Source organism: Saccostrea cucullata, unplaced genomic scaffold, assembly GCF_032062105.1.
Source record: "Saccostrea cucullata isolate Sc308-1 unplaced genomic scaffold, CSIRO_AGI_Scuc_v1 ctg175, whole genome shotgun sequence".
In the NCBI taxonomy this organism is placed as follows: domain Eukaryota; kingdom Metazoa; phylum Mollusca; class Bivalvia; order Ostreida; family Ostreidae; genus Saccostrea; species Saccostrea cuccullata.
Window position 1 is genome coordinate 374,261 of NW_026934326.1, and position 64,758 is coordinate 439,018.

The following is a 64,758-nucleotide window of genomic DNA, read 5'->3' on the forward strand; positions in this document are numbered from 1 at the left end:
ATTTACGGGATGGAATTATTAGTTATGATTGGTTATGAATTATTGCGGGTTTTGTTAATTCTATAAATACCCAGATGCTGAATATCGTTTGCTCTCTCGTTTTCTTTGTGACCTAGAGAAAGGTTGCCAGTTTTATCCAGAGTAATTTAAGGTGTGTACTATTTCAGTATCTGTGTGACTGAAGTACATAATGTGTAATGTTAGGTTAGGCTAAATTCATATTACTAGTAATTGTACTAGTTTTATTTATAAATAATTACTAGTTGTGAACTAGTTATTTTTATCTTCTTTAGCCCAGTTTAGGAGTTAGGAAATATTTCTGCTGCGTGCTAGTAGTTGAACTAGTAGCGGGAATATTTATTTGTAAATTAATTATAAGTCATTTATAGAGAGCCTTTTCGTTTTATTTTGGTCGGGGGAATTTATACTTAAATTATAAATTACTGGAAATAGTGCCAGTTGCCCAGTTATATCAGTAGTTGTACTGATTTTGTCTTTTGTCCCGAGGGTTGAGACTTGTGAATTTCAAACTGTTATTTATTTTCGCTGTTTATGAATTATTGAATAAAATTATAAAACTTTACATCGGAGTTTTTGTTCTCAACACAAGGCAGGCGTTCCGAAGCGTTACAAATGCAACAAGATTTGTTGACAAACTCGTCGTTATCAAATTGCACGTGTTTTGGGATTTTTAGCATTTTCCCTACGTGACGTCATATATTTCAATGTTGAGTAATTATGAATACTGATTTTGGTGCACTTTAACTAAATTTATCTTCTGGCCAATTTTCGTAATTTTCGGTCATGTTGTCAAAATTTTTTTCGAACATTATGCTACCCTGCGTTTCTTTTTCCTTTCAGTATATATATACAATGCGGTCTTTTTGACAGTGCCTAACACTCGTGCTAATTTTCTCCGCACTTCGTTTGTCGCTTAGGATTGGATGAAACATTTACCCTTTAATTATTTATAAAATTTGAATTTTATGAGTACTGTGTTTTTTTTTTTGTTTTTTGTTTTGGTTAAACATTTAGACAATCTTTGTTTTATATTCTATAATATGAATGTTAAACATTTTTATTTAAATTGTTTGAACTCCACAGAAACGCAAGACGACTTCAAACTAACCGACCGCCTCCTGGCGGCCGGTAAAAACCCTTTGTAAACATTTAACTGTACGATACACATATTTTATTTTTTCATCAAATTCAGATTGTTATAAATACAAATCAATATTTGCATACATTTATCTTCGGGTAGAAAGAGTATATTAAAATAATTGAATATAGCTTGATTTTCTCTTGAGATTGAAACTAACATTAACATAAAAACAATTTCATTTTTGAAGAATATAATCTTTGAATTTATAGAAAGTTCGTAGTCAATATAAAGTCATTAGTTTTGATTTATAGTCAGAAAGCAATAAGAAAAATTGAGGAAACTTCATTGCGGAGCATCCCTTCACAAAAATAGTATAAATCAAGGCAGCATTCGACATCTAGGGCACGCCAAATTCACAAAAATGGGCTATAACCTAGTTTCACAATTGATAAACTAGGTTTATCGTCTGTAAACTATAGTTTACAAACTTTGGACTATTGTTAACAATTCGTTAAGTATAGTTTTCATCTGTAAAACTATATTTAACGGTTAACTAATGCTAATCTAAGTTTATCTGTCTGTAATAAAACGTTGTTCAATAGATTTTGTTGATAAATATAGATTCACGTCTGTAAACTATATTTTACGATCGTTAACTATAGTTAAGAGTTGTAAACCATAGTTTACAATCTTGAAACTGTATTTATCAGATAATCTATGTTTTGCAATCGCAAAATTAATGATTATTTTTGGTGTTTAGTACAGTTTACGGTTGTGAAACATAGATTAACGCGTAAAGTATAGTTTACAGATGTAAAATATAGATTAACGTTGTTAACTATAGTTTACAGTCCGTAAACTATAGTAACTTACAACCGATAAACCTAGTTTATCGACTGTGAATCTATGTTTTGCTCATTTTTGTGAATTTGGCGTGCCATATAATCAGTTTTTTTGCCCATTACATGTATCGCATGCACATACAAAACACTGAAATATAGTGTCTGATCTATGTAAAATTAGGGGGTTTTTGTTGGTGGTGGATACTTTTTTTCGAAGTCAGAAAATGCATTTATTGTTTACTGAGATATTTATCAAAAATTTGAAATTTATCTTCATTTAAAACAAATAATAATTTCCCTCCCTCCCTTCTGTGTCTGAAATCCTTCAGACGGCATTTTTTTTAAGGATGGCTAATTTAGTATTTCACATCCAACTCTGTTGCGAAGGGATAACAAGTGGAAGTTGACAGAAACTTCAGAATCTCGATCTCCAGATTTATTTTTCTTTCACTTTGAAGTTTATTACATCTTACTCGTATACGCGTGAATTTTTCGTACAATGTATCAGCAATATCTTCAATAATTAATTAATTTTAAGGCAAACATTTATAATTATAAAGTTCACAGATACTAGTAATGTTTTCAAGGTTTGTATTTTCTCTAGCTGATTAATGCTTTTGAAATTGTCATATTTAGCTCTCTAAACATATTTTCCATGTATACAATTATATATTTTGCCTTTGTATGAATTGCATATTTTACGTGTATTTATTTTGCATAAGTGCATTTTTATTTTAATAAATTCACTTTAATTATGGGTCCGTGTAACACTTAACAATTCAAATTTCTAAAATGACTAGAATGTTAATATATGAGATCAAATTTCTAAATTTCAAAAACTCAAACTGATTTAGTATATTGAACTTTAATATTTTATTTCAAAAATCTAAATTTATAAATTTTCAAACAGGTTTTAGAATTTTAATATTTTACATTTTTACCTTAAATGTTAAAAATTCAAATTTCCAAAAAGAAATGTTGTAATTCAAATGTTTGAGTTTTTAGTCTACCGTTTGTTCAGAAAGTTTACACTTAACAATCTAAAGTTCGGAAATATTTTTTGTCTTTTGGTTATTTAAAATTAGCTTCAAACTTCTAAAATCCGACTTTGAAACGCTTTAGATTTTTAGAAATTTAGAATTTTGAAAGTTTAGATTTTTGAACTAAATTATTAAATTCTAATATACGAAATCAGTTTGAATTTTTGAAATTTAGATTTGAACTATTATACTAACATTCTAAAACTCTAAATATTTTTGGAAATTTGAATTTCATAAGTGTTACACGGACCATTATGATTGACCGGTGGTAGGGGATGCTTAATTGTCAAATGAATCTGAGTCCGTCTATCTTTTCAGAGGTCTTTCTTGCCTGTGTTGCATTGTTTAAATGAATTTGGGAACTAGCTTGATAACTATTTTTCAGCTTTAATTTTTATATGAGAATCTGTAAACTCAAGTCCAATATGACAAAGGGTATCTTACTGCTCAATAAGTGCAAAGTATAGTCTAAATTTACAGCCTGGCATCGGCTTTGGGTGACGTCGATATAATCAAAATAATATTAAGAAATATGAAATACAAACTAAGAAACAAAATATTTTTCAATGAATCATTTAATTTCTAGGAGTATAATTATATTTAAAATATAGCATTGTACACATCAAGGAATGCATCTTAAGATCAAAGCATTTTAAAAAATTTAGTTAATTCTCACAAACATGTTGACTAAACTTATAGTATACTATAGAGAAGTGAGTAATTTTAATATTTAGCATCTTACGTCTTAATTAAATTACACACAGAAAACAAAATAACATTCAAGTTAAAATTCTCTGAAATTTGACAGAACATGCTTACCTGCAATTTCTGGATGTGAATGTGCGAATATTGGAGCAATAAAATCGTGGATTTCCATCATCGACAATAAAACCAAAGTGTGGTATAAAATGTCACATATCTTATCCAACAAAGAACGCGGCATTCTCGTAGAGTTTCGATTACAGTCCCAGGAAAAATGACATTATGATATAGCCTACTTTCTCAGTCTGGAAAAGAAGGCCATAATGTTCATTTACTTCAAAGATCATAGATAAAATTCAGAAAACTATTAAAATTATTACTAAAAATTAAAATGACAAACATCAGTCACGCAACCAACTTCAAGAGACAAAGAGAATGTGATATAATTGATTGTCCTCTATAAAATAAATATTGATGACAGAGTTAGATAATTTCAAATGATATTGATGTTTTAAATTTCTAAAGGAATAAATAAATAAACGCAAAACTATTTCCGTATGCATATTCGTGATAAATATTTTTTCACTTTAATCATGTTAACTATGCTAGAAACGAGGGTCCATGCCTTTGCATATTATCTGCATAAACAATTTGGCCACAATGTAACAATACTGAATTTTACATTCTACTCAAAAAAAATAGAGAAATGATAACCATAAGAAATAAGCTATGTGTGGTTTGGGTTGATTAGCTTTAATTAACTTTTTTTTACATTCAAGTGATTTTTTACTGGTACTAACTAAACGGGCTTTTCCAAGTTCAATCAACTTTGGGTTTTGATTGCATGTGAAAGCTGAAGCAACCTTGAAACCTTAACGTCAATTTAAAGGCAATTATCAACGTAGAATAAACGTTGAAAATGTATTGAACTCAGCTTGCTTTATGGTTTAATGTTTAGTTGCAAATGAAAATTGAAGCAATATTGAAACTTCAAAGTCAACATTATATTTTGATAAAAGTTGAACATTGGTTGAAGAGTGCCTGATTTGTAGTTGTAAAAAACGTTGATATTTTGTCGAAATCAAATAAGGAATTTGTTTATAAATCTTTTTATAAACAAATTAAGTTTTGATCACACATTCAAGTACACTTTCACATTTATCATGACTGTAGATAACTTATTATAAAAAAAAATCAGAATTCTTTTACAGCATTTTTATTAAATGTCTCTTCACCGAATTTTTTAAAAATAAAGAATGTTTTTAAGAAGCAAGGAATTGTTATTTTGTACATATTTTTTTTTCAATATCTTTAAAACTAATATCAAACGTTTTTAAACCAAACATTATAATATTTCTTGGAATGTTAAAATTTCTATAATGACATGTTATTTGCATCATATTGTATGGTTTTTTAACGTAAAAGATTTGGGACACATATTTAATCATTTTAAGTGCAGTCATAATTAAATCTACTTTATTTTCACATTTATATAATTTAATTTTGTTTGTAATCTCGCCTCTCATTGGTTGATTTCCAAAAAGGAACGCAAAACATTTTGTATAATCTGGTTTGGTATGGGGACACACCCCCTTGACGACCAGCTTAATCATTATATCCATGCAATCCCCTCATTTTCAGTCCTCGAAATCCATGGAAAATTTCAGATTTAATAAATGTACCTTCAACTTTAAACAATTACTCGTTCTTACCTCATGTAAACAAACATCATGGCTGCTAGATCTATGTATCAGTTATTACCTCCCCTCGCTTCAAATCACTTCCGTTACTACGGTTGTATTATTGCGCGGTAAATTTGAACTGATAAAAAGCGACACAATTTTACATCAAAAGTTGTTTAATTATTTTAAAATTAAATTATAAGGAATGACTTTAATTCTTGGCCATATTATCGAGTATAATCTGGTTTGGGTCAGTTTACACTTTTTTATAATCCGCTTCGCGGATTATAAAGCGTAAACTGACCCAAACCAGATTATACTCGATAATATGGCCAAGAATTAGAGTCATTCCTTAAATAAAAACTTTAACTCGGTTCTCAAATGATGAGAAGTATAGTTCTTAGTAAAGTATATTAAGTTTCTGATTGACTTTTTTCAAAAATTCAGATTGAAAGAAAAACACGGATCCAATCATGGAATCTAATTACAATCTTATCATGGAATTTCTTGGGTTTTTTTTAAATGTAACAAGATGCCCATGGGCCACAACGCTCACCTGAGCAATGCAGCTAGAAAAAAAGCAGAAATCAGTTTATTATTGAAAAGTTAAAACCCAATAGTGGTCCCAATCAATCCTTAAAGGGGAGAGGGTATGATCTGAACAAACTTGTTTCTACACTAACTAAGGATGCTTGCATATTTCTTTGATTACGTGTGGGTTTATTGCCCTTTACATTTGAACTTATATTGTGCATGTTGTGGCCCCGCCCTACCCCAAGGGTCGTGACTTAAACAAACTTGAATCTGCACTTCCTGAGAATGCTTCCATATGAATATGACTAATCATGGCTTTCCAATTCTTGAAAAGAAGATTTTAAAGATTTTTTCTACACTGAAAAAAAATAACTGGTGGAAGTCACTGGGAAGAATAGTAAATTTACTGTCCATACAATCACTACCTCAAAAGTAGTTTTACTAGGTATTGGGTAGATTTACTAGATAACGTTAGTAAATCTAAGAATTCATAAGTAACTTTCACTAGGTATTTAAGTAACTTTACGATTACTACTCCACTTTTCACTATCTTAGCTAGTAAACAGAGTGATTACTATAAAATCACGAAGAACGCTTTACTAGGCACACTAGTTAAATCAACTAGGTAATTCTCTCAGTGTACATGTTTCTATGTAAACTTGGATCCCATGTTGTGGCCCCGCCCTACCCCCATAGGTCATGATTTGAACAATTTTGAATCTACACTATGTGAGGATGCTTCCATATCAATATGACCAATCATGGCTTTGCTATTCTTGAGAAGAAATTAAAAAAAAATCTATATATTTCTATTTAAAGAAGATGGGTGAACAAGGCGGGCAGAATGCCTATAGCGTCAGATACTTTAACTAATAATTGCAAAAAAAAGTGTAAAAGTTGTCCATTTTAAGATGTAAGAGAAAAATAAAACAAAAGGGCCTATGGGCCACATCGCCCACCTGAGCACTGTGGCTGGGGAAAAAAATCAGAAATCAGTATATTATGTCACAAGAAAGGAGTACTGTAAAAGTTGTTATTTACACTGGTTGTTGAGTACGCGTTTGTGACCATCAAACATTACGCGTGTGTGTTATATACGCGGTCGCACTAGTTACCGAAAAAAAATTACGCGGCCTCGTTACTAATATAACATCCGAGTTTTTCCTCATTGAAAATGATAATAAAAAATTTAAAATAATTGCAAACAAACTAAACATATTAATAAGAATTTATATACTGTTTGGTAAATATAACGTCGATGTGCACAGTCAAATGCAGTGAAGTGCGAACAACTGGTAATTATAAATTAACACAAGCTCAAACTTCAAAGTAGGATCTACTTACCTGTATCTGCATGTCGAGTGTTGACAAATAGGTATGTTTGTAGTGACTGTCAGTTTACGAAACATTTTGAACTAATTATTTGAAATTAAGAGAAACAAACACGAATATACAAAGGAAATGAAAATGAGTATCGATGTTTTGAAGCTTTCAATTGCGTGACGTTGGTTTGAAATATTTAAAATGAAGATGCATTTTTCATCGCACAATTAAAAAATTGAAAAGTTAGTTTTCATCATTGTTTTAACTGTATTAAATTAAAACCCCATGATTAAATTCTGTACCGAATATAGCTGCAGATCTGTAGCGTTATGGTTTATGGTCTTTGACCATAACGCTATGGATCACGTAATGCAAACAAGAGGCTCAGGGGCCACATCGCTCACCTGAGCAATTGGCTAGAAAAAAGCACATATCAGATCAGAACTGAAATTTAACTGAGGGCAGGGAGGGGGAGGGGGGTTGTATTTTAACCCCCTCAGGAGGTCATGATTTAAACAAACTAGAATCTACAATACCTGAGGTTGATTCCCTACAAATACCACTAAGCATGGCTTTGAAGTACTTGAAAAGAAAATTTTAAAAGGTTTCCCTATATATTCCTTTTTAAAACTTTTATCGGACACTTGGCCCAACCTACCCCCGGGGGTCAAGATTTGAAGAAACTTGAATCTACACTACCTGAAGATGATTCCACATGAGTTTCATCTTTCCTGTCTCAATGGTTCTTGAGAAGAAGATTTTTCCTATGTAAAACTTTGATTGGCCATTTTGGCCCCACCCTACCCCCGGGGTCATGATTTGAACAAACTTGAATCTACACTACCTGAGGATGGTTCCTCATGAGTTTCATCTTCCCTGGCCCAGTGGTTCTTGAGAAGAAATTTTTAAAGATTTTTCCTATATATTCCTATGTAAAATAAAAATCGGCCATTTTGGCCCCACCCTACCCCCGGGGATCATGATTTGAACAAACTTGAATCTACACTACCTGAGGATGATTCCACTTGAGTTTCATCTTTCCTGACCCAGTGGTTCTTGAGAAGATTTTTAAAAAATGCCATTAATTTTTCTCTAATTCATAATTATCTCCCCTTGGAAAAGGGCAAGGCCCTTCATTTGAACAATCTTGAATCTCCTTTACCCAAGGATACTTTGTAGCAAGTTTGGTTGAAATTGGCCCAGTGGTTCTTGAGAAGAAGATGAAAATGTAAAAAGTTTACAACAACGACGACGACTACAACGACGACAACGACAGACAACGGACAAATTTTGATCAGAAAAGCTCACTTGAGACTTTGACTCAATGAGCTCCTTGTTTGCCAATATTTTTGCGCAATTTTCGTACGTAGAGAACTTCTCCACTTCCATTATGGAATACATACCTTTCACTACACAATTCCAAGCACACTATTTAACGAATCTGTATATTTTATCCATCTCCCAAACCTTCATAGTCTTTACAAGTGATAAATTCCTTGATTGAAATTATTTGTTAGATTGCTGGAAATTCACTTCAAGCGAGTAAATTGCCTGTAGAGACAACTATAAATGGTTGGGAGGTGGATAAAATATAAATTTTGGCTCAAAATATGTCTAGAATTGGGGAGTGAAAGGTAGTTGATTGACTAATACTAGTAAGTGGAGAAATTCTCACCAAAAGTGCGCAAAAATATTGCGCCGTAAATTGCACCTTTTTTGCAATGCTGCTTAACTCTTGTTACCTGACAATAAATCGACAATCTAGTAATATATAAATGTCAAGTTGAAGGTCACAGCATATTGTTTGCTTTTTCTCTATGTGTTTGAATAAATAAAACAACTTTTAAATATCAAACTTTAGATTACATGCACATCAGAGACATTAAATCCATATATCTCTGATGTGCACAAGTAGATAATACTTTCCTCTACTTTTTTTAATAGCATCCAATTTGTATTCCTTTTTGAGCAGTTTTATAGAATGGCCCTATTCTCTGTTTCTTTAAAACACTATTTCCACCTTTTTGGTAAATATATGACATGTACGGAGGGAAAGGACTTAAAATACTACCAGATAGCCATTTTTGCCTAGATGCTGTTCAATTCCTTAATTTGTGTGAAATCCTTTTGGAAATAAGGTCCATGGGCCAAGGTCTATAAGGTCACTTGAGTATCATGAAACAAGTAACTTTCCAACAACTGACGATTTTAACCCCACTCTAAAGTCTAGAGAGTGTGTGTGTGTGTGGGGGGGGGGGCTTAATTTCACAACTTTTACTCCCCTGCACTCAAAAATGCTACATGCCAAATTTGGTTGATATTGGCTTACTGGTTTCAGAGAAGAAGTTGAAATTATAAATGTTTAAATGTTAACGCACGATGAATGACAGACGCACGACGATGGATGAAAACGGATATCAATAGGTCACCTGAGTAAATTCAGTTGACTTAAAAATAAATAACACCTTGCTGTCAGTAGTTTCTTTGGGATTTATCATTAAAAAAGATATATTTTGTGATTTACGTATACATGACTGTATGTTGTGGCACGACTTATAAAATCTTTTTTTAAAAAATTCAAAATGCATCTGACATTGCAAAACACAAAATACATGTACATGTATCATTGAGATGATTTACAAATTGCATGAGAATGAATATAAATAAGCATAAACTGCTTATTCATACTTAATAAAATGACTTGATGATCGTGTCGTAAGAATTTTTTTTTTTTTTACAAAAACATTAATGCGGTGATATCTCCATGGCAATAATTCATAATCATATTTTAAAACTTTATGGAATCAATATATTATTGCACATAAAATCAACAATATTATACAACACCTACATTTTGCAATAGAAATGTATACTTAAATGGTAAAAATAAGATTTGGTATATTTTCATGTATCACAGAATAAACACAGCTAAAGCAACACTACCTCAAAAGGACATTTTTGTCTACTACAATAAAAAGTTCTCACATAAGTAAAAACACCCATGGCCTTAAAAAGGAAAACGAAACAAGGCACCGGAAAGCAGAGGATCTCGTCGCAAGAAAAAAATATTTAAAGAACAGGCTTTCTAATAAAATGAATAGAAATCAACGTTCACTTCAGTTTATACTTAGCATTATACCTTTGGCAAATTACCTCCAAAACCTTTCTTGGACAATATACACACATCCTTTGTATGTGTAAGGTCAAAGGGTACCCTCATATACTCAAGTGTCAAGGACGCAGCCTTAGACTGCACACTAATCAGTTACCGTCAATTGTACATAGCGGATCAGTATATGCTATATCACATGCTGTGCTGTTGTGATACGAAGGATAAATATAATCTTCCATCTCAGCAAAAAGATATATACAAATAACCCCGCTAGTGAACCATAAATGCTACAAAACAGTAACATAAGTAATTAAACGCTAAATGCTGTGCTTTTAGTGCATGCTATAAAAATCTGTTTCAATAAGAGTACAAAAGATCCATTGTACCAATAACTTTTGTAATATCCAATTCTATAACAAGTCTCTAAAAAGCACTATATAGTTTTACATTAAAATATTCCAAAATGAAACGAACTTTTTTTATTCCTTCTCACTAATAAATCTACGTCATAGCATATCCTTTAGAGTGTCGTTTAAATCGCCAGGTTAATTTTTCCCAGACAGATTGTTTACTTCCATTTTTAAATTGCCTTGGCTGACTTTGTAAAAATATGTCCGGGTTAAGTTCAAAATCGTCTCCCGTTTCATGTCCACTGTCGCCGCTTCCATTACTACCGCTCTCGTTATATCGGCTTCTGAGAAAATCTTCGTAAGACCCACTTCTCACCTGCTGTAACGGAAGTCGATCTTTCCCGCGTTTCATGTAGCGCCCCGCAGCGGTCGTACTTTTTACAGTCCTATCGTCATATCCGATTTTAGAATCAGTGTAACTGAAATCCCTGATTGTCTTGCGTCTCATTTCATCCTCGGGCAATTTACTTGCACTAGAATGTCCATTTGATTTCATTTGACTTTGTTTTGGTTTCGAATGATGGTCTCTCTTTTTCTCGGCGTGTTGAGACACTGTTCGATTTGGCGCGTTTTTCCGTTTGTATTTTATCTTATTTCTCCATGTGTACATGTGATCTGAGTGATAATCCTCGTCCTCACTGTCGTGCATATATTTAGAAAAGTCCTCCCCCTGATACTCACGTATCACCTCGCTTCCCTGTCGTCTCGGGAAATTCCGTACCGGAGGACCGACCTCCTTAGGTAATACATCGTCGTCGTAATCCGGTTCCGGTTCGTAGTCCGGTGGCGGATGTTCCTCCTCCTTCTCTATCGAACGAGCGGAAACTGGGGGAGGAGGCGCCGGTCTTTTTTTGTACACAGCTTTAACATCAGCCTCTTCTGTACCAGGCTCGTCTGCCATATCAATATCCTCGGACATTATCGGGGAAGATGGAACATTTTGGTCGTTTTCCTGAAACAAAGGATTTTTGACAGTTTTCTCAAAATCTAAAACAAGGTCTTTTTCGTCCGTTTTTGTCTGCGGCTCCTCTGGTTCATACACTGGATTGTCAGAACCAAACCGCGGGAAAAATTCATTTTCTGGGGGCGTGTCTATAACGTCAGATGACTGGTGTATCGTGATGGGCGTGTCTTTATCACCAATTATCATGTACTTCATTGGCTCCTCGACAGTTTCATTCTTGTCGTTCAGTTTCTGGAAATCCGTTTTATTTGCATCTTTGTCCTTGTAATTAGACAGCAGTAACGATTTCGGCTGATAGTTTCCGATTTTTGGAAGAACGAACGATCTCCCGGGGGGCTGGGGAGCAGGTCGACCCTTGTTAAAGTTCAGACGAGCCTTCTCCTCAAACTTAGCGATCTGAGAGCGGACTGGGAGGAGGTGCTCCTTGGACTCGTCCTGCGGGGGGAAAATCTCAGTCACCGGGGTCCGCTTGTCTTTTTTATCCATCATGATCTAAAATATCAAGACATACCATTATCAAGGGGTATACATGACATACTGATCAGTTAAAGTAATAGTTATTAAGATTTAATCAATAACAGGGCCACCAGTTCTAGCTGTCAAGGAAATAACACACATTCAAAGAGGATTAAGGACTTAACATTGGATTTAAAAATGGAAGTGTATCCCATTCATGTGTAAAAACTGAAAACGAACACGTTTGCTTTATGTACATGTATTTGACTTTTATATGGATAAACGTGCTTTCATCGAAAATTGGGTTAATATGGCGTTAAATTAACAAGACAACCTAACTTACTCATTCAAAATGCCGTTAGTTTAAATTCAACCATGCATGATCAGGATGTAAACTGAGGTCGCCTTTTATCAGGAATGTGTTGGTCTTTGTCATTCCTTAAACAATCTCGCTTTAAATCTACATGTATGAGATTTCTGGACCGGAATCTGACACATTAAATTCCAAAGATCGGCGTGGCTTTACAAAGCAATGGTATCTCTCATAGGTGTATACTGGCGGACGGAGAGTCTGGCCACCATGTAAGATTTTAAGTTAGAATTGACACTACCAGTAAACATTGACATTGTGATTTATACTGAAAATTCCCACAGGAAAGAGCCCCCCCCCCCCCCTTTCGCCTCCCAAAAAAAGTTTATAAAAGCATGTACATCTATACGATAAAAATGAATTAATGCATGTGTGTTGGATACTTATGTTGACCCCTTCTCCCCTTTTTTTGACAAAATGTTCTGGGGTTACCAAAAAAGTCGATCGAGACGAGAGAGAGAGAGAGAGAGAGATACCAGATACTTCACTAAGATCCCTAGAATAGTTCCAATTCGTTTGCAATAAATTTGTTTGAACAGACGTGCCTTGAGAACTTAAGTAAAACAGGTCTGCCTACTTTTTAAAGTACAACAGAGATTGATAGCCAAACAAACACATGGACCCATCGCCTGGCAATACACTTCTGCTTATACCGCAAATTAATGCTCTTTGACATATGGAGTTATCTATTCTAATTAGAAGTACAGGTGCCTTGGAATGGGAAAAAAATTATATTTGGGATTTGTCAATTGCAATTCTTTTGGAATGTATCATAGAAAACGTATTTTATTTTAAAAAGTCATAGAATCAATCCTTATGGTACGGAACGAGGGGAGGGGTGTGTGTGTCCCGTCTCCAAGCATGGCAAAGCAACAACTGTAGTCTTTTGCATTTTCTGTAAAATGTTTTTGCAACAGGAAGTTTTTTTTGATGATAGAATGCCTATTTTTATATTTTAAGGAATCCTGCAATGTGCCTTTTGTTTGTTTAATAGGTTTCAAGTTCCTGTGTTTTAATTGCGAGAACTTACGGTATCAAATACAAGAGTAATACGATATCGTTCTCAACCTGTTTGATGTAGGACGGTGAATCTAACACAGAAAGAATAACTTCGTCCCTAAAACAGTCCCCAATGAATTAACAACTTACAGCAGGTAACATGCATAGGTAGGCCAAATCAGGAATCAGATTATAATCAATTTGCGGATATTTCATTAAATAAAAAAAATCGTTTATAAATTATCAGAATACATTTACATATGGAATGGGATACCTGGTGGAGGACCTTACATTAAGGTGTGGACGGGTGTGGTACCTACATTGCGTTAAAAAAAAACTGTCCCTCCATTTCCTATAGAAACCAATGTTTGGGAATCTGTAGTAACAAATAATATATAAAACCATAAAACGATGATTTAGAAATAGTAAACTTAAGAATAAGATACCCACCTTAAATAGTCCAAAATTTACACCATTTCTAAAACGCAAGTCCCATTACGATCAGACATTCTTGTATAAACAGAAAATGTAAAACGTCACCACTCCGCTTCCATTGAACTTCAGCCAAGCATGGCACCCGTCTATAGGTAGGAATTATTTAGTGGAACGGTGCCCCATTCAGCGCTAGGTACTCGAGTGGAATAAAGAGCTTAGATGATCCCGAAAACTAGGCGTTCCCCATTAATGTCACCATGTGTGACTGTCACGACGTCTGCATCACCGGGCTAAGGTAGCGAGATCGACCTGGTTTTCCGATCAATAAATGATATCGATCAGCTGCTGAAATAAAATGTGCTTTATAGAATGTTGATGGTTAAAGCGCCTTCGTTGTAAATTATGCACATACATGTATCACCAAGATTTCAGAAAGCGTCCCGCTCGTTTGTTTTGGAGACATCTGCCCTTTTTACAGAGAATGACAAATAATGTACATTATATCGGGAATACACTGTATATTTGTTATACTCTACCTTGAAAAGAGGGTAGATATATACTTGTACATGTAATCATATGGTGATGAGAGGGGGGGGGGGGGCATTTCGCCACACATCCATTACGCTTCAGGGTATCCATCCTTTATCCGTAACTCCTCACAGTTTTACAGAAGTTTGATTACATAGTACCATTGTGCACCCCCTACTTTATACTTTGATCCAACAATTTTTGAGGATTCTCAAAGTAAAACATGACCTCTGTCAATTTTATACGTATTTCTTTTTTCAGGAACTCTTTCAACATCACCGAAAATGAAATATATGGAGATAGCAAAAATTAAGCTTTTCAAGCTCAAAAGTCCTTTAAACAATGCAAACTTGGAGCAAAGCAAACATGGACCTCCAAAACATCAGAGGTGGGATCAGGTGCCGTGAAGGAGTGAATATCTCCTGCCATTCAATCAGACTTTTACAGAATTTTTACTACAATTGTTTATCTTTTATTTTACGTTTCAATCAAACATATATTTTGGGTCCCATTTGTAGACATAGCGATTAGCGAAACATTCGGCTTAGTCTTTACAGTATCTGCTCAAATAGAAGTGGGATTGGGTATCATATTGTGAGCACAATGTTCATCCCCCCTCCCCCGTTTTCTGCGATTTTTGTTTATTTATGTCCACCTATGAAATTTAAAATTTACATTTTAATGATAGGAACAAACACTATACATATCTATATTTTAAAATTAGACATGTTTTGCTGGATGAAAACTAAGAAAGTCGTGGCAATTGAAAAAAAAATAGCCAAAGAAAAATACAACTTGCAGGTGCGTGTTTCCAAGAATTCTCGTAAAAATGATATTTGTAGTAGATAAAGGCTTTTAAAATCTTGATATTTTGTCAAGGAAGTAATTTGGGCTTTTATTTCAACCAGTCAAAGCAACCAATAGTAGTACAGTTCAAGAGAAGTATCAAATGATGATGAATATTGACAAGTTCTTTTTCGGAAAGGGGGGTGGTATTTCATCAGATATATGATTTTCATTTTAGGGTAGACGCTAAACAAAGAAAAACTGGAACAGGCTCCTGGGTCGTAAAACATAGATTAGCACACTTTTGATCTCAGTCTTACTTTTGCCTAATTTATGGTTTATTTCTTTAGAAAGCCGGCAAAAGTGAGAAAAAAAGAGCCACTCTAAGAGATCTAGACATATCCCGCAGAGCCAAAGGAGGGGTATTTACATTAACTTGTAAATATGTCATAAAATTATACAAAAAATCCTTTCTTTTTAGAAAAAGAATCCTCAAGAAATATAAGAAACGACGCGAATCTTTAAAAAGTCGGATTTATTTGTTCCGATCGAGACGGGGTTTTCTATTTTCATTCTAAATCAGCGCCACCTGCTATAAACAAAATCTTCGCAACGGACCAAAAAAATCCAGGAATATGAACTGGGAAAACAAGTTTTCCTCTATACTTCGTGAAACAGAGTCAAATCTATCAAAGGCTAAGGTGTTTATATTATGTGATTTGTCAAATATTCTCCCATTGTTCATTTTTTTATGGGTGAACGAGCTGTAGTTTTCACTCCTTATGTAATCCAAGTTGCCTCTAGAACTATCCCTTTGTTCATGTCACAAGCTTTTCTTTTTCAGAGAAAGCTATATACCCCAAAACATGGTTACCCGGATCTGACAAGCAGAGGCTGTAAGTTTAAATGTTTATAATTTAATTCTGTTTGTATTCTTGTCTCTCATTGGTTGATTTCCAAAAAGGAACGCATAACATTTTGTATAATCTGGTTTGGTATGGAGACACACCCCCTTGACAACCAGCTGAATCATCTGTATCCATCAATCCCCTCATTTCCAGTCCTTCGGATTCATGAAAAATTCCAGATTTAATGAATGTACCTTTAACTTCAAACAGTTGCTCGATCTTACCTCATGTAAACAAGCATCATGGCTGCTAGATCTATGTATCAGTTTTTACCTCCCCTTGCTTCCCATCACTTCCGTTACTACGGTTGTATTATTGCGCGGTAAATTTGAACTAATAAAAACAACACAATTTTACATCCCCAGTTGTTTAATTATTTTAAAATTAAATTATAAGGAATGACTATTCTTGGCCAGATTATCGAGTATAATAGTTTACGCTTTTTTATAATCCGCTTCGCGGATTATAAAGCGTAAACTACCCAAACCATATTATACTCGATAATCTGGCCAAGAATTAGAGTCATTCCTTAATTAAATTTATAATGTACAGCACTGTATCAGAGACATATAAAACCATATATATTTTATGTCTCTGACTGTATTTTATCATTATCAAATATTATTAATATGTTGTAAATTTATAGTTATACAAGCTTCATTACATAAATTTTTAAAAGTCATCGCCAATAAATTAATTTTATATTGAGTTTAGAAGTGTAAATCTTTCCCGAGAGAAAGAGAGAGAGAGAGAGCACAATTCAATAGCAACAAATTACATTTATAAGTTAATTTGTCAGATCTACAAAAGTTATCAATTTTTCTGCTTTGATATAAAATATAATGGGCATAAAGATGAAAGACATTTTGAATGTGAAATGAATTTAAAAGAAATAGAGTTGATGATTGATGTTTTTATTATAGTCAGTAGTTCCCTTCCAATGAGGCGTGCGTCCTCGCTGTTAGACATGTCTGGGTATGTCCCGGTGATGACCAGTACCCCCCAGCTGGCTGCCCCACCCCAAACATCTATCACCTCATCTCAACTTGTCAGCTCCTTACAAGAAAAGATGGAGCAACAGAACAGGGTATATCTTTGACTGATATCCTTACTTATGTCATGAAACACTTTCAAGTGCACATAATTTTGCTGTTTGTATACTGTACATTGTAGATGCCTTATTTTTTGCGAGTAGTACTTATTATTGTGAAATGCCTCATTAACTTCAAATCACGAGAACTATAATTCACGCGTGAATGATTGATCAAGAGATTTTTAAGAAACTACTGGGTTCTAACTGACTGGACAGTTTACAAATATGACTTATGATATACAAGGTATATAATCAAAAATTTTCTTACAACTATTCAAATTTTTACTTATAAATTTCTCTTTTTTTATTTTTAGCTAATTGATCAGTTGATGCAGATGGTTAACAAACTTGAAACAGACAGAAACAACTACAGTGAACAAATGAGGGATGTCCGAGGTAGAAATAGATATAGGCATCTGTTTCGAAATAGCACTTATCTGTGGACTGTCTTCAAAATAAACATATTGTCAAGACCAACAGTAGGGTTGTAAAATGAAATGCAGCTAACTACACTTATAAGCTATATCAATGTAGCAGGAAAAGGCAATTTTTTTAATGACAGTATTAAGGAAGGGGTTCTAATTCATTTCATCGGATAATCTTTTAGATCAGTTATATCACCTGAGAACTCACAACCCAAAGCCTGACAGAGGTCTGGACGTGGAAAACAAAATCGATCAACTGCGACGAGACTTACAAAGTGAGATTAATAGCATACACATCCAGCTACAGCGAAACTCAGTGGACCATACAATACAGAGGGACATCAGGGATTTGTAAGTAATATACGAACAGAACACCAAGACATCAGGGATTTTTTAGTTAGATATGCACTACACAAAGACACAGAGACATCAGGGATCTGTAAGTCATTCACACACTACACATTGGCATCAGGGATTTATGATACACTTCACATAACACCGGCTTTAAGGAAATGGAACAAAATTCCTGTATCTATGGAAAATATATAATTGTCTTACTTGTCTTCTTCCATAATGTCCAATTTATGATTTTTTTTCTTTCCTTTAAGGCTATCTAAATTTAATTCTCTGGTTCTCAGGCCAATTTTCTCCAAAACAGATGCGGGAGGGCGGCATTTTATTTATCTTTTTACTGGCAATAAAGTAGATGAGGGAGGTATTTTTTTAAATTTTAATATCCGAATTTTCTTTAACATAAAGATAATTTTTTTAATCACAGATATACTTTCCAATTCTGGTCAAAATTTCTGCTTTAACCATTGCTTATCAGCGTGTAAACATCGTAGGTAATGTCCTTGAATGTATTTTCAAATGAAGTAGCCAAAATCTCATTGAAAATTGCTACCGGAAGTAATATTTGAATACTAAACTACGAAACAAATGAGGTCGGAATTTTTTTTTCCGGATTGGTCTCCGCAATACCAACTTTTTATTTTATCAAAAATACAATAAAATTAGCAATGCGGCTACCTCAAAACGGATGCGTGCGGGCCTGAGAACCAGAATTTCAATTTTATATGGCCTAAGATATATTTTATAATACACAGTGAGAGTATTAACATTTGATCATTTTATTAGTCCCTACATTGTACATAATTCCTTTAAAATGATGTTTTCATCCTGACTATTATTACAGAAAAAATAATGTCCAGGATGACCTTGACCTGATGAGGAGAGACATAGACATACTGAAGTCTAGGATTGGTAAGTTGTCAATAGACATTACAAAGTCTAGGATTGGTAAGTTTTCAATAGACAATACAAAGTCTAGGATTGGTACATGTAAGTTTTCAATAGACATTACTAAGTCTAGGATTGGTATGTTGTTGTTATTATTAATAGACATACTGATGTCTAGGATTGGTAAGTTGTCAATAGACAATACAAAGTCTAGGACTGGTAAGTTGTCAATAGACATTACAAAGTCTAGGATTGGTAAGTTGTCAATAGACATTACAAAGTCTAGGATTGGTAAGTTGTCAATAGACATTACAAAGTCTAGGATTGGTAAGTTGTCTATAGACATTACAAAGTATAGGATTGGTAAGTTGTCAGTAGACACAAGTAGTATGTCAATATTATTAGACGTACTGATGTGTAGGATTAATACGTTGTTATTTTTAGCTCACCTGAGCCGAAGGCTCAAGTGAGCTTTTCTGATCAAAATTTGTCCGCCGTCGTTGGTGTCGTCGGCGTCGTAAACTTTTCACATTTTCATCTTCTTCTCAAGAACCACTGGGCCAATTTCAACCAAACTTGCTACAAAGTATCCTTTGGTAAAGGGGATTCAAGTTTGTTCAAATGAAGGGCCATGCCCTCTTCCAAGGGGAGATAATTAGGAAATAGTGAAAAATTAAGGTCACTTTTAAAAAATCTTCTTCTCAAGAACCACTGGGCTAGGAAAGATGAAACACATGTTGAAGCATCCTCAGGTAGTGCAGATTCAAGTTTGTTCAAATCATGACCCCCGGGGGTAGGGTGGGGCCACAATGGCCGATCAAAGTTTTACATAGGAATATATTGGAAAAATCTTTAAAAATCTTCTTCTCAAGAACAACTGGGCCAGGAAAGATGAAACTCATGTGGAAGCATCCTCAGGTAGTGCAGATTCAAGTTTTTCTAATCATGACCCCCGGGGGTAGGGTGGGGCCACAATGGCCAACCAAAGTTTTACATAGGAGTATATAGGAAAAATCTTTAAAAATCTTTTTCTCAAGAACCACTTGGCCAGGAAAGATGAAACTCATGTGGAATCATCCTCAGGTAGTGTAGATTCAAGTTTGTTCAAATCATGACCCCCAGGGGTAGGGTGGGGCCACAATGGCCGATCAAAGTTTTACATAGGAAGTATAGAAAAAATCTTTATAAATCTTCTTCTCAAGAACCACTTGGCCAGGAAAGATGAAACTCATGTGAAATCATCCTCAGGTATTGTAGATTCAAGTTTGTTCAAATCATGACCCCCGGGGGGAGGGTGGGGTCAAAATGGCCGATCAAAGTTTTACATAGGAATGTATAGGAAAAATCTTCTCAAGAACCATTGAGACAGGAAAGATGAAATTCCTGTGGAATCATCCCCAGGTAGTGTAGATTCAAGTTTGTTCAAGTCATGACCCCCGAGGTAGGGTGGGGCCAAATGGCCGATAAAAGTTTTACATAGGAATATATAGGGAAACCTTTTAAAATCTTTTCAAGTACTTCAAAGCCATGTTTAGTGATATTTATAGGGAATAATCCTCGGGTAGTGTAGATTCTAGTTTGTTCAAATCATGACCCCAGGGGGTAGGGTGGGGCCACAATGGCCAATCAAAGTTTTACATAGGAATATATAGGAAAAATCTTTTCAAGAACCATTTAAACAGGAAAGATGAAACTCCTGTGGAATCATCCCCAGGTAGTGTAGATTCAAGTTTGTTCAAATCATGACCCATGTTTGATCTGATATGTGCTTTTTCCTAGCCAATTGCTCAGGTGAGCGATGTGGCCCCTGGGCCTCTTGTTATTAATTAAAGTCAAAATAAAATATCATAATTATGACCATTTTCTACTTTCAATCCACATGTTTCTGACATCAGTGTTGAAGGCTCCAACATTCAATTGTAGATGTACTTGAAGGCTGTAACAATGAAAGACTAGAATTCAGAAAATGTCATTACATATTTACTTACTGGTACTTATTTTTCAGGTAAAGTAGAAAATGAAGTATCATCTGTTGTGAAAAACAGGAGGGGTGTGTCACAGTATGAGAAGGTCAGTATGAATAAGCTATTTTAAGGACCAGTCATCCTCTGCATAGATATGTAAAAAAAAAAACATTAAAAATGATCCATAACAAATCAACATATTAAAAAACCCCATAGCAATAATGTCTTAAGGCCATAATAAACAAATTGCTAGATTCTCATCCGAACTTTTTTAAAAATTGAGGCGGGCGGGTGGCTTTTATTTTATATTTTTTATTTTTTCAATTTTGCAGATTTTTTATTGACCTGGTCAATCGGTGTAATTTTATCTACAATACCCGAATAAAAGTCATAGTAAAGGTTCAATTATCTCTTACTTCACATCATCACCAATCTTTTTCAACGTATGACCCTTGTTTAAAATATATACGCATGTATTACAGCAATTACCATCTTTTCAGCTGTCAAAATCATGTCGACTTTCGCGGGATTTAAAACGAAAGTAGAATGGTAGATGAATACTGATCCCAATCAGTATTAAGACGAAGAAAAAACAGAAATAAAAAAAATCGAGGCAGGGGTATAAAATCGGGGCGGGCAGGGATGAGAATCTAGGAATATTTTTATTATGGCCTAATCATGACACAGGCTGATAGAGGCATAGTGTAAATGAAACTCTTTTGTACTTGTAGGGACAAAGTCATCAGCCTTCCTTAACTTCAACTGCGGACACTTGGGGTAGAGTCCGGGACCAGTACCAGATACAAGACCTTAGGTAAGTCTTCCCTTAGTACAACTGGGAAAGAGTCAGAAATCTGTGCCAGGGGATGCCTACTGCTATATGGCGCCTGATCCCACCTCTGATGATTTTAGAGGATCGGTTTCTTCTGTTCCCAACTTGTATTATTTGATGGACTTTTGACTTTGATTACGTTTTTTATCCTCATATTTCATATAGGACCTCTGATGAATAATCAGTAATGATAACAATGGTTAATTAAATTAATGGTTGAATAAATTGCATAAATTTCAGTATCCTTTGTGCTTATGTCCAAGTTCTTTGAGAGTAAAGGTTACTGAAATGAAAAATTAAACAAAAAGAATTGTTACAAATTAATGTAAATACACCTACACTTGAGATAGTAAAAATATAATACTGACATTTTTTTTCTAGGTCCACTGTGTCATCATTGAAAAACAAGGTGGATAATTTGGAGTACTCTGTAGGGAGTGGCTCAGTGACACCGAAACAGAAATACACATCCCACAGCGGGGTACACACCCCTCTATACATCAACGCAAAATCCTCCACTCTCTATGATAATGGTACAATATGTTATTTACAGTCATATTTTGTCAGAGTTAAAGAATTTTTAAAAGTTAACATACGTACAACTAGAATTTTGTTATCCTTTATGTTTTAAAATGTCTTTTACAATATACAGTCTTTCAATAGGCATGAAACAAGGCAATGTGATTTTAGATCAAGGAGTATACATGTATGTAAAACTCATGTCAAAGGTCAAGGCTATCAGCAAGGGTGCTTATCCTTGCTTCAAGCTTCATGATTTGAGCATCAAAATACACCTTCCAATTTCTTCATGTATTCTTTTACTATACAAGTTTAAGACAAGAATTTTAATAACTGCCTGTCATCAGTGTTATCTTAATTACCCTAGAAAAATGTATTCTTTACAGCTCTATTTTGGATTGTCTTGCTATTTAAAGTAGGCCTTAATCATTTCAGTGTTTTAAAGTGAACATAAAATCTCCAGTACCTGGGAATCACAGGCACCAAACTCGCTTGAATTTTTGACCCCCTAGTATATTATAAGTAATGTACTAGGGGGTCAAAAATTCAAGTGAGTTTGGTGCCTGTGCTGGGAATTCAGGCAGCCTCTGGATCCCTCCTGACTGTTTATCATTTGATGTTTGGGGCTCTTTATCAGGCAACAATGTCAAATCATGTGCAGATAAATTTGCAAATTTACGTAATTTAAACTAATAAGATTTTGCTGGTCATGACCAAGAGATTTTGTCACCTTGATTCAAGGTCAAGTTATGGGGATGGTAAAATGTTGCTTAGTACACGATAACTTGTGTATGGAACAATTTAAATTCGGTGTCATGTGGAATATGCTTAAACAACTCTTGGTTATTTTTCTCCTTGAACTTTAATTTTCAGGTTATAAATCAGAACAATCTGTAAACAGTGTAATGGACCTAGATGACCTTGACCTCTCTGATGATGATGAAAGTACAGACTTTGAGATGTTTAACCCTCAGAAAGCCCAAATCAGCTCTACTTTAGTGGACTCAGGTGTGTACACAACTACAGCATTTGTCTGGTAAAGGCTAAGGGCACTCTAAATCCAATCACTGTTTTTGCAAAATGGCACAGGAATATTCTGCATTTCTATACCCCCATTCTTCCGAAGGAGAGGGGGCTATACTGTTTTACCCTTGTGTATCTGTCTGCATACCGAGTAGTACCCTGGTATATAGTGCTCAATGGAGTGAATAATAATTGATGCAAAACTAAGCAAATCAAGACATTTTTTTTCCAGATTTGATTTTTTGACTTTGGTCAATTTAATTAATTTTTCATGACAAATGTTTGCATATCTCCACAAACATTTTTTTTTTCAAATGTATCAAAAAGTTGTCACTCTAATTTTTTTCCCACTGATATCCACAAGGCACAACAATTGAAAGCCTCCAGCTCCCCCATTTCTTTACATTAAATTCCTACTAGTTAGATATTTGATTAATGTACATAGTAAAGCATTAGACTGAATTCTGTTTTAAAAAAAAAAGTATACTAGCTAGTGTAATATCTTCCAAAGAATTACAAAAACTGCAAACAAATGTGACAGTATTTATTGCATGAAATTAGTTTCCTTCCTTATTATTTCATGTTATGTTTAATCACAGATGTGTCTTGGTAAGTTGTGATATTGTGGCTTTTTGCTCCAGTTCAGTTGCAGATTTATTCTGTTGCAACACACATATATTGATACATTTCTTTTCATAACTATTATTATACAGTTATGAAATATTTTTTCATATTTTTTTTGTTGTTGATATTTTTTGTATTTCAATAAGGGGTTTTAATTTTTTCATATCATCCCTAAAACATTTAAGAACAACAATTTCTTAAATGTTTAAGAATTGATATATTAATAAGTTTGTATTGATTTGTGTTTAATCACTACTAGAACTGAAAGTTTTATTTCTATAAATGTTCCAAAATGGCACGCTTCCAATATTTATTAGCTCACACATTTGCACTGGCAGATAAAATGATAAAGCTTACTGAAACTCATAGATAGCTGATAAACCAACAAAATCACTGTTTAGAACATTTTCATGTCAATAAAATTCTACTTATGTTAATAGATAAAATTCAAGTTATAAATGTATATTTCAGTGCACTCCAGGTAATTACAGGTGATTTTATTTTTTGTAGATGAAGACATTAACCTCTCTGACCTTGACCTTAGTGATGATGACCCCTTGGTGTTGTGATATTTTACATATTTCTCTTGCCTAATTCATATACGTATGTACTTTGTACTCCTGTCAATTATTTGTAGTGCATTTATTTCATATTATTAAAAATACATGTAGTAAATATACATGTAAAATACTGTTTACGTGTTTGTGTTGTGAATATCAATACATGGAACATGGAATCACGCAGAACCTCTTACTTCAAAACTTTTTATCAAAATTCAATTTTTATATATTTAATTTCAACAATGTTAATGTTTTTAACATTCAATGAAAAAACTGCTCAAAAAGCTACAAAGAAACAAGATTTGTGAGGGACTATTTTTTGTGGTGGAAGGATATTTAGCAGATAATTCTGCAAATCTGCATATTTATTAAATTTAATATCTTGGAACTTTAGCCTTACATACTTTTACTTGGAGAATATTTTCCATTATGATATTGCTAGGAATATTTAATATAGGTCTTAATTTATATTTTTAGAACAAGTTTTACACCTTCCTTCAACAAACTTTGCTAAGAAATGAAGATATGTCAAATAAGTCAATATAAAATTTACACAATTTTTGCATGAAAATCACATATTTTGACCAATATTTCAAAATTAACATCACTGACCCCAAATTTTTCTTTCATTATTTTAAAGTACTCGATACTTGTGACTGATAAGCACTTAAGTCGTAAAAAGCTTGATTTAAAAAAATGTTTTATTACCTATTTAGTTTTTTAATACCCCAAAACATGTTACTTTTTAGTGCAAAAAGGTCACACAATAATTTACGCACATTAATCTGCAAGATTTTTAAAATGATAAATATTATTCAAAATATTTTACGTAACATAAGATCATATTTTTTGCCATGATTACATCTGATAAAATAGAATTAAGGTTTAAGTAATTAACCAGAGTTAAATTTTAAGTGCAAAAAGGTCAACTTCATTGTACCGTAGACCAGTAAGATGAACACTGACCACCTATTTTCTCTGCGATTTTGAGTCGCTCTATATGAGTACCTATCCAAAATATACTTCTCAATAAATCCTTGATTTAACAAATTTCACGAATGACATACCTTAAAGGCAAGGGGTACCTAGCAAAGTTGTAACTGAAGAAATCAATTAAATGTATTCCTTTCGTTAAAATTAGACATGCAGTATCTAAAAGTGACATACTGGAAACTGATGATCAACCCTTTAATACAGTATGCACAATTTTCAAGGTCATAAGTCACTTAATACAGTGTACTATAGTAAGATACAGTAGGTGATTTTCCTATAGATTTCACCAAGAAATCATTAACATTCTTCTGCTGAATTCTATATTTTAAATTTATTCATTTCAAAAGTATACTAAGAACTTGGATAAAAAGCATATCTTTTTGATAATATTTAATGAAAAAAAGGAAATAAAATCTTATAAACAATACAATGTCCTTTAATACATTCTTAAAGTAAATGTATACTAGAGATTCATTGTTGGTGGATTTCATACATTTCTTCTGTAGCACAACTCATGAATATGACCTCTTTTAAACTAAGAGTTGTCATTGGATAATCTTTTTTGAGATGTAAAACACAACCTCATTGGTCTTCCGTCACAGATTCATTTTCAGAATCATTGCCAAGTAGATGCATGGTTGAACATGTCTCCCAGGGCTTGTGCAAGCATGAATGTTCTGTAAATGAGAATAATCTTGCATTGATGCTTCATCAAATATAAATAACTCCATTTACTCAGAATTTTTTGTATTGGAACTGCACATTACTTTTTATTGTAGTTTATTAAGAATTAATTTCCTGGTGAAACGTAGTATTCACTGAGTAAAAAGGAATTTCGTTGTCAGAAACCCATGGTCAGTCTCCCTTTTCTTGTATCCCGTGGGAAACAAGTTCGAAAATTTCATGAGACTCGTCAATATGCCTAACCTAATGTGACATTTTAGGCCAAATGAAAATCGACTTTATCAAATTGATTTGATTTGAACATATTATATTATGTAATAAATACATAAATGGATTGAGCAGCAGGCATAGCCTATATAAGCCCTCTCCACATGAGCAAGGTTAATTAATATACATTACTAGTATGCTACATACGGTTATGAAATTACTGGTGTACAATAATGGCAAAAAGAGGACCAAGACCAAACATGGGTTTCCAACAATGAAGGAAGATTTGAATGAAATGCTCCATTTCCCTAAATGGCTCCAAATTTGCACATGCAAAATAAGACTGAACAAGATGCTGGTGCTGTTCAATTTATTACATTCTTCATATGTATTGATTTTAAACATTCAAATAGAATATTGCACAAAAGTTCATCATCCGGTAACCAGAAGTCCCTGATGAGACTGAAGCTCTACTGATTGTTACTGTCTTATTTAACAAATGAATTTACTGAAATTGACTCAACATCATATTGAGCAAGATTTCTGATTACAAAACATCCTGATTATACAAGTTTCACTGTAACAAAGAGAAGAGAAAAGTAGCTTTTAGATTTGAAACTTTTGAAATATAAATACACTGTACCAATACATATAATTATGATTCTTAGTTTACTCTTATAATAAAATTGGACTAAAACTACTGCATGAAGAAGCATTTTGGGAGAATTTGACAGAAATAGATACATGTGTATTAATGTAGCGTACAGTACTTATTAACAAAACTTTGCCGAGATCAGATCAAAACTGTACTACCGGGTAGGTTGAAAGAATCTATTTTAGTAATAAGAGCAAAACTGTTCAATGATATTAAAAACTGATAGATGAATTATTCATCAGAATATGTTTATCTGTTGTCTATTTGTGTCCATCGATCAAACGAAAAAATGGAGGATGAGTGGTATTCTGGATAAATTTCACAGAAATTTGATGTTTGGAAGCCACGCCTGATGTCATGGTAACACTATTTTCAGAGTAGCATTTGGAAACTTATTTACAGACAGACATAAGACACCCTACTACAGCATTAGTACTAACAATCACTATAAAATTGAGAATCTTTGAAAACCTGTTACACTTATACAGCACAATAAGTTTATTTGATGAGAAGATATCTTGGATTTCATGCTTTACTGAATTTGCCTTGATGGCAAGACTCATTTGTATAATGTATACATACATAATCATACAAATCAAAACTAATCTGTATATTCTTATCAGTATATAAATTATCTCTTTGAAAAAGGAAATACATGGTAAAACAACTAACAAATTAAATTTATTAAAATGAAATTAAAATGTAAACAAATTAAAGCTGTTAAAATGACAAACATACCACAAAACTCATGCCACAATACATAATAAATAAGTGGATCTTGTTAGTAATTGATAAAACATTTTTAAAAATCCTGAAAGACTTGTACACATCCAACTTTCCATGCTTCCAAACAGAATCAACAGGCAGGGTTAATCATACACACACACAGTCCATAGACCAGGTTAGTGTTAAGGCTCTACAGGCAGAGGTTAATTAGACTTGATATACAGAACACTACAGCCAGTCTTTCCAGGGGAATTTCCTCACTGTGTTAGTGAATAGTGTATGTATCCAAACCTAAGAGGTAAAATCCAATGATAGGAGAAATGATTTGTGTCAAAACTTTCATGTTTATATATGAAAATTATTGATAAGATTTTGCTAAATCAGACAATATATTATCAAAATAATTTAAAGATACAAAATTTAATTAACGGTTTATTCAGAAAAGTAAATGAAATTTATCCCTCTCCCAACAAAAAGACAGATGTAGGTATTGAATGAGTTCACACCTTTATTTATAATATACCAAAAGTATATACTGTAAAAGTTCTTAATTGCACGGGGTCATAATTCCGCGGAAGCAAAATCTCTATTCATTCCGCAAGTATGAAATTACGCGGATATCTTGGATTGTTGTGATATGTCCTTAATGAATCTTTAGTTCGCTGTGACAAATTTCCGCAGAAAAATTTGTGTTCGCATAAATAGCGGAAATTAATCCCATGCGGAAAAAAAGTATGTCTACAGTATATATATATATATACTGCTATTAAATGAAATTTGAATAGATTGGATTGTTTTTCTTGTTCTTTCACATGTATTTGTTTTGTAATTGTATAATTAAACCTGTCTTAATCATGTTAGTAAACCATCATCAACAGAAACCGAGCAATGGATGGAATGAAATATCACTTTACATTAGTTTTTTAGGTTAATGATACATGTAAATATATAGTATTACTTAATTTTTGTTCTTTTATATACTGGTAATGCCATTGAAGTACATGTACATTAAGTTGAAATGCCCTTTAGGTACATACTACATGCAAAAGATAACAAGAAAGCATGCTACTCTGAATTGGAACCAAGGTGATCTGCCCCTCAACCAAAAGACAAGAAGACTACAGGGGTATATTATAGAACAAAGGTCAAATTACGGTATGTAAAATGATTGCTAACAAACATGCAAAAATCACAATGAACACAGCATACTTGATTACCAGGTTTGTAAAATATTTTGTGAAAATAAATTATATTCAAAATAAAAGTAAAAATTATATATAATTTAAAATCTAAATAAATATGCATAAAATAGAAATCAACATGTCACGGATTTAAGACCATGAATCAAAGTTAAAAATCATGTATAAATACCAGGTGACAAATAAAATTAGAAGCAACTACAAAGCACCAGTGTAAAAAATAATCTAGCATCAAATGAGGTTACTGTAGCATTTATAAGTAGTGATTTTCTAAGCTTTGTTGATCAACATATTGACTTATTTTCATGTTTATAACAGAAGACACCATAAATATAGTATAAAAGAAGTATTCCCATTTCTGGTAATGTACAATATTGAAATTATTTTCATACAAATCATACTAATTATTTTTTGTGGAATGGAAAGTTATGATTTGCAAATTTTGTTTGACATTTAAAGATTAACTGTATTTACCCAAACATCATAGCCTAAACTTAATACATGAATCAACTACTCACAAAAGCCAAATAGAAAGCAATAAGCACACAGCCAGTCCCTGAGACAAAGAACAATTTAAAGGGAATAATTATGACAATGGTTCCAAGTCTATTTCATTGACAAAAGGCATTCTACCTTCTGTTTTGTGTGTCTGTCTGGGGGGCAGCAGGAACATGATGGAGAGGGCCACCAGGGCGTGCCACACGCTGTGTATATACTTGTAGTTCTCCTCTGTCTCTAGGAATGTAAAGATGACCACCCCCGTCCCGGCACATAACACCCCCGGTAACAGGAACAACAGGTAGCGCCGCTTAGAGGGGTACAGCTGACGTCTCCGGACACAGCGTAAAATCTACAAAAAGTTAAAACATGAGAGACTCCAATTCATTCTTTAAAGCAGAACACAGTTTTATACTTGTAAATTTGTCAAAAAGGGAAATTTTTTAACAGTGCTTTTACATGTATTTGAATGTAAAAGTAACTTTGAAAATTAACAATTCAGATGACCAAATAATAAACCGGTAATAAATTATTTTTTTTGGAAGAATTAATTTACCCATGAAGTCAGCATAATGATAATGCCGAAGCAGATGGGAATGAGGAACACATAGAGGGAGTGTTTATCGTACTGCATCCCCACCGCCAGCCCCAGCACCCCCAACATGACTAGAAAACTCTTCGCCTTCTCTGGCAGGCGGGCCATGGCTAGCGTGGTCACCCAGAAGGATGTGTAGGATCCAAAGAAGTCACAGAAACTCAGAACATCGTACTTCATCATACAATATTGGTAGAGGGCTTTACTGGAGTCACAGGCGTGGTAAAACTGAAAGAGGAAACATCACAAAACATTACACAACGAAACCTTATCAGGTCAAAATTCAACTAACTTAGGCTGCAGTTCTGCACTCTCTGGAATGGAGAACATTGGTTATCAATCCCAAATTTTTTCAGACCAGTTATTTATACCCCTGCAGCTATCCTGGTTGAAGGTTTTTCTTTGAAATAATGTACATATTAAAACACTTAAGATTTAATAATTGCTTTCTCAGCCATTAAGAAGAACTGTATTATAAAGATACAGTAAACTTACTGTAGAGAAGAACATGGTGAAGAAGTAGACCAGAGCCTCCAGGAAGTATCGGCGATAGAGAGCCAGGCCGATACTGGGGATAAAGAACAGGTTACTGAGGGACAGGAGGAGGGTCCCCAACAGAATGATATCATTACTGACTGCATCACGTCCATCAGTACACCCGTACCCAGCCCAACCTAAATTGGGAACCATAAAACACTTAAATGATACACTTTCTCAAAGTACTGAAAAAAAATCATCAACCAACAAATCAAAAAATGGAAAATATTTCATGTATTTTATAATACAGCATATATGTTAATGCACATTAACAAAATTTTGAAAGTATTAAAACATATAAAAACCGTTTCGTTTGCAGTGTTTATATCTATTCTAAAACTGTTTAACTGTTTAACACACAGCAAAATACTTAATATGCATTTATAGTCTACATACATGTAAAGTTCTGCATACAATCTTTTCAAGATGTTACAAGTTGAAGTTTGAAAACGTTTCTTGGATATACATGCAAGTTAGATACATCAAATTTGTTCTTCACAAAATTCAAATGTTTATTTTTAATTTTTTATTCTTTTATCGCATAAAGGTATCAAAATTGTAAAAGCGAACTGCGGTACCACACAGTGAAATTGACAGTCCTAACAACATTATATTGAATATATCCTCAAGTTATTTCTTTAATTTCTTTTTTAACTCCAACTCAACTTCATTGTTGGATGTACCTGTACTCTTATTGATTTTCCTATTTGCTATGGTTGACTTGCAAAAACTTAGTATTGTAAATAAGGATAAAGTATTCTTGTCAAGAATACTTGACTTGTGTAAAATTTGACATTTCTGCATCACATTCTCTATCCAGAGTTGTCGTTCTCACTTCTCTCCCACATACACCTCTGTCAATGCTTCTTATACAAAATTCTTGGAAAAATTGTAAATGATTAAAAGTTGTATTAATAATAGTTTTTAATTGTGTTGTGATCGTGGGGGCTTCGTTAAAACAGCCAATCACATTAAATTAATCATGTTTGGATGGTAAGATGCCGTTCTTTTCACCTTTTAAAACATTTTTAGACTTTCTATAGTTGTAATTTGAAAGATTGAACAAATAAATGAATAATTTCTGGACTTTATAATATACACGATACGTATCACACAACAAACAAGAGCCCCAGGGGCCACATTGCTCACCTGAGCATATCGGCTAGGAAAAAGCACAAATCAGATCAGAACTGAAAGGTTCACTGTAGGGGGGAGGGGGCTTGAATTTTAATACTAATTGAGTTTGCCTTCATATTACTACAGCATATGACTTTGCTGTTCTTGATAAAAAGATTTTTTAAAAACATTTTCTTCCTGTATATAACTTAATAATTTGAATTTGATTCCCCATTGTTTCCCTCCATACCCTAAAGGGCCATGATTTGAAAAAATTTAAAGCTTCAATACATGAGGATGCTTAAATGTCAATATGACTAAACATAGCTTTTCTGCTCTTGGGATTTTTTCCTTTATTTTTCTATGTAAAACTTTGATCCACCATTGTGGCCCCACCTTACCCTTGGTGGTTATGATTTGAACAAATTTAATTCTACACTACCCGAAAATGCTTCCATATAAATACTAGTATTACTAATAATGGCTTTGCTATTCTTGAGAAGATTTTTTTAACTATATATTTTAATGTAAAACTTGGATCACCCATTGTGGCCCACCCTATCCCTGGGGGTTATGATTTGAACAAACTAGAATCTACACTACCTGAGGATGATTCCACATAAATATCACTAATCATGGCTTTAAAGTACTTGAGAAGACGATTTTAAAATATTTCCCTATCTAGTCCTGTGTAGAACTTTGATCAGCCATTTTGCCCCCCCCCCCCCCAATCCCCAGGGGTCATGATTTGAACAAACTTGAATCTACACTACCTGAGGATGATTTCACATAAGTTTCATCTTTCCTGGCCCAGTGGTTCTTGAGAAAAAGAATTTTAAAGATTTTTCCAATATATTCCTATGTAAAACTTTGATCGGCCATTGTGGCCCCATCCTACCACTGGGGGTTATGATTTGAACAAACTTGAATATACTATCTTAGGATGATTCCACATGAGTTTCATCTTTCTTGGCACCGTGGTTCTTGAGAAGAAGATTTTTAAAGATTTTCCCGTTATACTCCTATGTAAAACTTTGATCGGCCATTGTGGCCCCACCCTACCCCTCGGGGTCAAAATTTGAACAAACTTGAATCCTCACTACATGAGGATGCTTTCACATGAGTTTCATCTTTCATGGCCCAGTGGTTCCTGAGAAGAAGATTTTTAAAGATTTTCCCTATATACTCCTATGTAAAACTTTGATCGGCCATTGTGGCCCCACCCTATCCCTGGGGGTCATGATTTGAATAAACTTGAATCTACACTACCTGAGGATGATTCCACATGAGTTTCATCTTTCCTGGCCCAGTGGTTCTTGAGAAGAAGATTTTTGAAAAATGCCATTAATTTTTCACTAATTCATAATTATCTCCCCTTTGAAAAGGGCTTGGCCCTTCATTTGAATAAACTTGAATCCCCTTCACGTAATAATACTTTGTGGCAAGTTTGGTTGAAATTGGCCCAGTGGTTCTTGAGAAGAAGATGAAAATGTGAAAAGTTTACGCCGACGCCGACGATGACAGACGACGGACAAATTTTGATCAGAAAAGCTCACTTGAGCCTTCGGCTCAGGTGAGCTAAAAATTACGATATACCGGTATACTGATAAAATCACACATCCCTATATTTTACCCTGCTATTTTTAATTAAGGCCTCACCTGAGTAACACTGACAGGTGCTGAAGATGTGAGCACCACTGATGTACTCCTGACACTCACCTGTGTAACACTGACAGGTACTGAAGATGTGAGCACCACTGATGTACTCCTGACACTCACCTGAGTAACACTGACAGGTGCTGAAGACTCACCTGAGTAACACTGACAGGCACTGAAGATGTAAGGACCACTGATGTTCTCCTGACACTCACCTGAATAACACTGACAGGTACTGAAGATGTGAGCACCACTGATGTACTCCTGACATGATCCAAACGTCCCACACTGACCATCTACACACCCCATGATACTCAGGCTCACACTAATCCCAGGTAAAATGTGACATGGCTCTGTCCTAAAACACAAGCAGTTACAGTTTATACTTCAAACATTTACGTTTGCATAACAAAATTTTGCAAGCATTGTGGGGCACTTGGACATTTAATAATGTACATTTATCTTTATTTTAATATAACAGAATAGTTTTCGCTTTCAACTTTTGAGCAACTTACTTTTGTGGTCCATTAAAAATGTTCTTATAATTATTAAATCTGTTATGCAGTTACTTACTGGTTTGATGTTTTGTTGGTACACTGGCTATGGAGAGCGAGGTACCACGTTCCTGCCTCTGGGTAGGGGATGTACTGAGTGATGGGGGTGGTAGAATTAGAGTGGACGGTCAGTGACACACCAAGAGGGCACCGCCTAATGGTGTCTTGGTGAGGGAGATAACCCCTGACCAGACAGATCCACACAACGGCCTCCTGTTTGGGGCTCTGAAACACAACAATGAAAATATATTCAGTTACTTGGTCAGTTGTTAGCTAAAACTGTTCTACATTATGGTTACAATTTGCATGGTCTATCATAAAAAAATATATATGTCAAGTTCTGATTTGGGTATAATCATGCAATTTTTGACAGAGTTATGCCCCTTGGACTTGGAAAAAAATTCAATATTTGGGGGAAGGGGTATTAAAAAAATACAAACAATCCCCTGATTATTATCATTTTAGGTCTAAAATATTGCATTCAGGGTTCGAAATTAGCGAGAAATACTCGCAAAATGCGAGTTGATTTTTAAAACAGCGAGTAAAAATAGAAGACACTCGAAATTTTTAGCGAGTGGTGATTTTTGACCCAAGTAGTCTTGTATCCATATTTTTCTGGTAATTCGTCTTGCTTTTTTGAAATTTGAAAAGAGTCACAATGCATTCGCCTGATTCGGTAAACCTCGGTTGATTCTGTCACCATTTCCCAATCAGCTGATGCAATTTATACAAAAATGTTTCATTGTAGTTTTATTTGACATATAAAATGTGTCAACCTTGTCAAAATTTACCTTAGATAAAAAGAGTAATCATTAGTTTTACACCAAATAATTTCTCCCATGACTTTTTGAAGATCGTTTTCTGCAGCTAGACAGCCATGTTAGGTGCCCGCTGTAAATATCACACCTGGTTAATTATGCCCGGGATGTTTGACCCCATTATTCAGTAGCCAAAAATCCCAACCTACCTACCCTTGATCATATTGATTTTCTTTTTTGGAATGTTACAGGAATTACAGGAAATTAATATATTTTAATTTTTTTGTGTGTTTTTTTTTAGGCCAGATTATCTTTTTTAATGTAAAATCATTGATGTTCTTAATTCTGTACTGACCTACTATAGAAGGACCTGTATTATTATTGATTTAAATGAGCATGAAAAAGAAATTTAATCCTTCTTTTGATTTTAGCTTGTTGATCTTCATTTTAGCCTGTAGATTTTATATGTACAGGCTAAAATTAGCCTGTGGTTAAAAAAGTTAATTTCGATCCCTGGCATTTCCAAATTCTATTGACAATGATAACTGCAAGCTTCTCCTTAAAGATGGTTTTCTTTTCAAAAAAGAAAAAGAAAAAGAAAAAAGTCTTTGAAAAAAGTTTTCTCATTTTCTTGTCTATTTCATCATCAGAATAAAGATGATTAAAATTTAATCAGATTTTGTACATGAAAGATGTAACTGATTCATAAATCTCAAGATAAGATATTTGAGGTACATGACATTACTAAATAAACTTACTATTTTAAAGGGAGTGTTTTTGGCCTGGATTTTGAATGTTCCCCCCAGATCCTTGTCAGCTTCCAGTTTGAGATCCGAGATTAACACTGCCTCATCTGACACCATTATCTCATTACTCGGAATAGGATTCAGGAAAACATTAGGGAAGTAGAAAGACGCTTTGAAGAGATCCTTTGATATCTGGAATCGCCCAAGGCTTGAGATCATTATACACACGTTATCCTCAGCTAGACTCAAGTTCACAGCTTTTGGGGCCAAGGTCATGTTACTATTTATAGTACTGTTGTCTACATTAGAGTGATTGGCTAGGTCCTGTATTCTAATGGTTGGGTCCTCCAAACTGTTCTCATCAGCAGGAGTAATTATTTGGTAGATATCATTGACAAGACAATCTGAAAATTTATTTATGGAAATAAAGTAATCAAAATCAACTTCTTTGCAAAAATGTATCATACATCTTGAAGAAATACAAAAAAAGGAAAAAAAAGGTACTCCAATTTAACATTGTTATCTTCCTTAAAGTATGAACAAGTTTTATTACTTACATTTAGGACTGAAGCTGAGCGTGAAGTTGAGAGTGCCACTGCCCTTATATCTAAATCTGACATAATTCCAGTCTGTGATTACTGGGGACTGGATGTCAATTTTACACTGAGTCTCATTCTGACAGTTTACAGCATTGTCTGTGGAGGGCAGGCTACCAGTTGAGGTGTCCACCAGTACAGAACAAGCATCACTTGTCGAGTTTCCTTTCTCCTCAGTACAATCACTGAGCTCCACAAAGTAGGCGTACATATTGTCTGACAACCAGAACCTGGAATAAAGAGAAATGTACACACTAAGCAGCTATTTAATTCTTTTTTTCTGTTTAAAAACATTACATATTTACTTTCCTATAAAACCATCTGACACAGATAATAATAATGCCCTGCTCTCCTTGAATGTTTCCGACTTACAGTCATCTAATACTACCCCCTGGTGAGCCTGTATGTCCCTTACCTGACAGTTTTGTTTGGCCCTTCTGACCCCATGATACTGATATCTATCCTGTCTTTGATATCCACGATCTTGATATCTTCCTGGACGGCCGTGATAACTCGCACTCCGTACCCATACACACATTTCTTCTCATTAACTCCCTGTCATTATAACAGTATTGACACATGTAATATGATGTTCAAGTACTTACATGTAAATATATATGTAATACAATGCTTTCTCTCTTAACAAATTATTCAGATCACTACTAATGCAGTTAATGAATAACTTTTCTTACAGTAAAATAACTGTCCTTACATTACAATCCATGCAACTTATATTTATAAGTGTCAAAGAGCTACATGTGCAGCTTCACTATCTTAAAAAGGGCATTAAATTTATTTATAACAATATACTTAGAGTAGGAAATGAATTTTAAAGAAATATGGGTATACACTTTTGCACTGAGTAAGACATTTACATATCATGCCTTGGTACATTTCTAACAAGCGCTGTTTATCTTCACCACAAACCTTTTGAGTGATCTTTTCATCGGATTTCTTTGGTAAAAACGCTGAGATGTACCAGGTGCCTGACTGCGGCGCTGGTAAAACTAAGACAGATGATTGGTTGTTAGTGATGGAGATGACATGGTGTTGTAGTGTCGTCCTCAGGTGGAACTTATCAGGGAAGGACTCGTTATAAGGGGTCCCAATAGGGTATCCTCCCGGACGTACATATCTAAATCAGAAAGAAGTCTACATGTAGGGGTCTCATTACAGAATGTTCATTTTTTGGCTTTTAGAAAATTGCCTCTAAGTAAAAAAAAAAAAAAACCCAAAATGTTTTGAACTATCTTGTGCTTCAAATCAAAGAAAAATATATTCCAATGATATGTATTTTTCGGTCTAAAACAATGAATATGATTCATATAAAATAATTTTTTTTAAACTTGAAATTTCCTTGATCACATTTACAGAGGTTCACGTACACATTAACGGTTTTATGAGGACAGCTGAGATCTGAGGCAGAACTCCGGATGTCAATTAATGCACTGGCTGCATTAGGGGGAATGTTTACCGACGTCAGACCAGCGGACTGGTAACCTCTGTAATCGCTCATCTGAACCAGCACCGTCCATGATACTGTGGTGGAATATACTGAAAAAAAAACAAGAGGTAAAAAAAAATATTATTATTATTAAAATACAAAAATTGGCCATTTATTGTTTCTTTCAACTTTGCTTACATTACAGGTGTATTCTTGGTTTTGTTAGTAAAAGAGTCAAATTGTATAAAGACCTGCTACATATACATGTACAAAAACAACAACAACAACAAAAAAAACTGGTGGTTCTGATATTAACGACCTTCCTACTCAGTACTGTATACTATATTATATAAAAAATAGGACAAAATCCCACAGGTAAATGCTTATGGCAATAGATTTTTTTAATTTGCAATTAAAGAAAAACTTGATTGGTTCATTGTGAGATCTATAATCATGATGATATTAGTTAATTCTGGGAAATGCGCTACTTTCTCTATCCTCACGTTTTGATAATGTATATCAAAATTTCTTTCTAACGATTGACATGTGTTTATTTAATAAATAATCATGTTTATAACGATATATTCCCCTAAATGGCATAAGTAGAGGCCTGTACCATAAACATTGTTCGTACATAGCTAGTTTTAATTCAATAATTACCTACATTCCACGAAACATTTAACAAGGGTCAGAAGCTTCAGAGTCGTCCATCTTTTAAACAAAAAGTTTTACAGAATCAATACTGTACAATGTATAAAAACAAGCATGTTTACTTACGTTCAGTTGAGGAACTATTGAACAAAAGAAATAATACAGTCAAACAAACATATCCCCCTTTCATAGCAAAACCGGAAGTAAACAGAAGTATGTCGAACCCGACTCGTTAAACTAAATATAATTTATTTTGTTGCAAATAACGGTACAGTATTATCTCAGGTCGATTTTGTTTACAGCTTTATTTTTGGAGCTTAATTTTTATTTAAAAAATAGACTGATTAGACTTTTTTTTTCATTCCAAGGACTTAAACTTGTTCAGAAGGTAAACCATGATGACGTCATTTTCTAAACAGTCATGTGACGTATGTATGCCGAGGAAAGAAGATGGTTTGCTGCTGTAGGCCTAAAACAAGAACTACAAAGGTGAAACCACTTAATGTAAGATATGCACGTTGCATAACAATATCAACAACTAAAATTCGACCAACGAATGATGCGGGGGGGGGGTTGATAGATAGATAGATTGATTGTAATGTATGTTGTTTAATGCCCCCTCTCGAGAATTTTCCAACGTTATAGATAAATAGGGCCTACTCTTTATAACAAGAGATTTTTCTCGCTTTTTGTAGGGAATAGAGACGTATTTTCTTACTCTTTTTTCGTAAAAGCTGTCCAAAGTAAATTCTACGTTTAAAGTCACCTTCGCGCGTAGGTTTCGAAGAAATTGGCCAGGCGCGGATCCAGAATTTTTTTCCGGGGGGGGGGGGCACCCCAGTCAAAAAACCTATTTCGTGGAAGGGGGGTGGGTAAGCTATGACTTCTATTACCTCAAATCTTCTATTTTTCATACCAATTTCACACCTATTCGCGTTTACCAGGGAGGTCAGCGTAATCCAGGGGGGGGGGGGTCCATGGTAACTTCTTTTCTGGCTTTAGTATATACATTTTTTATCCTTGTAAATTCCAGGGGGGGTCCTGACCCCCCCCCCCGACCCCCCTCTAGATCCGCGCACGTTGGCACAAAAACAAACCAAACAAACATTAATGGATTTGTTCCAATTTTCTCTTACTTTTAAGCAGAAACTGCATATTATAGACAAAGACAATATATATGGGTCCTCTGTTTCGATTTTTTACTCTGGATACTTTCACTGAGAAAGTATGAAGTATAGAGAAGACAAATATAGTACTCAAGCTCAAAAGTCCATTTAAACAATATAATTTGGAACAGAACAAGTAATAAATACAAGTTGTAGCAGAGCAAACACGGACTTCTAAAACAGTCGACCCATCACACCCGCTATGTGCACTTTTGATGATTGGGCAAACGGTAAATTTCATAGGAAATTCAGTGTGTAAAGACTAAAGAGTACAATTCTCTGTTATCCTTTGACATTCAGTAAGACGTGACATTCTCGACGTTACTTAATCACCCCTGTCAACGCGCGATCGGCAACGCTGATGCGATCGGCCCGGCAACGCAGATCAAAACATTGAAGAAGAAAGTATTGTAGGGGGTAAATTTAAATAGTTTTGTATGTGCTGGAGTGTAACCAGCTGAAAATAAAATTAGAAAACATTTAATTTAGATAATTATCTACAGTTTAGGATTTACCGAGAGTAAATTTGTTTCACAGTTTCTGTGCAAATGCTACCGATCAAATCGACAATGTTCAAAATATCAGATTTTCATGCTTTGAAATAGTTTATTGTTGTTATTACCTACGAACATTTGCTGCTTTTGTTATGTAACGGTTCTTGCAAGTATGAACTAAATGATTTTAAAATTAAAACTACATACATTATCTTAAAACAAATTTTATCTGGAAAATTTGACAACCGCGAGGCGATCGTCAACGACATGTATCTTTTTATGAAGCGATCGTACAACATAGAAAGAGCGATCGTACAACACACGAAATAAGAATAGCACAAATCAGAAAATCTTGTTGTCAAAAGTTTATTTTGATATACAATAGATATTTTACATTTAAATTAGGCAATCAGTCATTGTTATATACCTTTTAAACTCTTAAAATTGTCCTCCATTAATAAAAGAAAAAATTGAAATTAACTACATAGATTAAAGAGATAAAATTGAAAAAGAGTTTGATGGCTAAAAAAATGTAAAGTAGAAAATTTACCTCAATTTTCATAACAGTGTCACCCCCCCCCCCCCAAAAAAAAACCTAAATATCTGAGATGGTTTATCATGCAAAGTGTAAGTAAAGGAACATTTTCTAAACTCAAAATTCAATTTTCGGAAATGTGTTGTGTGGGAAGGAGGAAGGGGGTGTTATGGTTCAAGTTCTTGAACGACCAAATTTTATCCAAAAATTTCTTGCTGCCTTACCTGGATTTGACTATATACTGCAAAAGGGGGACAACCAGTCTATTGGTTTAGCCCCCCCCCCCCAATTTCAAATTGCCCCCCCCCCCTTCAATTTGCTTTTTACGCCTATGAAAGTAAATTTTTTCACCCCACCCCGATTCTACACTGTACATGTACGTGCATGATATTGAAATTGGCAATTAATTTTTAAAAAATACTACTACTAATAATAATAATTAAAAAATATATTGTAATACATAATGATGTTATATTAACACGTGCGTGTACAACACATTTTTACTGAAAACATTCGGTAAAATTGCTAGGTATTCAAATTCCTTTGATCGTTATTTTTATAGTATTAATACATATCTTTTTTATTTCCTGAAAAAAATTCAGTTTTTGATATGTATGCAAACTCCTGTAATTGAACTGCCATTTCATAGACAATAAAACTTTTTTTTTTTCTTTATTGCTAAAATTCGGTCCTATAACACTCTATAGGTATCTGTTTTAAGAGGTAGTCCACTGAAAATCAGGCAATGGGTGGCACATCGCATGTCATGGATTTTTATTAATTTTTGCATATAGACTTATTAAAGCAAGTGTTTACACATGACAATATCAAAAAAATTTTTAGTGCTCCTCTAGTCCTATTTTTGGTAAGTGCTCAATTTTAAGTGCAAAAAGGTCAACATGTGTTTAAAAAAAATTCATGTTTTTATTTTGTTTTATATGTACCAGATACGCAAAACCTGGATGTGTCTATAAATATTATTTATACCATAGACTCTTATCTTTAGTTTTAGTAATTAAGACTCCAATTTATATTTATTTAGAAAAAAATATGTGGTCCAAAATTGAGTTTAACAAAAAGTTTTACAGAATTCATTATCCAATTTTCATTACGTTATAAAACCCAATACATTTCAATGACAGATTTTTTTTCTCATGTTATTATGAATACAAATAAAACAGTCACTCAATAAAATAGTGGGCCCCCGTATATAGAGAGAAATAAAAGGAGTCAAATTTACCTATGTTTTACAATTTTTCAAATAACGGTACAGAATTATATAAAGAAGGAAATTTAATTGTAATGTTAAATTTGGCTCAATTTTTATATAAAAAATTACTTGATTTATTTTTTTACATGTCCAAGGACTGGCAACTTGTTTAGTTTTATAACTTTACACTTCTTGCATTATTTTCAAACAGTCATGTCGGTTTTATTTCGAGGAAAGAAGATGGTTTGTTTTTACCGTAAAACTAGAAATATTTTGCATTTAATGTATTAAAAAAAAATATGCTGGTCTTTTAACTGTTCAGTTAGTCAACTGTTTTAAAATTATTTTATCCATGGATTCAAATGTTTATACAATGTATTTAAAGTATTAATGTCTTTTACGAACATGAAGATTACAATCATGTATAACATCTGTTCGATTTCTTGATACTCGGTATTAAAAAATCAAAGTATTTGTACATGCATTATGCAACAACTGAGAGTAAACAGCTTATCTTATTTCCAACTAAAGTTTTTTTTTTAATTCTCTCGTGATTTAAAGAGTTCAATTCTATCATTGGCGAAAATATACTTGCACTACCTAAATGCTGAAAATTTTTAAATGTGCACAGTCTCGGCTTTATCCAAATTTTTTAAACCTGTCATCTATAAAAGCCATTTCCCCTATATTTTCATCTTATAAAATTTAATTTTATATTAATAAGAAAATAAGTTATTTCATGTATAGTATTATTATTTAAGAGCCTAGAAATCGCAAGCAAAAAGCCGGGACGGGGGGGGGGGGGGGGGGGGGCAAGGCGGTAACTTCTTTTTAAAAAATATACATTCATTAACCCTGGTAAACGTCAATGTACAGAAAAATACAACGTCACTGCGAGATTAAAACGACGTCACAATTTCCTTGACATTATTTTGCGGGCTTTTCAATATTTCGGGTTAACGCTAAGTGCGCGTCTTTTACAGGAATGTGTATAGGGGGTTTATTCGTTTGCGTTATATGAACAAACTATGAAGAAGTTCTATATTTATACAATTTGCATTAATTCTGATTATTTTATTAAGATTTTTTCAATTAGTTTTTTTTTATGTAATTCTAATAAAATCAAACTGTTAAACGATTGCGAGAAATGAATAAACATCAAATCAGACGCAGATTCAAAACAGTGTGATATACAATGATTATCATTATTTCTAAATTTTTGAAAGTAATTGTAAGTATAATTAAATAAAATTGAAAAAAAAGTATAGACCAATTTAAAGGTAATTTATATTCCTAATTTTATATGTATTCTCCATCTGCATGCATTGCAATTTCTCACGTTGTGCGGTCTAAAAAACAATAATAGAAATTCAAATATTTGACATGTCTTTTGGCGCACAGATTTATCGCTTTCATCAAAAAATGAATAAAAACCAAAATTAAATTATACAAGAAAAAGTTATTATTTTTAAAGAAAAATTTCCTAACATAATAACTTTGACCAATGAATTCAAATTATTTATCGAAAACATTCATTCTATAAAATCTAAAGAAAATAAAATCTCTTCACATCCCAATTTTATAAGAAATATTCAATATAAACAATTAATTATTTGTACGCATAGTTTAGTAAATCAGTTTAAAAAAATGTTCAAAATATCGGACATGTACAAAATTACTTTTACGAACAGCTTTTGTTATGTAACGGTTCGCAAGTATGAACTAAATGATTTTAAAAAAAATACATTTTATATAAAAATATATGACAACCGCTATTTAACATGTAGGATAATGCACTCTGAAAAGTAACTGACACAGAAAAAGAGAAATTATTTATTTTTAATAGTTTTATTTTGATATGCAAAGAATTTACATTTAAATTTGGAAAACTTGTAACTATTTTATATACCTTTTAATATTAGTAAAATTGACCTCACATAATAAAAGAAAAAATAAAATTCTTCACATCCCAATTTTAAAGAAATATTCAATATAAACAATTAATTATTTGTACGCATAGCCTAAGTAAAAGTTTAAAAAATTTTACATGTACAAAATTTTTTAACTGAGACACCCCCCCGTGAAAAAAAACATTTTATATAAAAATATATGATTATTTAACATGTAGGATAATGCAAGTGAAGAGTAACTGAACAGAAAAAGAGACATTATTCATTTTTAATCTTTTTCTTTGCGCTTTTATGCAAAGAATTTACAAACTTCTGTGGAAAACTTGTAACTATTTCATTGTGACGAAATATTAGTCAGGTATATGACGTCACTGATACATCAATGGAAACGTGGATTCAACCTGAATAATACTGCCAATCTTAATCTAAATATTACGTTTGGAGGCGAAAATGAATTTCTATATTGAAAATAAAGTAGTAATTTTTTGTTAAATAATTTCATTTTGTGTATATATTCTAAATATTTCACTAGGATTTCGATAGTAAGGTGTTTAGCAGATTTACCGTACATGCCACGGCATAATATTGACATCGCAAAATTTCATAAAAAATCTCTATATTTTGAATAATAATTATCAAAAGTATTTTGTAATACATAATTTTATTATTGAAACTGAAAGACGTAAATACACATTTAGTTCAGCATGAAAATAGTCCTGTAAAATAAGTATTCAAATTCCTTTGATCGTTATTTTTATAGTAAATTCAATGGTTTATATTATTTCCTGAAAAAAAAAAGGATATTTTACTAAATAAGCAATTTTAAAACAAATCTTCGATTACATTATTCCATTTGGACTACATTGATATTGTTTTCAATAAAATTTTTATTCGTCACATTCGCTAATGTGCCGCCTATTAATACAACCCTGCCTGGTTTTTCGGCGGACTGCCTCTTAAACAATAATCAAATAATATCAAGTTTTAGGGTTCCATGGACTTTTAAATTTTGTTCTCTTAAAATACGGACATTATTCAACTAATATACAAGAACGTCAGTTGAATTCGCTCTTTCCCTCTCGAAAGCAAATGCTCGATAACTCGTTCCATTTCGACAGACTTTCCACCCATACCACATGGCTATCTATTACTTTATTTCATTAAAAGTATTTTATAAATTTCAAGTTGCACGATTTCTTTGTTGTACGATCGCATATAGGGTCGTTGCCGATCGCCAAAACGTTTGGTATGTGTTCACTTCAAACTGTTATTTCAACGCTTTCTATTTGATGAAGAACTTAAAATCGGATTGAACATTTATGATTTACCTATTTACAATGCAAATGTGCCTTTTGGACTTTCGGGTATACGTAATAAGGTAAGAAATACCACTTAAACGAGCTTCATGTGTCACGTTTACGGTTAGGGCTGTCACGTTCAAGGAAAACTTAACTTTAACATAATATATGGTGATTTTTAATGCGTAGAGGACTTTTATGGTGTTAAACATGTCTAGTAGCATTTAAAAAGTCAGAAATGTTGAAGGATAATTGCGAGGAAATAGGACAAAATAATGTTTTATTTAACCTCATCTTCCTCATGTAGTTGAATTTAACTATCCGCGTTGCCGATCGCGCGTTGACGGGGAAGTTAATTAGCGTCTGAAATTTACGCAGCCTTTCATTCACTGTTCGGGCGAATGTCAACGAGTGTACAAGGAACCAATCACAGCGTTTCGTACGGCAGATAGGCGGGGCTTAAGTCATCTCAACGTTGTCAACAACAATTTAAATTGCTGATGTTATTAATTTCTTAACAAATGAGAATTTGAGAGGCGCTAATAACGTAGCTTTAAGAATGCCACACCTCATTGAAAGTCCTAGGTTGACAGATAATTTTACTGATGGTCTAAATATCTTGGAATCAAAATTATCGTTCAGCATAAAATTTAGTTAATGTAATTTAACATCCTGACAAGCCTACCGTATCGACCATGGAACATGCGAAATAATAGCTGCAATAATGTAGCCCTCTCTGATTTTTTTTATCTGATGTTTTCTGGAGAGGGCTACAATTCCACAGCATCTCTGTAATGGTGCAAAAATATTTTTAAGATACGGGGGACGGCAGGCAGAAAAAATAGTTTTTATATTCAACTTACATCTAATTAGACGAGATTTTTATTCACTGTCGACAACATAACCCGTTAAACGCGAAAAACATGTAAAATAAATCTTCGCCAAGTTCGTGTTTATCTTCAACAGCCATGACAGTTCACGCGTGACGTACCGAGACTTGCGCTTGAAATTTAAAAAAACTAAATAAAGCAGGTTTCGGTGTTTATAAGTAATTGTGATGAATAGTATCACTAAACATCGATAAATAAAATCACTCCATGTGTTATTTTTCCGTAAACAGCGATATTTAGGCTTAAAATAAGGTAATTCCAAAGAAATCCGCTCCTTATAGATCCTTAATCTCGTTGGCTGTCCCAGAATAAAATCTGTCAAGGTCAGTAAACATGGCGGATAAATTTAAGTTGTGATGTTGACATACACGAAAAATAATTGATATATGGATTGTTCTGTATATTTTTGGATTGATTTATGTCTTGGATAACTGCATTTTTGGAGTCAAGGTAAGAAATGTTAATAAAATAGCCATTTACTAACAATTTGAGCCGAAATCCGTGCGGGAGCGAATCGCTTCCGCAGCTGCACCATTACGGTGATCCTAAGGAGTTGTAGCCCTCTCCCAAAAAAAAAAAAAAAAGGAGGGAGAGGGCTACATTATTGCAGCTAGCGAAATAATGACTTTTAACGAGAACGTTGATATCCTTGCTTCGTCAACTTGTTTGCCAATAGCTTGCCTCGTTAAAACGTAGAGCATGGTCATGTGTATCGAATCACAGGGAGACACACACCCCATATTCAGATAATAAATAAATATATCGCTACACAAGTAAGAAAAGCTGACGATGGGAAAAATAGAGTCATCACCTTTAACATCACGACTTGCGTTATCATTAACCTCTTTTTCTATCAAAATATCGAAACTAAATATGAAAATTATTCCATCATTTGTCAGAATCTGTGGTATCTATTGGGATAAAATAATATTATTGAGAACATTTATTAACACGTTTTAGGCTGAAGAAGATGAAGAATTACCCGAGTTAGATGACGGACCAATCGTTGACAGGCAATGCCGTGACGTCATTTTTCTCATCATCTTTGTCCTGTATATTGGTGGCATGGTAAGAATTTACCCCTCCCTGTTTCGTAATTTTCTTACTTTAACCGTCCTGTAATCACTGAAAAGCCCCGATACACTGCCTCTATCTTGTCCCGCTAATTCCTATATATCTACTCCACCTCAGTTCAGAATCAGATTTAAATCACTCCCGGCTCAGTTTGTTTGTAGTACCCATCCATATGTTGTATTTGGTTTACCATCTATCCTACGTCTCTCTGGATGACGTTTGTGCATGTTCCACTTTACTGTCTTGTGGAAAATAAATGTTTGCTGTTCTTTTTTTACGTAATACTTGGACTAAGTTGGACCCCAATAACTGTTAAGACCCTGTCACACCGACCTACGTTTACACGGAGTCATTACGGCGTTGTAAAATTTTTAAAATCGCCGTGGAATCGCAGGAAAATTGCACAAATTTCTGTAAAATTTTCACAATGTGAAGATGTCACAGCGTTCCTACGGCGACGGTCGCGATTCTACGTCGGTCTCATGGCGTTCTACTGCGTTCCCACGGAGATCTCTCGGCGATTGACTGTGCTTCCGCGGAGTTTTCACGGCGCGTTAGGAGTTTTCACCTCGTGTTCACGGCGTTCTCACTGCGTTGGCTGCGTTCACAATACGTTCACAATGCATTCTATACTCATTGATATATTTTCAGCAAGAATGTAAAACATTTTTGTTTAAAGATTCAAGTTACACGATGAAAAGACTTCTAATCATGCCAAGAAAAATTCTTAATACTAGTAATTAAAAATGTTCTATTTAAATAATTTAGTACTAAATTATTTATACTTTTATGATTAAACTCCTTTTTTTCATTTTTATCGGTTCAGATGTGTTGTTAAAATTTCTTTGATTTTATTATGAACGTAAAAAAAGTAAACACACTGAAAAGTTTTCTACAGAATTTAAGTGAAACAACAGAGCAAGTTCTGGTGTAATTTTCTCTTCCAGGTTTTACTTAAATGCTCCTAATGAATCAAATACGTTGGAATTATGATCCCATTGCTCTTGTTTTGTGAGCTGCCTGACAACGCTCTAACAACGCCGTGAAAGCGCATTGTGATCGCCAACGGACGCTGTAGAAACGCCACGGGAGCGCAACGATCGCAGTGACAACTCCGTGCTGTCGCCGTGTCATCGCAGTCGAAAAAATCACAAGACGATAAATCTCATTAGAAGCGCCGTAGAAACGCGATAGAAACGCAATGACATCTCCAAGGACTCCGCGACATCTCCGTGAGGTCTCCGTGGAAGCGCAGTCTTCTATACTGCGTTCGTGCCGCGATCATGTGCGTCTTCACGGCGTTCGTACGGAGCTCCCACTACATTGTTGGAGATCTCACCGCGCTGCTACGGCGATCATACTACGTTTCTACTGCGTTCTTATCAGACCGCGATCACACGGCGCGTACTTTGTGCATGCCCAAAGTGATCGCCGTCCTCTGACGTTCTAGGAGACCCTACGCGACCCTACGGCGTTCAATGCAGATCTCAACCCCCTTTCTTTTCATCTTACCTGTATAAGATCTTGTATAAGTTGCATGTTGTTTCTTGAAATCCATGAGGCAGGGTGCTTTGCTCTTACAATACAATTAAGCTAAAACTTCAACGTTTCTACGTACACTCTGAGTTTATCTTATTACAGGGTTATGTTGCGTACCGCGGGATTTCTCAGGGAGACCCCTACCGTCTGATTTACGGCGTGGATAGTTGGGGTAATATCTGCGACAAAGAAAACGCGCCAATTCCCGGAGTTTCTTTGTCAGGCAGGAACATGGTGGGGAAAATGTAAGTCGTAAAAACCTTTTAAATTTTTGCTTCACATATAAATACAGTATATTCTCAAGTTTTATTGCTGACAGTTTAATTCCTATTCTTTCATTCCCAGGAGGACCTTGCACCTTGACCCTAACTACTACATGACCTTACTGACCACACACTTTGTTCCGTCGATAAGTAACGATCCTGACATTGTCATCTGTTTGTCCTTCTGTCCAAACGAGACGCTAGGGTCGGCATCAGACGCGGACGCATACATGACGCGTACCAACATCAGCCTGTGTCGCTATGACACCGCGTCTTACGTCAGCGATAACGATGTTTGTCTCACTCCAGTCTCGCCACAGTACGTAGACCATAAAGCTGATCCAATTAGATCAAAATTTAACTTTCTTAAGTGGAAATATGGAATTAATATTTCACCAATTTTCTTGTAGTACTAGTGTGTTTTACCGTTGTATTCCCGATAATGTGGTGACCATGATCAAAGGAATGTCCGGGTCTTTTACATCTCTGCTTAACGGCATCTCCGGGGGGAGTTTCACTCAGGTAAAAATAACAATTCCCTAATTCTCCACGTTCTCCGACAACTAAATCCTACATAGACGAACAAAGAATATTTTAATTGAAAATAATAGTAGTACTCCAAAAAAGCAGCTTATAATATATGACAAATTTGTTTGCTTTGCAGAAAGTCATCTCTGATCTGAAAAACACTTGGGTAGAAATGTTGTATCTTGCTGCAACAGCTTTTGGTAAGTGGCGACTTTACATGCAAATATCAGGCACGTAGCAACGGGGGGGGGGGGGGGGGGGGGGGTTAGGGGGGCCTGGCCCCCCACTTTCTTCCCAATATTACCTTTACTATTGAAAATGTCCATTGAAAGGTTGGTTGGCCCCTCACTTCTTACCACAGTATAGTGATATCAAGGAAATGTAGTATTGTATGCAAAAAAAAATTGGAAGTGGAAGGAAATTGGCCTTGAAAAAAGTTGGCCACCCCCCCCCCCCCCCCCCCCCCCCCCCCCCGCCCGCCCCTCACGAAATAGGATTTCGTGGTTTGGGCAATTTAATTTTTTTTTTTGCTTGTTAACTATTACAGGTAAGTAAAAAAAAATTCTATGGTTGCCCCCCCCCCCCACTTTAAAAAACGATGCTACGTGCCTGAATATTGGTAATTTATGTCATATCCACGTGGTTCTAATGATGTGGCTTGGTCTATTACAACAGGGACTTCTATTCTGGTGGTGGTCTTAATGTGGCTTCTAGCGGCTGTCATCATCTGGATGCTCGTGTTCACCGTCATTATCTTCTCTATAGGAGCCACCGGATATTGCTGGTGATTTGCCATACTATTTCAAAGATATTTAAAATATCAAAATTCATGTTGCCTAGCAGGCGCGTACCCAGGCATACCTTTGTACGCACAAACATCCACATCATTTTCGAAAAAAAATAGAAAAGAAAAAGAGAGAGAGAGAGGAGAAGAGAGCGAGATAGGCGTAATATTGTAAAGCGTAGTCATCATTTTTGCAAAATATCATTAGTATATTATAATTTCAGAAATAAAAAAAAATACTAAGAAACAATTTAGAATTAACGAAAAAAAAGATAAATGAAAATCAACAGAATCAGTTTGGGGGGGGGGGGGGGAAATACGATATTATACACCTAACTGAAATCAAAAGATTTTCCCGGATTTTGGTTTACTATCGAATATTGCTGATTGTTTTTATGCGCCCGAATTTATTCGGGGCGCATATTGTTTTTGTCCTGTCTATCTGTTTGTCTGTTTGTTGTCAACTTTAACCTTCGCCATAACTTTTGAACCGTGAGACTTCATATTTGGTATGCATACTCCACTAATTAAGCACTTTCAACCGACACCAAGGTCAATAACCTTGTAACCTTGACTGTGACCTTTATACTAAAAATAGCGTTTCGAACTTTCGCCATAACTGTGACCTTTATACTAAAAATAGCGTTTCGAACTTTCGCCATAACTTTTGAACCGTGAGAGATAGAGACTTCATATTTGGTATGCACACTTCACTAATTAAGTACTTTCAACTGACACCAAGGTCAATGACCTTGTGACCTTGACTGTGACCTATATGCTAAGAATAGCTTTTTTCGAATTCTCGCCATAACTTTTGAACCGTGAGAGATAGAGACTTCATATTTGGTATGCGTACTTCACTAATTAAGCACTTTAAACTGACACCAAGGACAATGATTGTGTGACCTTGACCGAGACCCATTTGCTAAAAATTGCTTTTTTAGAACTTTGTTGCCGCCGGGCGCATAGTGTTTCACAAACACATCTTGTTCCAAGTGTAATTATTCTTAAAGAGTTTCTCTATTGTAGATTGCACAGAATTAAACCACAGTCGGTTCCCTTAAAACAATCGATAGTTTTATCTAATGCCAAAAATTTCAATTTCTATTAATGGAAATTAACTTCCAACCGCAATGCTTAACTTCTGTAACGATACACCCCCTCCCCCCCAAAAAAATTAACCTAATATGGGATTCATGCGAGACTTAAAAAATCATAATTCAGCTTTATATATGAACATCAAAAATCGAAAAATTGGTAAAATTCAGTTTAACCTTAAAAATAATAAGGCCTGTTTAAGTATTGACATCCGTAATACATTGTACTACCTTAAAACCAATAGTATATTTCGTGGTCTGTCTAAACCAGTCAACCACTCTAACCAACTGTCGTACGTTACCATAGTTACCATACGTATTTTGTCGAGCTTCAAAAGTCTAAAATTGTTTTAGTGGGTTCGCTTTTGGACAGATCTTTTCTCATTTTTAAGTTACTGTCCGCATTTTGTACAAGGGAAGAACAGACCTTAAATTTGGCTGCGTAACAAACCGAAAAAGATAAGAAAAATGCTATCAGAAGGGTCAAACATGCACATCGAAAATTCACCAGCTTCCAGGGGCTTTGCATTAAGGCGGCCCCCAAACCCCCAGCCTATCCAGGCGTCCACATCAAAAGAACCCTGGCTACGCCCCTGCCTAGAAATGTTGATTTGTTTTCTGAAGGTACTACTGGTATCACTTTGATAAGAGATACAAGGGTCTTAGTGCAACAGAACAAACAGAAGCTGAAAAAGAGAAAACACAGACTTGGCTTATCTATGCTGCAGTCGGCAGTGGAGTTACGGTAGGTATAATGCTGAGATCGCCATTGAAGTAACGGTAGGTTTGTATGTCGCGGTCGCCATTGGAATAGCGGCAGATATCTATGCTGCGGTCGCCATTGAAGTAACGTAGGTTTGTATGTCGCGGTCGCCATTGGAATGGCGGTAGGTATCTATGCTGCCTTCAGCAGTGGAGAACAGCAGGTATCTATTCTGCGATCGCCGGTTGAGTAGCCTATCTATGCCGCGTTCGACCGTTAAAACAAGAATTATCCATGCTGCGGTCACAAGAGGAGAAACGGTATATCTATGCTGCGGTTGCCAGTTGAGTAAGGGAAGGTATTTATGCCGCGGTCGCCAGTGGAATAACGTTATTTCTTTCACTAAAACGTGTTAACTTTTTATCTAATGTTTTTTAAAAAATGTAAAGTTGTATGAACGCTTGAAGTTCTAGCGACAAATGCATTTATCTAGATCTTTAGTAAAGGCTAGAGAGCTATGACAATAAGACAGTAATCGGCCGTTTTTAACTTTTACAGTTGATACTGCTGCTTGTGTTGCTCATCATGAGAAAGAGAATACAGCTGGTGAGGTTCTGAATATATTACACTTGTATATGTATTTATAAATGTAATTTAGTGCTAATTTGATATGAGAACATGATTGATCAGTGCATTAAACACCATTGCACAGGTAGTGCAGCTATTCAAAGAAGCGGGGAAGGCATTGAAATGTGTGCCCTGTCTGCTACTTCAACCCGTCTGGGTGAGTACTGCAGTGACGTCATCAATTGTGTCTTTTTCATGGAGAAAATTATTTATTCTATTTTATTATTGATATATATATATCATCTCCAAATAAGTTATACCCAGCTAAGAGACCCGTCTCCTCATGTTTAGTTATGTGGCGGTCAGCCGGGTTCGATCGCCGGTGGCCAGATAGCTCAGTTGGTAAAGCACCTGAGTTTCAGGGGCCCAGGGTTCGAATTCCGGTCTGGTCCGCTGCATTTTCTCCTCTCCCGTTACATTTGGTGCCGTGCCATGCCCTGGAAATGACAGGTGAAGGACCTGCCAGGGAGCCTGGGTTGGGGTCTTTGGAGGGCCAAAGACCTTTAAGGAGGGAGGAATGTGGCGGTCAGCCGGGTTCGATCGCCGGTGGCCAGATAGCTCAGTTGGTAAAGTTTCAGGGTTCGAATCCCGGTCTGGTCCGCTGCATTTTCTCCTCTCCCGTTACATTGATTATTAACAGACGCTGCTGATACTGATTGGGACTGTGGTGGCGCTAGCTGTGATAGCGGTGTATATTGAGACTTCTGGTAAGCCAATACATAATAGAGCCATTCCATTCTTCTGTTAAATTCCTAAACATGGATACTAGTTATAACACAAGTATTTCTCATTATCGTCTTTCAGGACTACCTGTAGTCAACAACCAAACCCAGACAGTGACTTACGAGATGGAGGGGGCTTGGCAGGTAATGGTCATGTGACAAACCACATGATCAGTCTCGCTAAAAAAAATTACTATCTGGTATGGATGAATTTCTCAGAAAAAAAATCCCTCCACAAACCATAACTGGTATGGTTGTTTCATTTTTGTAGTATGTGCGATGGTACCAGATCTTTGGCCTTTTGTGGATCACTGCTTTCATTATTGCATGTCAAGATTTCGTCATAGCAAGTGCCATTGCTACTTGGTATTTCAAAAGGTACCTTAATCAGAAAATCGTTCCTTTTTCAGTTTATGTAAATCTATCTAAATGTTGCAAGATTCGTAATTTTTGTCCGTCTTTCTCCATTTCAGAGACAAGTCTTCCATGGGGTGTCCGATACTGACAGGAATATGGAGAGTTATGAGGTGAAAATATATTAATAAAACACCAAAACTATTTTTGTATTTGTATTTGAGTCGTGTCCATGAGTTTATTTTTGCAGGTATCATATGGGGTCCATAGCTTTTGGGTCCTTCATCATCGCCTTGGTGCGTTTGGCTCGACTAATTCTGGCGTATATTCAGTCCAGGTAAGTCAGTCTCTCATCATTTCTAAATCCCTCACTACATTACGTATAAATTAAAACCTTTGCTTCTTTATTTCTGCAGACTGAGGGATAAGAGCGGTGCTGTTGTGGACTTTATTCTCAAGGTGTTACAGTGCTGCCTTTGGTGTTTTGAGAAGTTCCTCGCATACCTCAATAGAAACGCCTATATTGAAATAGGTAAGTATCGTGTGAATCTCATAAGGCATTGGTTACTTTTAGAAACACACTACTAATACTAGTATTAGCATTAGAATATAAGTAAAACCAGTAAGTTGCTTTTGAGGTGAGGAAATTGATTAATTGTATGTTGAATAACATTCCATTCGAGAATTTTTTTCACGTATAGAGATTTTTGTGAAGGGCTTCAAATTTGTAGTGAAGAAACTTTATTGTGTTAACGCCTGTCATGACATGTGACCTTGGTTTTTAAGGTCTCATCCCAGGGCTCTAACTGGAGACTAATTTAGTCGCCATGGTGCCTTAAGAAATTCTGAATGGCGCCAAAAATTTCTCTATCAGTCGCCAAAATATTGGCGACCATTTTAAAAGAAGACTAACCGATCATCATTTCGAAACTATAAATATTTTCAACATTTTTTTCTCAAGTTTAGATTCAATTGTTCACCTTCTTATTTGTTGCACCTGTCACCAATGGGCTCTTTCTGGGATCATCATGGTACGTCCACATGTCTAAATTGCGCTTGAGAAAAATTTTCCTTGCGACTAAAAATTTTCATTGGCGACTTTTTCTTGATAAGGAGCTAGCTTGCGCCTAAATTTTAGAGGGCTGCAGCCGAAGGACCCGCAACTTTCTCTTTGTAGTGCCAAGCGCTTGGCAAAGGAACAGTTGCTGTCTACTTTTTATCGACTTCAGTCAGTCGCCACCGGGATTTTACCCACAACCTAGTACCAGATCTTTGCCCCATCAAATTTCATGAAAGATAATTTTAAGATATCATTTTTACAGGAAAAAAATAAGAATACTCCTTACTTTGGGTACATTTTTGTTTCCTTTGATTTTTTTTTATAATATTGTTTATTTATCATTATTCCTTTTTAGCTCACCTGAGCCGAAGGCTCAAGTGAGCTTTTCTGATCAAAATTTGTCCGTTGTCTGTCGTCGTAGTCGTTGTTGTCGTTGTAAACTTTTCACATTTTCATCTTCCTCTCAAGAACCACTGGGCCAATTTCAACCAAACTTGCCACAAAGTATCCTTGGGTGAAGGGGATTCAAGTTTGTTCAAATGAAGGGCCACACCCTTTTCCAAGGGGAGATAATCATGAATAAGAGAAAAATTATTGGCATTTTTAAAAAATCTTCTTCTCAAGAATCACTGGGCCAGGTAAGATGAAACTCATGTGGAATCATCCTCAGGTAGAGTAGAATCAAGTTTGTTCAAGTCATGACCCCCGGGGGTAGGGCAGGGCCAAAATGGCCGATCAAAGTTTTACATAGGAATATATAGGAAAAATCTTTAAAAATCTTCTTCTCAAGAACCACTGGGCCAGGAAAGATGAAACTCATGTGGAATCATCCTCAGGTAGTGTAGATTAAAGTTTGTTCAAGTCATGACCCCCGGTGGTAGGGCGGGGCCAAAATGGCCGATCAAAGTTTTACATAGGAATATATAGGAAAAATCTTTAAAAATCTTCTTCTCAAGAACCACTGGGCCACGAAAGATGATACTCATGTGGAATCATCCTCAGGTAGTGTAGATTCAAGTTAGTTCAAGTCATGACCCCCGGGGGTAGGGCGGGGCCAAAATAACCAATCAAAGTTTTACATAGGAATATAAAGGAAAAATCTTTAAAAATCTTCTCAAGAACCACTGGGCCAGGAAAGATGAAACTCATGTGGAATCATCCTCAGGTAGTGTAGATTCAAGTTTGTTCAAGTCATGACCCCCGGGGGTAGGGCGGGTCCAAAATGGCCGATCAAAGTTTTACATAGGAATATATAGGAAAAATCTTTAAAAATCTTCTTCTCAAGAACCACGTGGCCAGGAAAGATGAAACTCATGTGGAATCATCCTCAGGTAGTGTAGATTAAAGTTTGTTCAAGTCATGACCCCCGGGGGTAGGGCGGGGCCAAAATGGCCGATCAAAGTTTTACATAGGAATATATAGGAAAAATCTTTAAAAATCTTCTTCTCAAGAACCACTGGGCCAGGAAAAATGAAACTCATGTGGAATCATCCTCAGGTAATGTAGATTCAAGTTTGTTCAAGTCATGACCCCCGGGGGTAGGGCGGGGCCAAAATGGCTGATCAAGTTTTACATAGGAATATGTAGGAAAAATCGTAAAACAATCTTCTTCTCAAGGAACATTGAATCAGGAAAGATGAAAGTAATGTGAAATTATCATGAGGTAATTTAAATTCAAGTTTGTTCAAGTCATGACAGGGGTTCAAAATTTTTTTTGTCATGGTCAAGTCCAGGACTTAAAGAGTAAATTTTAGGCAAGTCCCAGGAAGAAATTTCAGAGTCCATATTTACCTATACATCATTAAATTTATGTAACTTATAATTTATTTTCATTTGTTGCATTGAATGAATAAAGACTATATGTATTAACATGATTAATATATGTTTTATTTTTCCTCCTTAAACTGTCATATAGTCAATTATTAGTCATACATGAGTATTTCAACACAATACCAGACTGATAGATTACTGGTACATTACAATAACTTTTACAAATATATACTCACTACTAAATAAACCATCTGTTACAATAAATAGATATTAGAATGTGCTGTAAGTCACAGCTAAAACCGAAATTTAACAAACTCAATGCCGTTTGTCATATAGGAGGAAACATGAGAAATTGCGTAAAAGCAAGAGTCTAACCGCAACGGAAAATAAAAAGACGGATTGTATTTTCGAAACGTTCGTAATGTTGTATGGGTATTTTAATGCCCGCAAACCCACATTTTTACTTCATACATTTGAGAATTTGCTTTATTTTTAGCTTTACGATCATTTTTTTAACTTATAAAAAAAAGATAAACAAGAAACATAGCCAAGTCCCAGGACTTTGGTGAATTCTAAATGCCGAGTCCGGATCCGGAATTTGTTAGTCCGGGACGTCGGGCTTGAGGAATTTTGAACCCCTGAATCATGACCCCCGGGGGTAAGGGTGTGGCCAAAATGGCCGACCAAAGTTTTACATAGAATTATATGGAAACCTTTTTAAATCTTCTTTTCAAGCACTTCAAAGCCATGATTAGTAATATTTATATGGAATCATCCTCAGGTAATGTAGATTCTAGTTTGTTCAAATTATGATCCCCTTGGGGGTTAAAATTCAAGCCCCCCCCCCCCCCCCCCCACTTAAGTTAACTTACAGTTCTGATCTGATATGTGTTTTTTTCCTAGCTGATGTGCTCAGGTGAGCGCTGTGGCCCCTGGGCCTCTTGTTAAAAGCTTGCTGTGACAGTTCAGTACATTTCTTTTCATTGAAGCTATCTTCGGACACTCTTTCTGTACTGGAGCCAAAAAAGCATTCATGTTGATTTTGGAGAACGCTCTGAGAGTGGCCGCCATCAACTCTATCGGGGACTTCGTCCTCTTTCTGGGAAAGCTCAGCACTGTAGCAGTGGTCCTTGTCGTCGGCAACGAATTCTTCCGAGTAAGTCGGCAGAATATACTGTACAAATATCCAGAATCCACTTCCGTCGTTCTTACGTACGGTATCATACCATTATTTTTCAAGAAAAGAGAGTTGTATCATATGGAGACCTATTAGATGAAACTTTTCGATCTCGTTCCTTAGTTACTTAGTATATTCAATTAAGATTAAATGTGTGGCAAGTCTAGAACTTCAACCATATGTCATGTACTTTCTCTATTAGCTACCCATGACGTTTGGGAATTATCTTACATTATTCATTTTTCAATTCTTTTTTTAAGAAAAATTAATACTTGTATTAAAAAGGGACCCATTATTCAAGCTTCAATATTGGTAGAAAAGCGTTATTATGATTCAAACACCTCTGTCTTGATGATATCGTCATCATGCCTTCTGGCTGACTATGCCTCCTTCCCTTTTACAATACTCAAATGCCCGTTTCTTTCTTTCCCACGAAATCCGTGAGCCTGATCTGACATTGACGATATCCGCCTTTGTAGGGACATGAAGATGTCAATTTTGCATTTGTTCCCATCACCGTTAGCTGCGTGGTTGCCTTTGCCATAGCGCATTGTTTTCTCCTTGTCTACGAGGTAAGAATTTACGTCTATATTTAGCGTTACTTCGTTGTTCATTATCAAAATACTAGTAAAATATTCAGATTTTTAATGTTTTTTTTTCATAGATTACGATCGACACAATTTTCTTGTGTTTCTGCGAGGACTGTAGAGAAAATGACGGGATAAACAAACCATATTACATGAGCAAAGACCTTCTGGTATGTCATTTACAAATCAAATACATCATCAACTGTATTACATGACTGATGAGCAAAGACCTGTTTAAAGTTGGAATTTCTATTCATTTCATCCCTTCTTCCAGATTTTCCTACAGAGTACAGAGAAAATGATGACCCTGAAATGCACAGAGAAGACAGAAAAAAAGAAGAAAGGCAAACCAACAAAGGGAGAGACAGATCTGGCTACTGTGTAAGGGAGAGAGGTGGTCTGGGAAATAGCTCCAGTATTAAGACTAACTGTGGAAAAGCAAACACAACAGAACTTTGTGACACAGAACCATTTTTACTGCTTTATTCTCCCAGCACATGATCATTACATAATTAATGTACTTTGTCAAAAAAGTTAATAAACAAGTTTACAACTATCTAGTATTTTTTAATATCAAATTTTAATAAGTTTTACATATCATTAAAAATATATAATGATTTTTAGAGACATAGTGATGAAAGATGATATTATTTACAATATAAAGTCCAAGAAAATGTCAGTGTCCAAAAAATCTGAAATGAAAAAAAAGAAACCCTTTATATATTGTAAAAAATATTCATAAAACGGCTAATAATGGACAAGTAATTGGTGACTTATAATGCTGCCTCGATGTATACTCACACTAGCATAAGAAACATCACAAATATGTTCCATAATCCAATGAAAATTCTAAAATATCGTAAGCTCTGTAAAAATTCACGGACTTTTTCTCCTATAATGAAAGAACTCAAAACTAAAAATATACCCCAAAATTGTAACATGTATGTACATTTTACAACGGAAAACAAAACTAATTTTAAATTTGTGCTCCTTCATTACTCTGCCAGTATAATTATAAATTGGTTCCTCCGTCCCTGTATCCCAAAGGGAAAATTTAAAAATAAATTTCACTGAATTTTAACAAGTTTCAAAACATATGGGTCAGGGGAGGAAAATGGACATAGTAAACATTAAAAGACCAAATACACGTAGTTTCTTTGTGTATGTGTATCCATATGTGCTCCCCTTTTCAAGATATTGACTTCTGTCCCAAATTGCAAATCTTAATGCATCCCTCTCCCAATCTGAACTTTATGTCGGATATAAAAAGCTTTACACTAAATATAGACCCATCGTACTAGTGTTGTCAAATCGGTTGAAAATCAGAATCGATTAATCGGTAGCATCGGTTGACCTAACCAACTGATCATCGGCCAATAATCGAATCGGTAACTTTTTGCATAAAATAGGCATTAGATTTTATAAAGATTAGAATTTTATTGTTAAATAATGTAAGTAAAGGTGCATTGTACATGTTGTACAGATCGAATTTCTAAAAACAGTATATATGCAGTTTGATTAACAATTTCAGTAATACAGAATTTTTCATGATTAGGAATTACTTGGTCTTGGAAAAGTAAGCATTGACAGATCAGGTTTTAATTTATATGATCATCTAAAATGTATATGGAATTAATTTTTTAAACTATTATAAGACATTTAATATTGCGAATTTCTTGTAATTCCCTATGAAATGACAGGTGAATTCCCCCAAATACTGAAAACTAATATATTTCATTTACACAAGTAGTTTAGTTTCTTCAGTTTAGAAATGCAAATATCATTATCTTTTGATTTATTTTAAACAGATTTTAAGTACATGTATTTTAAAATAGTAAAGGACAACTCTTGAAAGATATATATTTTCATAACAAGAGCCTGTTCTTGAAATAAAAGTGAGAAAACTGTAAAAAAAAAAAAAAGATATGTGCTGAAATATACCGATTAATCGATTGTTAAAATCTCCAATCGATTGTCTAAAATCGACAGCCTTTCCGACCGATCATCGATTATAAATCGATCATCGTGACAACACTACATCGTACACTAAAACTTTTTCATAACTTATTGTAAAGAAAATTACCTAGGGTTGGTTCAGGATTTACTTCATATTGGTCACTCTTTCCCTTGACTCTGCAGCAAAATTAAACAAAACATGAAAGTACATCTATTTTCACCAATGAAGTTTAAAAATAAAATGTATGTAAATTGAAAATCTCTGCTAAATACTTACAGTTTGAAGTTCAAGATAGCACCAGCATTAACCAACAACGTCCTTAATAAAAAGACACAATTAAATCAACTTAAATGCATCTTTTAAACAAGATATGAACTATAAAGTTGCCATCGTGTACAAGTGTACGTCATCACAGAGAGTGTATGATAATGAATGGTGAATTGGTGATCAATGTGCGGTAAAACCAATTCAATTCAATTCAAAAGAATAGAAAAATCATTAAATCATGAAAACTTACCCAAACAATATCAAATCTGAAATCATGTTAGAAGACTACGAAGACGGAAGAGTTGTCAAACCATTTCTAAGTAACTTGAACGTTAAATTATTCGGCTAAATTAGTACATTCGTTCCTCAAGTGTTTCGACTGACTCAACTTATGTAGTATTTATTTGTTTGTTTGTATGATGTTTAATGTATCTGTCGAGAATTTTTCAGTCATATGGAAACGCCACCACTTGCCGGTGGAGAGGTGCATATTTTGTCTTATATTCGGCACTTAAATTAATACGGCCATTGAGTTTTCGTGCCAGCACCTACTGCGACCCGGGACCTCGGTTTGTATGCGGTCTCATCCTAAGGATCTGTCTCCACATCCCACAGTGGGATTTAAACACTTGACGTAAGGATCAACTCCTTACTCCGTGACCAACTTATGTAGAAATTTTAGATAAAGGTCTTCTTATTGAAATTGGTCGCCCGCGTGACGCAGTGTTTAGAAATTAGAGCGTCTGCTCTAGAGTCGCGAAGTAAGGATTTGATCCTTACTTTGCTCGTTCGAATCCCACTGTGACATGGACACCGGTCCTTCAGGGTAGACTTTATAAACCGAAGTCCATGTCGCAGTGGGTGCTGGCACGAAAAATATGTTTCCCTGCTCAATGGCCCTAAGTGCCGAGTATAGGACAAAAATTGCAGCAAGTGGTGGCGTCTCCATATGAGTGAAAAATTCTCGAGAGGGACGTTAAACAATGCATAATCAATCTTATTGAAATCGTAAAAATATTTTTTTGCTGGTTTATTTTATATTTGAAAAGGAAATGGTTTACAGTTTCACCAATTTAGAATATTTTAGTGGAAATTAAGAAGACCCCCCCCCCCCCCTTACTTTTTTAGCTCACCTCGACGCAGTCGAGATGGGCTTATGATTTATCGCCGATGTCGGCGTCCTGGTGTAAGTTTTTGAGCAGGTTCATAACCAATGCAAGTATTTATATACCCCCTACCTGGTCCAAGCTTGATTTGATGCTGAGTCTAGGGATGGACACTTACAGACTTGCTTCGGATGCTGGATCTGACCTATATATATTTTTTTCCAGATGAGTGACCAGGTTCAAGTTTTTGGAGCAGGTCCATTCCTCATTAACTACAGTGCACTGTATTTAGTATTATACCTAAATGGACCAAACTTGCATGGATGCTGCTTGCATGGATGCTGCTTCTAAGGATGGACACTTACAGACTTGTTTCGGATGCTGGATCTGACATATTTTTAGATCAGTGATCAGGTAAAGGTAGAAGAGTAAATAATTTTAGCCATATTTAACCAAATTAGTATGGATTGTAAATATACAGATGGAGATGGAGAAAAGCTTTGGATGCTGAAACTGACTTTGGACCGTTGACGCCCTTAAACTTGCAGGTGAAAGAGATGCCAGGAACAAATTAGAATGTAGGTTACGTCTTTGAGAACAAAAAATATTAAAGGAGAGGATGCAATGGTTTGGGCCGTGGAAATCGGCATTAGTAGTTCATTTGCTAGAGCACTTAACTGGACCGAAACAGGCCAAAAAAAATGGCTGACGTTTCGGGACAGGGTTTCATTTCACATGAAGGATATATGAATGATGAATTCCTTTTACATACCTATGTACATTTAAACGCCAGTCATTTTTTATGACTACAATTAAAGGACCCTACAGAAATGACCCTCCTTTTTTCTCCAGGGTTTCCTTTTAAACTGTGTATAAGTTTACTTTCGTGTTCATACAAATATATTTTCAAGCTGTTTTATTATTTACCTAGGAAATCAAATTTATGACTAATTACAATGGATGGAGACTTTTTGAACGTTTTTCCAGCATCGTTTTCTCTTGATTTTTCCTCTTGGTCAGATCTTGGCATTCTATCGTTTTCTCTACAGGAGAACTTTTACAAGGCAGTGTTTCCTCTTTATCCGTATTTACGGACACCACTGAAGTCTCGTTCTCGGTGTCTTCGTTACACCCGTTTCTCTCCGAGCTGTCTTGGTCAGATTTGGCTCGACTCTCCATACAAACTGTGGCATTCTCCCGACGTAAGTTTGTATAATCTATTTCATATATATCCACATTTCCACCTTGTCTGTGTCCGATCCACAGGTCGTTATCAGAATCCACAGCCAGAGAAAGGGGAGAGAACTGTCTGTCAAACCGCAGTCCTACAGCGGCGAAGTCCTCGTCCCTTAGTAGGATACACACACTGCCGTCCCAGTTAGCCACTACAACATTACCAAACTGGTCAAAGCACAGACCCTTAGGAACAAACGGACGCGAAAAAGTAGCTAACCCATCAAACGTCGTTATTTCGTGGCCACTGGAAGACATCAGAATAATCTTCTTCAATAAATAGTCCCCAACTGCTATCTCCTCGAATCTATTTATCCCAACATATAAAGGATATTGAAAGTCTTGATTTGAACGCAAGATTTTCTTGATCATTTTACCGTGAACATCATAGATGAAGATGCCATACTCCCTTCCGATTCCTGGAAGATATCGTACAGACGTGACCCCGACGCCTGTCACAATGACAAGGTCACGTGCTGATGTGCAGACCTCTGTCGGGTGGGTCATTGTCATTTTGGCGAACACCGATATCTCAGCGCTGGATTTCATCACCACCTTCAAAACAAGTCTTTCCTTGAAGCACACCAAGTACATGTTTTTGTCGGAATCTATTGCCATGTCGGTGATGCTTTGATGAATCCCTTTCACTTTGTGTTGCAGCCTTCCCGTCCTGTCGTAAAGCGCAACCTCAGAGTTTTTGATCACTAACCAAGAATGTTGCGAAGATACAGACCAGATAGAATTGATACATCCTCCAAATTCTGCACACTTGAATTTAGATTTTAACTTTACGTTCGATGTCCGTGCATCTGTCAAAAATCCACATTCTGTCTCTGACCCACGTGACTGAAGTGTGCCTTCTGCAAATGTTTTGGCGCGCTGGAAGGTTTTCGAAAGAACTGATCTTCGAGACCTCAGTAATGGTGGCTTTGGAATCATGGTTTTCCCTCTCTGTAGATTCAAAGGTTTAACTGATTTGGGCACAAACGTCTTTGAGCGGATGATTTTATTTTCTGGTGAAATCCTACCGTCGTTTGTAGGCGAATCAATGCCCCGTCCAACGATCAAAAAATTGGAGCACACAGGACACATGAAGTTTTTCCCTTCGTTGTAGCAAGACATAGTCGGAAATGTTTTCACACACTCTTGACACCTGCCCTCCTTCGGATCGGCATTTTGTTTCATTTCACTTTCCATGTTCAAGACCTATTGTTTATACAGGCAGCGTGTGTAGTTAAGTTGTTAAATATGTTTTATTGAATGCCTAACCCGACAGTGGTTAGAAATGTCTTTAAAATGGCTCTTTAAATTGTACTTTCACCGTATGCAAAATTACATCGATCAGTGATATAGATCGATCGCTTCGGGCAAATGCCTTATAAAACACTACGGTAACAGAGTACGTATGAGAGCAATACACTATTATGTTGTATTATTTTGCATTTACACCACCCACTGCAGTAAATTGAAATTTCAGAACAACATAACAACACTATTACTTCACTAACGGTAAATTCTAATACAAGAGGTATACAGCAATGTGCGCATTAAATTTATATGTTCAATATTTGAGTAAAATAAAATCAGTATCATAACGCAAATTTTCCAAAGGACAGACAGAGTTTGGATCCCAGATCAAAGGGGATCCAAAGATCCCTTAATATTAGACCCTCCCCAAATCCATCCTTTTAGGTCCAACCCATCCTTCATTCGCTTTTAGCAATGGTAAGGTAATCATTTAAAGTCTAATTTTCTTAATTTTGTGTGTCTTTTAATTGAAAGACTAAAGGGTATGTTGATGGAATGGGGATGGGGGTAACCCGAATAGGGGGTTTATTTATAGTGCCACATTGGCAAAGTTATTGTACTGCTGAGTATTAAGTCAAATTGATTTTTTTTTTTCAACTTTTGAAAATTACAAAATAATTGTGGTCCTCTATCCAAACAGCAGTCGCTGTTGAAATGTTTAATTTTTGTTCAGTTTGAATTTCCTAAACTCGGGGTTCTATTTTAAAGAAGTTTTTAAACAATAGTTTTTACTTTCATCATAAATATTGTTTGAAGGTCAAGATATTTGTGTATTCGGGATATAATGTGAAAATTTCTGATTGTATATTTGTGGTTGCTGCTATATAGTACATTTGTAGTGGTCCATTAAATGCATGCAAGTATAATACTGCATCTGACCATTTTTTTTTAATTGAATGATTTTAGGTCACATGCTAGTTTTGGGCCGCACTTGCGAGCTAACTAGAGCAGTCAACTAAGTCAAGTTTTTAGCATCGATATGATTTCTATTACTAGTATTTTATCGACGAGT

At 35.0% G+C, this 64,758-nt stretch overlaps 5 protein-coding genes across 7 annotated transcripts; 2 read left to right on the forward strand and 3 right to left on the reverse strand.

The window, feature by feature from the left end:
* Positions 1-9,959: 9,959 nt before the first annotated feature.
* Positions 9,960-14,340, reverse strand: LOC134240504 (uncharacterized). Its single transcript, XM_062722597.1, has 2 exons — positions 13,987-14,340; positions 9,960-12,203 (listed from the first exon to the last, which is right to left on the reverse strand). The coding sequence occupies exon 2, from the start codon at positions 12,198-12,200 to the stop codon at positions 10,839-10,841; it is 1,362 nt and encodes a 453-aa protein (XP_062578581.1). The 5' UTR covers positions 12,201-12,203; positions 13,987-14,340; the 3' UTR covers positions 9,960-10,838.
* Positions 14,341-15,871: 1,531 nt separating this feature from the next.
* On the forward strand, positions 15,872-24,609 carry LOC134240506 (uncharacterized). The gene is made up of 11 exons (XM_062722599.1): positions 15,872-15,986; positions 16,130-16,181; positions 17,117-17,280; positions 17,601-17,682; positions 17,894-18,062; positions 18,907-18,974; positions 20,956-21,020; positions 21,646-21,728; positions 22,128-22,279; positions 23,139-23,273; positions 24,423-24,609. Exons 1-11 carry the CDS (start codon positions 15,921-15,923, stop codon positions 24,479-24,481), a joined length of 1,095 nt encoding a protein of 364 aa, XP_062578583.1. The 5' UTR covers positions 15,872-15,920; the 3' UTR covers positions 24,482-24,609.
* Positions 24,610-25,645: 1,036 nt separating this feature from the next.
* Positions 25,646-38,299, reverse strand: LOC134240512 (post-GPI attachment to proteins factor 6-like). Of its 2 annotated transcripts, none has more exons than XM_062722612.1 (12): positions 38,214-38,299; positions 37,378-37,546; positions 36,920-37,127; positions 36,408-36,547; positions 35,954-36,222; positions 35,409-35,800; positions 33,912-34,117; positions 33,554-33,696; positions 30,525-30,703; positions 29,991-30,257; positions 29,570-29,786; positions 25,646-26,142 (listed from the first exon to the last, which is right to left on the reverse strand). In XM_062722612.1, the coding sequence occupies exons 1-12, from the start codon at positions 38,275-38,277 to the stop codon at positions 26,048-26,050; spliced, it is 2,349 nt and encodes a 782-aa protein (XP_062578596.1). In that variant the 5' UTR covers positions 38,278-38,299; the 3' UTR covers positions 25,646-26,047. The 2 variants fall into 2 exon arrangements, with proteins under 2 accessions (XP_062578596.1, XP_062578598.1); XM_062722614.1 differs by lacking the exon at positions 25,646-26,142 and adding an exon at positions 27,511-28,028.
* A 161-nt stretch (positions 38,300-38,460) lies between these two features.
* LOC134240507 (choline transporter-like protein 1) lies at positions 38,461-58,373 on the forward strand. 2 transcript variants are annotated; one of them, XM_062722601.1, is made up of 20 exons: positions 38,461-38,576; positions 46,551-46,658; positions 48,306-48,448; positions 48,549-48,785; positions 48,877-48,988; positions 49,131-49,194; positions 49,670-49,778; positions 51,500-51,620; positions 52,137-52,184; positions 52,291-52,362; positions 52,846-52,912; positions 53,010-53,071; positions 53,199-53,305; positions 53,401-53,454; positions 53,532-53,618; positions 53,698-53,813; positions 57,101-57,267; positions 57,768-57,860; positions 57,953-58,045; positions 58,150-58,373. In XM_062722601.1, exons 1-20 carry the CDS (start codon positions 38,538-38,540, stop codon positions 58,258-58,260), a joined length of 2,010 nt encoding a protein of 669 aa, XP_062578585.1. In that variant the 5' UTR covers positions 38,461-38,537; the 3' UTR covers positions 58,261-58,373. The 2 variants fall into 2 exon arrangements, with proteins under 2 accessions (XP_062578585.1, XP_062578584.1); XM_062722600.1 differs by having other exon boundaries at positions 38,494-38,591.
* A 48-nt stretch (positions 58,374-58,421) lies between these two features.
* Positions 58,422-60,453, reverse strand: LOC134240514 (protein SMIM7 homolog). Its single transcript, XM_062722615.1, has 5 exons — positions 60,350-60,453; positions 60,109-60,150; positions 59,959-60,008; positions 58,677-58,767; positions 58,422-58,567 (listed from the first exon to the last, which is right to left on the reverse strand). The coding sequence occupies exons 1-5, from the start codon at positions 60,373-60,375 to the stop codon at positions 58,552-58,554; spliced, it is 225 nt and encodes a 74-aa protein (XP_062578599.1). The 5' UTR covers positions 60,376-60,453; the 3' UTR covers positions 58,422-58,551.
* Between the last annotated feature and the right edge of the window lie 4,305 nt (positions 60,454-64,758).

What these genes read in the sequence shown, in the direction of transcription:
- LOC134240504 (XM_062722597.1), bottom strand. Translation starts at nt 12,200, where the DNA reads ATGATGGATAAAAAAGACAAGCGGACCCCGGTGACTGAGATTTTCCCC.
- LOC134240506 (XM_062722599.1), top strand. Translation starts at nt 15,921, where the DNA reads ATGAACTGGGAAAACAAGTTTTCCTCTATACTTCGTGAAACAGAGTCA. An exon ending in AGATGGAGCAACAGAACAGG is followed by an intron (nt 17,281 to 17,600) that starts GTATATCTTTGA and finishes TTTTATTTTTAG; the next exon opens with CTAATTGATCAGTTGATGCA. An exon ending in CTCCACTCTCTATGATAATG is followed by an intron (nt 22,280 to 23,138) that starts GTACAATATGTT and finishes TTTAATTTTCAG; the next exon opens with GTTATAAATCAGAACAATCT.
- LOC134240512 (XM_062722612.1), bottom strand. Translation starts at nt 38,277, where the DNA reads ATGAAAGGGGGATATGTTTGTTTGACTGTATTATTTCTTTTGTTCAAT. An exon ending in GCTCAGCTTCAGTCCTAAAT is followed by an intron (nt 35,801 to 35,953) that starts GTAAGTAATAAA and finishes ATAAATTTTCAG; the next exon opens with ATTGTCTTGTCAATGATATC. An exon ending in AAAACACTCCCTTTAAAATA is followed by an intron (nt 34,118 to 35,408) that starts GTAAGTTTATTT and finishes GTTGTGTTTCAG; the next exon opens with AGCCCCAAACAGGAGGCCGT.
- LOC134240507 (XM_062722600.1), top strand. Translation starts at nt 38,538, where the DNA reads ATGGTTTGCTGCTGTAGGCCTAAAACAAGAACTACAAAGGTGAAACCA. An exon ending in GGTGTATATTGAGACTTCTG is followed by an intron (nt 52,913 to 53,009) that starts GTAAGCCAATAC and finishes ATCGTCTTTCAG; the next exon opens with GACTACCTGTAGTCAACAAC. An exon ending in ACATGAGCAAAGACCTTCTG is followed by an intron (nt 58,046 to 58,149) that starts GTATGTCATTTA and finishes CCCTTCTTCCAG; the next exon opens with ATTTTCCTACAGAGTACAGA.
- LOC134240514 (XM_062722615.1), bottom strand. Translation starts at nt 60,375, where the DNA reads ATGATTTCAGATTTGATATTGTTTGG. An exon ending in TCAGATTTGATATTGTTTGG is followed by an intron (nt 60,151 to 60,349) that starts GTAAGTTTTCAT and finishes CTTTTTATTAAG; the next exon opens with GACGTTGTTGGTTAATGCTG. An exon ending in AAATCCTGAACCAACCCTAG is followed by an intron (nt 58,768 to 59,958) that starts GTAATTTTCTTT and finishes CTTTCATTATAG; the next exon opens with GAGAAAAAGTCCGTGAATTT.